A 71,043-nucleotide genomic window follows, 5' to 3' on the forward strand; every position below is an offset into this window, starting at 1 on the left:
TTCATTCCTCAACTGGACTGACTGCCCAAAGCCGCTTGGACCAAAGATAGCCGGGGCCAGGAGTCTCGGATCCCTTTACTCTGATGGAATTCGGATTCAATTGCTCTCTCCATCAGCGCGCGGCGGCCAGTTTCCGCCTCGCAGCCCGAACTGGCCCCTCCAGGACAGAGTCGCCGCCCTCGTGTTGTCCCGGGAGCGCCCCCGCGGCAGGCCTGGCCTGTGCGTCAGCCGCAGTCGCGGCCTAAAGCTTTTAGCCCAGAGCCTCAACGATTCCGGGAATGTCAATCCCGCTGTCGGTTGCACGCCCTAATCCCTGAAGGTGGGCGTTCGGATACTGGGATTTCAGGTTTGATTTAGGAAATATTCCACCGTAGAACTAAAAGTCTTGCCTCCCACCCCCACCCGAGACGGTGATAGGATCCGTACAGAAAGAAAACAGGTTGGCACGGTGACCGGGGCGCAGAGGAAGGGGTAGTGAAAGGAAGGATGTCTACCGACCGAAAATTCCAGTATACAAACTTCCCGGAGCGCTCTCGGAAAGTTCCTGGGGCTTCTGCCACCGGCTCTCTGCTCCTCCCCCATCGCACACCCGCTTAGGGCACCCGTAGGCTCCACTTCCCAGGCGTGGCTCCCCAGGGCCCCGGGGGGGTCCACACTTCAGCCCCTCCAAAGGCAGAGCCCGCCATTTCTAATAAGAGATTCGCACCCGGACACCCGAGGCGTTGAAGTAGCTGGGTAGGGGGGCTGCTTCGCTCCCCTGGGCAATGAGATGGCCTTTGAAGATTCGACCAGAACGCACCCCTTCACCCCTCGCGCGTTCTTCTAGCTATTTCCCTACGCCGCTGACACTGTCCGGAGTCTAGAGGCGCGAGCCGAAAAGGGGGTCCGGGCCGCGGAGAGCCCCGGCGCCCGCCCCGGACCAGGATCTGGTCCAGACCCAGGCCCCGCGCTGAGGCTGGGGGCGGGGGGGGGGTGGAGAGGTACCGAGGGGAGGGCAGCGGGGAGGGGCGAGCTGACCCCGTGCTAACCCGCGTCCCAGCGCCTCCCGCTCCCCCTCCCCGCGCAGGCCGGAGGGGGCGGGCGAGGACTCCGAGCGCCCGGGCCCGCGTCCCCGCCCCGCCCCGCCCCGCCCCGCGCGCCGTGTCCTCCGGGGTGGGCGGCCCCGCCTGGAAGGCGCCCAGGCGATTGGAGACTCGGGAAGGAGACGCGAGGAAAAGTCGAATAAGAGGGCGCGACGTCAGACCCGAGATTTGGGGAAGGGCAAGGGAGGAGGTGAGGGCGGGGACGGACACACAGACTTAGACACAGATCTACGGACTCACACCCCCGCACGGCACCCTAAGTGTCCCCAACTTTAGGCCGCCTGAGCCCGGGGCGCCGAAGCCAGGGCTGGGGGTGAGGTGGGGGGGGGGGGGAGAGTGCCGTGGGAGTAGAGAGAGAGAGAGAGAGATAAAAACAGGGGTGAAGAAAGAGTGAAGGGAACAGAAAGGGGAGAAGAGAAAAGGGACTAGAGAGAACGGGAAAGGAGAGAGAACAGAGTTTCCGATCGTCCTGGAGAGTGAACGAGCCCGAAGGAGCGGAAGCGATCCTAGGGGGGAGAGGAGCGCAGAGAGGGAGGGGAGAGGAAGGGCGAGGTGGGGGAGTACAAACTAGAGGAGGGTGAAGGAAGCGAGGCGCGACTCTGCTCGGGGAGAGGAGGGCGGCGAGGAGCGAGGCGCGCGCAGAGGCGGCTCGGGCTGCCGAGAGGAGGGAGCGCGGCGCAGAGAGGAGGGGCTTGCGGGCCCGTAGAAATGTCAATCAGAGCCCGGAGCCCCGGGAATCTCCGCCAATCTGTTCGGACCTGACCTGGCTCCTCGCCGCCGCCGCCGCCGCCGCCGCCGCCGCCGCCGCCGCCGCGGAGCAGATCCATAGGCGAACGCGGAGCGCTGCGCAGCGCGGCCCCAGCCCGGCCCAGCCCCCGATGCGCGCCGGAGCCCGCGGGCGGCGCTGAGCAGGGCGGCCCCGGGGGCCGGGCCCCCTCTCCGTCCGTGCCCCGCGGGCCACCATGTCCTTCCCCCAGCTCGGATACCAGTACATCCGCCCGCTCTACCCACCCGAGCGCCCGGGGGCCGCCGGCGGCGGCGGCAGCGCTGGAGCCCGGGGCGGCCCGGGAGCCGGAGCCTCGGAGCTGGCCGCCTCGGGGTCCCTGTCCAACGTGCTCTCCTCCGTGTACGGGGCGCCCTACGCAGCCGCGGCAGCGGCGGCCGCCGCCGCCCAAGGCTACGGTGCCTTTCTGCCCTACGCCGCCGAGCTGCCCATCTTCCCGCAGCTGGTAAGCGCCCAGGGAGCCGGAGGGCGGTGGGGGGAGGGCTGGTTCTGGGCCGCGCGGGGCGAGGTGGAGCGCGCGGGAGTGGAGCGGCGGGGCCCGGGCCGGGGAGGGTGGAGGCGGCGACGGCTAGGGCTCACCCGTGCTCCCACCGCGCGTGTCCCTTCCTTCTCCATGTGCGTACAGGGCGCGCAGTACGAGCTGAAAGACAGCCCGGGGGTGCAGCATCCGGCCGCGGCCGCTGCGTTTCCGCACCCGCACCCTGCCTTCTACCCGTATGGCCAGTACCAGTTCGGGGACCCGTCCCGTCCCAAGAACGCCACCCGGGAGAGCACCTCCACGCTCAAGGCCTGGCTGAACGAGCACCGCAAGAACCCCTACCCCACCAAGGGCGAGAAGATCATGCTGGCCATCATCACCAAGATGACCCTCACCCAGGTGTCCACCTGGTTCGCCAACGCGCGCCGGCGCCTCAAGAAGGAGAACAAGATGACGTGGGCGCCCCGCAGCCGCACCGACGAGGAGGGGAACGCTTACGGCAGCGAGCGCGAGGAGGAAGACGAAGAGGAGGACGACGAAGACGGCAAACGCGAACTGGAGCTGGAGGAGGAGGAGGGGCTCGTGGGGGAGGAGGAAGACACGGGGGGCGAGGGCCTGGCGGACGACGACGACGACGAGGAGATCGACTTGGAGAACTTAGACGGCGCGGCCGCGGGGCCCGAGCTGGCCTTGGCCGGGGCGGCGCACCGGGACGGCGACCTCGGCCTGAGACCCATGGCGGACCCCAAGAACAGCGACTCGGACGACAGCTCCGAGGGCTTGGAGGAGCGCCCCTTGCCCGTGTTGAGTCTGGCCCCGGCGCCACCGCCGGTGCCCGCCGTTCTGCCGTCTCCGCCCTCGCCTCCTGCGGGCCTGGACCCCTGCGCTCCCGCACCAGCGCCCTCCTCAGCCCTGCAAAAACCCAAGATCTGGTCCCTGGCCGAGACGGCCACGAGCCCGGACAACCCGCGCCGCTCGCCTCCGGGCGCGGGGGCTTCTCCCCCGGGGGCAGCCGTCGCGCCCCCAGCCCTGCAGCTCTCTCCGGCCGCCGCGGCCGCCGCGGCTCACAGACTCGTCTCGGCGCCGCTGGGCAAGTTCCCCGCTTGGACCAACCGGCCGTTCCCAGGCCCTACGCCGGGCCCCCGCCCGCACCCGCTCTCCCTGCTCGGCTCGGCCCCTCCACACCTGCTGGGACTTCCCGGAGCCGCGGGCCACCCGGCCGCCGCCGCCGCCGCCTTCGCTCGGCCGGCGGAGCCCGAGGGCGGAGCAGGTGACTACGGAGCGCAGCGGCGGAGGGAGGCGCTGGGTCCTGGGGGTCGCGCCGCGGCCCGCGGAGCCGGGCAGGACCCCGGGGGGCGCAGGGCGCTTACCACCCCGCGCCTGCCTCCCGCGGCCCCGAGCGCTGCCACGGAGCTCTCTAAAGGCCCCCCTTTTCCTTCCCCGCTCCCCTAGATCGCTGTAGTGCCTTGGAAGTGGAGAAAAAGTTACTCAAGACAGCTTTCCAGCCCGTGCCCAGGCGGTAAGAGACCCCGCGGTGGGGGCGGCGGGGGGCACGCGAGTGGGCGAGGCGCGAACGCGGAGCCCCGAGGCTTTTGCCCCCGGGGAATGCGGCCTCGGGGACGGGCTCTAAAAAGGGGACAAGACCCACACCCTCCGTTGTGCCCGCGGGCCCAGAGAGGCCTGGGCAACCCAGTCCGTGCCCAGGGCACGGCGCGGTCGGAACCCGAACCTGGCCGGGGCAGCGGGCCATTGAGGCGGGCGGCGGCTCTGGGAAGCCCACTCGGAGGTCTTCAAGCCGGGACCTCGGGTCCTGACTCCTTCCCAACCTTCTGATAGTCAAACGGAAGCTGCACCTCATCTGACGCCCAGACACCCCCAAGCCCCCCAGCCTCAGGCCCAGGTTGGGTGTCCCAGCCCGCGGCGGCAGCGTCGGGGCCCCGAGCGCTCACGTCCTTTGCTACCCCTGCTTCTCTCTTCCAGGCCCCAGAACCACCTGGATGCCGCTCTGGTCTTATCGGCTCTCTCCTCATCCTAGTACTTATTTTTAAAAATTTTCAATCGTTGTAATAATTGTAAAAAAAAAAATCTCTCTGTATAGTTATGACTTGTAAGCATGTCCGTGTATGAATACCTAAAAAACAAAACTAGGCAAAAAGAAAAAAAAAAAAAAAAGAAATAAAACAAGTCCCCCTCAGTCTTCCCCAAGTGGCTTCTGTACCCCACGATAGCTGAGTTTGTGAGGGGTTTTTATTTTGTCGTTGCTGTTGGGTTGATTTTGGGGGGTGGAGTTTGGTGAGGATAAGCGCGTCTGACTTTTTTTTTTGTATATACAGAAAAATGTACATATGTGTGAACCAAATTGTACAAGAAAGTATCTATTTTTGGCTAAATAAATGAGCTGTTGCCACTTTGACTATAACCCGCCTGTCTGCCCCCCACCCCCTCCACCCCCCGGGGACAGATCTAGTTGGTTTTTGTTTTGTTTTGTTTTGTTTTGTTTTGTTTTGTTTTATGGGCTCCCCCCCCCAACTCCCCATGTTTGAAGAGTCGCTGGACTCAGCGGAAAAGAAGGAGAGTCAGGAGCCTGTGATCGGAAGAGCACAGAGGCCCAGGAGACACAGAGGTGGCGGGGCTGGGGGCACCGGGGAGGCGAGGCAGTTGGAGAAGTAGGTGGGGTGCCCCAGGGAAAGGTCTGGGGAGACAGCTGGGGAAACTCTACCAGATGGCCTCCGGAGGAGCCTGGGGAGTCGGGCCCACCCGTCGGCCCACTGGATCAACTCAGGGCTTTGGGGCCTGCTCCCGCAGCAGAGCAGAAAGACTCAGAGAAGGATCTGGATGCGGAAAGGTTAGATTGGGGGCTTTCCATGAGTCGCGCGCCCCCATTCTTAGATAGGCACAATTGAGGTTCCCTCAGTCTTATGTCAGGACATGTGCAAGCTCAGTTCAAGCTCTTTCCAACCTTGCTGCACCCTTAGACTCCTCCTTATAGGTGCAAGGGTGTGGGGTGGCGGTGAGTAGGGGCTGGGGAGAAACGGGGACCTGGGGGTGCAAAGCATTTCCTCTTAGTGACTGTGCCCAGGCCCGAATTGAGAGTGGGGGGGACCCGAGGCCCGGTGGCCTCTGTGCACCTTGGTGCCCCAGTGGGTTTTCCCTCAAGTGCCCTGGAAGGGCAGCTTTCTAGGGTGCTGGTGGGGGTGCAGAGGTGTGGGGTGTTGGGGGCCCGCTGTACGCTGATCCAGCCGGGATTCAGGCTCCGCAGCCCCGTCAGGGGGTGGCCAGGCGGGGGGAGGGAGCTGGGAAATTTGGGGCTGGAGCTCCCTCTACAGGACAAAAGGGCCACTCAGCTCCTGCCTTAGCGGCCTCTCCAGCCTCTCCAGCCAGGCCGGCCCTGGCCGGCCCAGGGCCAGTTTGTCGCCTTCTTGTTTTCTCTTTCAGTCCGCCAGGCTTGCCCAACTTGGACTTGAACAAGTTGTGGGGAGCGCTGGAAGAGTGCCGCCTTGGGCGCCAAGTGGAGGGTACCTTTTTTTTTTTTTTATTTAATCTCCTTCCTCATGTTTAGTTAGTAAATTTAGTTAGTACATTTTTTTAGTTAGTAAATTTAGCCCCGCGTGGAGCCTGTGACAGTCTCGTGGCTTCGTGGGGCGGGCGGGGGGAGGGTTCGCACGCCTGAAGCCACATTGCAAGGCACGGAATTATGTATATCGTACACCTGCAGCTTGGGCAGGAGCCTGGGCCAGGTGGGGACCCATCCATGCTGGGGGGAGGGGCAGTGGCCAGCCGGAGCTCCATGGACGCTGGGGAGTCGGGGTGTGGTGGCCGGTCCAGGAGCAAGTGGGTCTGGTGGTGGCTAGTCGGTGGCCTTTCACAGAGGCCTGGTTAAACAGAGGCTGACATCCAGGCAAAGCTGTTCTGAGGCTGGAGTCCCCCCTCCTCCCCCTCCCCCAGAGGTGAGAGATGTTTCTTGGGCTCCCTCCTCTCCCAGCTTTGATTACTGGTGTTTATAGGTCCAGACTCCTTCCCAGGACTCAGATACAGGCTGTGGTCCAGCTCAGGCCCTGGCCCCATGGTACAGGCTTCAACTGCCTGGGCCTTGAACCTCAGAGCCCAGGGCCTCAGGGCAAGGCAGAGGCCTCCGCTGGTGGGCATGAGTATCTTTAGGTGGACAGCACCACTGATAGCCCGGCAGCTATGGCCTCGCCAGCTTTGCTGTCTCACAGACCTAGGTCCCTTGTCTATGTCCCGGGGATCTCTGGGCAGATCACTGACTTCTCCGTGCTGTGTGTCCTCAACTGTGAAATGAGAATGATGATGCCTACCCCACCGGGTGGATGTGCAGATGAGAGACCAAGAATGCCCCAGGCTGCTATGTGGTAGTGAGGGTCAAATCGCTCTAGTATTACTAATGCTCTGTTCTAGAATCTCAGACCCCTCTCCTCAACTCCGGACAATATTCTGCTCGCCCGCTCCCATTGGCCGTAACAGTGAGGTGTCAGCCTCCAGGCATCTCGGGACCCAGCTCGACCCAGGGAGAAAGGAAGGGAGAGATGGCTCCCCAGGCAGGGGCGATCAAGGAGAGGGGTGATGGTAGAAGTCCGCCGGCCTTGTCACATGGACCGTCCAGAAGGGCCACCAAGGGAGGAGGGAAAGCATCTGTTCGCAGGGAGAGGGGTGTGGGGAGGCCAAGCCGGGCTCAGAGAGGTCTCACCCCCTGGCCTCGGCGGCCCTCCAGTGAAAACCCCACGGCCTGCTCACCTCTTCAGCCCAGCTCATTCCAGGGATCATGGCCCTTGGCTGAGACCCGTCCCGCCCCCCGAAAGGGCAGTGTGTGGACATACCAGTGGAGAGCCGGGAAAACCCGTGTATGTGTGTCCTTTCTGTCTCACAGAATACACAAGCCTTCACGTGGCCCCAGATCGACCCCCAGAAGGTGACGCCATCCAGACAAAGAGGCCTAAAAAAGGGAAGAGAAGGCTGCTCCCCTCCCCCACTCCCCAGGGAGCTGGTCCTTGGTCCTTCACCCTGAACTGTCCCTTCCTGTCCCTCCATCCTTTGTTGTGTGGCCCTCAAACTTCACAAAGAGAAAGGAAGCTGGAAGCATAGGACTCACAGAGGGAGAGAGTGAGACACACACACACACACACACACACACAGAGAAGGAAGCCAGAGAGAGAAGAGAGAGAGAATACATGGGAATCTTATCCTGGGTCCTGATTAAGCTTCAATTAGAAATAAAACATGTCAATCACTCCACCCAGAAGGGGCTCCCGCTGTCGAGGCTGGTTATGCAGAGCGCGCCAAGGTGTGTGGGGATAATCAATTAGGTCAGAGGAAGGAGTGTATGTCACCGCTTTCCTCATTATCTGCACGAAGCTGGAGGTAGGGGTGCATCACTGGGCCAGCGAGCCAGAGGAGAATAAAATTATCTCCCTAAGTGATGGCCCCGTTCGCGGTTTCCAATTGAATTTATTTTCGCTGGGATACAGGGAGGTGGACGCGGGGTCCAGGCAGAGGGTAATATGGAAAAAGAGCACAGCAGAGGCTTCCCGGAGAGGGAGGGGCGCTCCAGCCACTCACCTGCTCCAGGTGAGGAGCGAGGAGAAGGGCAGGGCCTCGACTACAGGGCTGGTGGTCTCCAGGCCCCCTGGAGGGTCCGCTGTCTCAGGCCCGAGGCCAGGAAGGGAAGCAGCAGGGATCGGAGGCTTGGATGGGAATCGGAGATCAGCCGTCCTCGCTGACTTGTTGGGACTTCCCACCAGAAACTCCGGCGTTGGGCCCGACTATTTGTCTCCTTCGAGAAATGCGCTCTGCGTCCTATATAACACCTGGCTGCACGCACCCTCTAACTCTACCCAATGAACAAGGACAACCTCAGGTGTGCCCCAGTTGCATCTGCGGCCAGAGATAATCCAACTCGAGTGGAAGAAAGTGTCATCCCGACTCCGGGCTCCACCTTCACCTGGGATTGGATTAGACGGATCTGTTCCAGGCCAAGGCTGGCGAGTACGAGGGATAAACGGAGGGACCGCATAACCTCTCCGGATGCTGCCTCCCGACCCGGATTTGCCACTGTCATCGCAGCCAGCCAGCCAGCCAACGGGACCACACTGCAAACGTCCATCTATTGCGTGGCCAGCCTAGCTTTAAGGCACCTGCTTCCTTCAGGACGGAGGCTCCAGCCCTTCTGAAAAGCATCCCGATTGTTTGCATGGAAGCCCCCCACCCCTGTCCATGGCATCTCTTCTCGAGGGTGGGGGGGGGTGAGTACCCAGGGCAGGGTGGGGAAGAGGTCCTGAGACGGACCATCTCCACTGGGCGATGCCCGCACTCCCGGGACATAGGGCGAAGTGCGGGGATATTTCCCATTGTCATGCCTGGGGAGGGTGGCGATCAGGAAGGCCGCTGACACCAAGGATGCCGTCCCACGAGGCCCAGGCCAGCCCGACAGCAGAGAATTATGGGGTCCAGAGTGTCCATAGGCTGCGGTTGAGGAACCTAGAACTTGAGGGAGGGGAGAGGTGTCTGAGGGCGATCGCAGCGGGTACTTTCTCCCGGAGACCCCAGGCCTGTGGAGGGAAACATTAAAGAAGGATGCTAAATGGGGCCGCTTTCGGCTTTTGAAACATTTTGGGGGGCCACGGGGATGAGAAAGCGTAAACAGGAAACTTTGCCAGCCTGAGAAAGAGAAAGGCGTTTCAACTCCCTGAGCCGCTGGAGGTGGGGCCGTCTCAGGAGAGAGAGAGACAGTCTTCTCCAAAGAGGATGTGTGTCTGGAAAGTTGAGGCCTTGCTCCCTGGATATTTATATCAGGAGCAGGTTACGGGAACCTTCTCCCAGATGAAAGCCCAGCTCCTGTGGTTTTTTGCCTCGTAATTATCGCCACCTCTTAACTGCTGCCAGCCCTTCCTGCACTTAAATGCGTCTATTTATTTACTCGCCTGTTTTACCCGGGGGTGTCCGTGTGCGTGTGCGCGCCCCCGTGTGCATGGGTGTGTGTGTCCCATGTCAGGGAGCAGGAGGGAGACACAAGCAGGGGAAGGTGTGACTCGGGCGGCCGGGCCCGTCTAGGACGGGCAGGCTGTGATTTCATGGCTTTTGTGCCGGCGGCGAGCCCCGCATTCTCCCGCCGCTCCCGGCCGCTAACAAGTGGGCCCACAGCCCTCCGGGGCCTTTGGAGTTCACTCATCTGAGAGATTGTGCTTTTCCCAGCCGCTCAGATTTATTTTGCTAAAGTTACAGGGCAATTATGGAAATGCGCCCTTTGAAGCCGGGCTGATTTCTCTTTATTTCCTTCTCCCTGACAAAGCACGGCCTCCCTGCCTCTTGTGGGCTTTTTTTTTTTTCTTTCCTGCTCTCTCTCTCTCTCTCTCTCTTTCCTCTCTCTTTTTTTCTGATAATTCTTAGATAGCGGGAGTTTCCAGGGGTAATTTGAAAACATCTTTGGAACGGTGCTAAAATGTGCGTCGATTAAAATGACGCTACTATGGTTTTAACGTTATGGGTTTGTTTGGTTTTGTTTTGTTTTTAATGAGATGTTGATGGCCAGGAGGGGAGAAATGAATTCACAATAGCAAGGGACAGCCACCACAGGCCCAGATTGCTGGCCCGGGACAGTCCTGCCAGCCTGAGGCCTGGAGCGGGGAGGCCCGGGCCAGCCGGGCAGGCCACCTGGGGCCCGGGCCACCTGGGCCCCCCCTCCCAGGCCCCGGAATGTGTCACTCCACAAATTTAACAGGATGAACGCCCCGCTCCCCTTTCCTCGCACCTCTGGAATGAGAGGCCCAGACTCAACGGGGCTGTGTTTTCCGGGCTTTGTACATAATTTGTCACTGTAACACGGAATCTGGAGGCTCTGTGTGAACCAACCCAACTTACTCCTCTTCTCCCGCCCCACTTTGCTGGACTTGATGCAAGCGCATTGAGAAGTGTCTGAGCCCAGACGGTGTCGGCCTCCGTGCTGCCGAGGCCTTCGACGGAGTGAGTGGCCTGCGCGGTGTGCGGGAGCCTCCGTCTCTATTTTTTTGGAGTGGCTTTGCAGTTTCCTTTGTCCGTGTTTTTCTTTCCTCCTTCCTCCCTCCCTCCCTCCCTCCTTGTCTTTGGGGCTAATGGCTCATTATCTGTATACACACACCGACGGGAGTCTCATTACCTTCGAGGGCCAGGTGTTGGCCTCAGTGGCCAGAGTGGAGAATGAGAAACGGGGGCCCCTGGGGGCTCAGTCGGTTAAGTGTCTGACTACGGCTCAGGTCATGATCTCATACTTTCGTGAGTTCCAGCCCCGAATCGGGCTCTGCAGCAACAGCATGGAGCCTGCTTGGGATTCTCTCTCTCTCCCCTGCTCTCTCTCTGCCCCTCCCCCACACGTACTCTCTCTCTGTCTCAAAAGAGATAAATAAACCTAAAAAATTAAAAAATAAATAAAATACAGCAAAACAAATGAAATGGGGTTCAGGGCTTACTATTCCGTAGGCCTAACCATTCACTGCCCTCACCACTTTCCGTGAATTTTAGTTAATGTTCACACCTCCTGCTCGGGGGAACCCACTGAAGAAATTAAGGCTTAAAGAGAAGTTCAGCTTCAGAGACTCTTCTGGTACCAGGCAGAACATTCCAGAACATTCCATAGGGGATGCTCCTGTCTGAATGAAAAGGGTAATATACATTTGTTTGTATAAGGAGCTGGTGTGGTTGCCTGAAGGAAGGGACCCGGGCACCAGAAGGTCAAGGACAGGAGGAATATTTTTCAGTCTCTGTCCATTTGCTCCTTTTGATCCGTGTGAATGTATCAGCTCTTCAAAAACCTTTTTTGGTTTGTTTGTTTTTAAATAACAGGAATGCCTGAGAGAGTGTGTGAGACACAGACAGACAGACAGAAAGCTACTTCCCTGGATCTTACAGCATTCATTAATTCATTCCCTGACACCACAGAGAGTCCTCGAGTACCTGTGTGTGGGGCACCATGCCCCTTAGGGTGGGCCCTGCAATCAAATTGCCTTGGATCCAAGCCCAGCTCAGTGTGACCCTGAGCCACTGACTACACCTCTCTGAGCTTTGCTCCCTCATAACACAGAAAGAGTGATTATAATTTTACCACCCTCATTGGCTGTTGAGAGTATTAAATGAGCTAACTTGCACTTGGGACAGTGTGTGTACATAAGGATTTGCCTCGTGCATATGAATTACCTCATAAATTTACTTATATTATTTGTATTAATTATCCCACCAGCCTTGGGCAATCGGTATGACTGTCCCCATTTGTTAGATAGGTTACACCCAAACTCAGCCACTCAATGAGGCCGATAGGGGATAGAGCCAGCATTCTGATCAGAGTATTCATGAGCTCTGGAGTCTGCCCCTTGCTCGTGCAGTGAAATTTGGGGTGGACAGCCGGTCAGCTGTGACACTGCTTTGCTCCTGCCCCACCTGCCTACCGGATACCCTTGGGCCTGAACCTGTCTTGGATGGGCCAGGACCCTGGGTAGCCCCGACACACCCCTTCCCACTGCAGCCTGCCATTGCTGCCACGAAGCCAGTGAAATGAGAGGGCATGTGACCGGCTGTCACATGTGTCACAGGGATGACCTTGCATTTTTTGCCTTTAAATTAAAATTGGGGGGGGGCATCTGGGTGGGTCAGTCAGTTAAGCATCTGACTTCAGCTCAGGTCACGATCTTGCGGTTTGTGAGTTCGAGCCCCACATCGGGCTCTGTGCTGACAGCTCAGAGCCTGGAGTCTGCTTTTGATTCTGTGTCTCCCTCTCTTTCTGCCCCTCCCCCACTCACAGTCTGTCACTCCCTGTCAAAAATAAATAAGCATTAAAAAATTTTTAATAAAAATAATTTAAAAATTTTTTAAATGTTTTATTTATTTCTGAGACAGAGAGAGAGAGAGACAGTATGAGCAGGGGAGGGTCAGAGAGAGAGGGAGACACAGAATCTGAAATAGGCTCCAGGCTGTGAGCTGGCTATCAGCACAGAGCCTGACGCGGGGCTCGAACCAACAATCTGTGAGATCATGAACTGAGCCGAAATCAGACGCTTAACCGACTGAGCCACCCAGGCCCCCCTAAAATAAATTTAAAGATTTTAATAAGTACAGGACAGGGTGAGAATCTCCGTCCACTCATTCAATTCCTTCTCACCTTCTGTCCTGGTGGAAAGGGGTTCTCTGTAGAGTTGCACACCAGCGTTTTGCTGGAAGAGTCCATCCATGTTAGCAAAAGAAAGGCTAATCTGCCTTCCAGATCTTTCTACTCAGCATGTGCTCCCCGATCTCGGAAGCTTGTTAGAAATGCAGACCCTCAGGCCGCTCCCAGAGCCACTGGATCAGAATCTGCATCTTCCAAGGATCCCCTGCATGATGTGTGCATACATTGAAGCATGAGAAACACCAGTCCACGTGCTCTTCAGTAAAACATGTGGCCCTTCCAGAATGGAATGTTCCTGAACAGTCTCTGAGACTTGGACCTCCATGTGAGGGGCAGGACGGAGGATTCAGAAAGGAGAGTGGGGCAAGGAGGAGGAGAGGAAGGAATGAGAGAGGTCAAGGGAGAAGGTGCCCGGTGTTGACCCGCAGCTGAAGTTACCAGGATGAAAGACATATTTTGTGCCCTCCCCTATCTTTAAACATGTTCAGGGTTGGCTGTGAGTGACACTGGGCCACAGCCTCTGCCTACAAGCTTTCTAGATATTTCACAGCACGGGGGTATATGCACCGAGAAAATGTAGGCTTTGTTAATAGTAGCTGATTTCTTGCAGTGTGCCTCACAGCTGACCCCCACGAAACTCGGGTGCATCTCCTGAAGAGAAGGGGGAGTCCGCATGAAGGTCTGTGTTCATTATCTACTGCTACATAACAAATCCCGCCAAAGCATAGCGGTATGAAATAAGCACGTTCTGCGCATCCAAATTTCGTGGGAAGCTTAGCTGGGTAGCTCTGGCTTGAGGTGTCTCGTGGGGTCGCAGTCAAGATTTCAGACAGGCTGTAGGGTCTGACTGTCCAGTTCCAAGATGGGTTGCTCACACAGCTGTGGGCAACAATCCTCAGATCCTTGCCATGTGAATCTGTCCACAGGGCTTCTTGAATGCCCAAAACATGGCAGCCGTCTGCTCCTACAGCAAGTGACCCCAGAGAGAGTGAGACAGAAGGCACAGCCTTTTATTTATTTATTTATTTATTTATTTATTTATTTATTTATTTTACCTAGCTTCAGAAGTCACACTTTGTCATTTCTCTGCAATATCCTACTGAAGTTACACTAATCAGCCCTCTTCAGTACGGAGGGAGCTATTAAAGAGCGTGAATACCAAAATGCAAAGATCATCGGGGCCATCTTGGAGCCTGGCCACTGCAGTCACTGACACGTCTGTGTGAACTTAATTTAGCACCTGCTTTCCCTTCTAAGAAAAGATGTTCCTGAGATCCTGAGAGGCTGGGTGCCTGGGTGTCAGAGATGGAAACCCAGTTCAACAGTCTTTTCTAAAAAAGTCTTTATTGTTTCATGTAAGTGGGGGAGACAAGAGTGGAATAATAATAATAACATCTAGTATTTACTGATCACATGCTATGAGCTCAGCACTTGCATTAACTCATTAAATCCTCACAAAGACCAAGGACTTGAAAGCATCAAGCATCAGGACTTTCTTTTTTTTTAATTTCAGTATTTTCTTTCTTTCTTTCTTTCTTTCTTTCTTTCTTTCTTTCTTTCTTTCTTTCATTTCTTTCTTTCATTTCTTTCTTTCATTTCTTTCTTTTATTTCTGCTTCAGTGTTGCCCTTTCTCTCAGACTTCTCCAAGTGGCAGGTACATGGTCATCATTTACTCTGTGCCCATGGCCTTAGAGCTGGTGATCCAAAGGGAAAAAGAAATGATTTCTGTTAGTTACTTTCAGTTGTAAAATCCCAAGGAAGGGCTCTGATTGGCTCAACTGTGTCACGTGTTTGTGGCTGGGCCAATCACAATGGCCAGGGGTGTGGCAGGAAGAGGGGTCCCTTGAAGAAAGTGAAGCTGTAACCTTCATAAAAAGGGCCGACGTAAGCAATTCAATCCCACAGTCTACTACGTGGGAGTGGTGCGGGAGGGGAGAGGGGAAGAAGATCTGCAAAGAGGTGTGGGAGGCAGGTGAGAAGGGAGAGCAGCCGGCCACTTCACTGGAGGCCAGGCTTGCAGGCTGGTGACTGCATGAAGGCAGACCATGTCAGCCCTTCCTGGCCCAGCAGATGGCATCTGATCATGCCTGGATCATGCCTCAACTTCTGGAGCTTTCCCACCTGAGTATCCCTAGGAAAAGAGCTGAGTGAAAACACACCCAAAGAATCTGAGGTCAGATGCAAAGTGGAGCACTAAGAGTGCTTAGTCTTATTTTTTTTGTCTTCTTTAGGGGTTTGCATCTCACCCCATGACATTTGCCTTTTTGCCTTATTATAAAGTAGTTTTTCATAAAAAGATCTTCAGATGGAGTGGATAATTCAGAGCCGCCATGGGTCCTGTGGTCTTGATACCTCCTGGGATACTTCTGGGTACTGATGGAGGTCTGGTGACATGACTCAAGGAACCTGGGGTGGAGGGGCGCACCTGAGTGGCTCAGTCGGTTAAGCTTCTGGCTCTTCATTTCATCTCAGGTCTTGATCTCGAAGTTCGTGAGTTCTATCCCCACGTCGGGCTCTGAACTGCCAGTGTGGAGCTTGCTTGGGATTCTTACTCTCTGCCTCTCCCCACTCCCTCTCCCTCTCTCTCTCTCAAAAAGAAAAGAAAAGAAACCTGAGGGCATGGGTCAACAAGAGCTGGATCCCAATGTCTTGGGGGAACAACAAAGGACAGAAGAATGGGTTGGCCTGGGGGGCCTTCCGGGGACTCACATTTTGCTTAAAGTTGGTAGAACTTTAGAGCTTGGCATCCCCCTTTCTCTCCATCATTTCTCTACCTCTCCTCCCCTCTTACACTTGAACCTGAGCTGGGGGATGCACCTTTGGGCTGGGGATTCTCTTGGTGCTGCGTGTATCCCAGGGCCTTGGATTAGCGAGTACTCGGCCAATATTCTTGGACCACCTTGCTGCTTTGCGCTGCTGTGATACACTTAGGCTTCTCCTCACTTCCTTTCAGGTCATTAGGGAAATCTTTTGCAAATATTTTACAGAATAAGAATTATTAAATCATCTAATTATAAATATAATTTTATAACATTTTAATAATTATAAAGTATAACAGGTTTAAGCACAGTTAATTATAAAGCATAATCATCGCATTTTCATACATGTGGTGCCAAAGTGAGCACTGAAGTATAAGCACTGGGAAAGATGGTAAGAGTGAGGCGCTCAGTCGGTTAAGCATCCGACTTCGGCTCAGGTCATGATCTCACGGTTCGTGGGTTCGAGCCCTGTGTCGGGCTCTGTGCTGACAGCTCGGAGCCTGGAGCCCTGCTTCGGATTCTGTGTCTCCCTCTCTCTCTGCCCCTCCCCTGCTCACATTCTGTCTCTCTGTCTCTCAGAAATAAATGTTAAAAAAAATTTTTTTTTAAAAAGATGGTAAGAGCTACTCTTGGTTCAGGCCAGCCATGTGACAGGGACTTGTCCTCATGCAAAGTCAGCAAGAGACTATGGTTTGAAGGCAACAGTCATTCCATTTGTAGTTGACCTGTGTCCACTTCCCCGCCATACCTGAGCACCCTAAATATATACCAGCTCCTCCCAAGCCCCCAAATACTAAGGTGCAGTCGGGACTGTTTGTGAGGTCAGACAAGGCTGGGGAACCCCGTCACGTGCGCTCACTGATTTCCCTAAGATGCCCCTTTATTGTCCACATAACAGCCAGGCCAGGAGGTCTCCACACCGGGCTCTGTCCTCCCGGCAAGGCTCCTGACCTTTTGTGTCCTGGAACACAGCACAAGAAAAGGTGGCACGGCCTGGCTGGAAACAGTACTTGGGAAAAGGCCATAGGCTCAACCGCTTGTTCCGCAGCACGCGGAAGGGCCATTGCCCAAAAACGTAATTATCCAGAAATGTGGGACAAATACACTGCAGGGGAGAGGGGCTGAGCAGAAGGCGGCGCAAGGCGGGCAGAGACAGTGCCTGTCTGATGGGGAGGCGGTGTCCCTGTCTGTCAGTGGCAAGCTGTGACCAGGGAGTAGGAGACACCACAGCTAGCGTGGACGGATCTGTCAACTAGGAGCTTCTAGGGAAGCTGTCTCCACCATTCCGCCCATCCAAGAAAGAAGATTCGTCCATCCCACAAAGTTGTGGGTGGTTGAACTCACTCTGCCGAGGGAGAATCTGGGAGTCCTTCCTGGAGGAACCCCCTGGGATAATCTCCCAGGCCCTCAGATGAGACGTTTGGGATGAGAGCAAAAGATGGCCTACCCGTCTGCCTGGGGAGAAACCACAGTGGAATGTCCTTACCTTGCTGCCACCGAGGTCTTTGGCTCACAAGCCACCGCGAAGCTTGTTCTGAGTCAGGATCTGCTCGTGTTCCGCTCCTCACTGGCGGGATGGTTACAGAACACTGGCATTTCTTTGTTCCAGCAACACTTCCTGGAGCTACCCTACAGGATTATTAATAGCAAGTTATAGGACTGCTCTGTGTCCATATTAGTATCACCAACCCTGAGAACGTGTCATAACACCAACACATAGGTGTGACATTCAAACTATTTAACACCTGGGACCTCACTAGCATCAGAACTGGCAGGGTCCTGAGGCTTCCTGCTGCGCCAGGCATTGACAGGTCAGCTTGTGAGTCATGGGAATGTCTGGGAGGTCCCAGGGGAGAGCCAGAACAGAAGAGGGGGTACTTGGGGATCTCAGGGCAGCGGGGTTTACTAACTGGCATGGAACTATTTCTACATTTTCAAGACAGAAACAACTGGATATCCACCTACAAAAGAATAAAGTTGAATCCCTTTCTTATTCCATACACAAAAATTAGCTCAAAATGTATCATCGGGGGTGCCTCGCTGGCGTGGTTTGTGGAGCATGCAACTCTCCATGTTGAGGCTGCTGCGTTGAGCCCTGCATTGGGTGTAGAGACTACTTAAAAATTAAAAAGTCTTTACAAAATGTAACATAGACTTAACTGTAAGAGCTAGAACTATACAATCCTTAGAAGAAAATACAGACATAAATCTTCACGACTTTGGGTATGGAAGCGCCTTCTTAGACATGACTGCACAAACACAAGTAACAAAAGAAAAAAATAGATAAATTTGACTCCATCAGAATGTAACACTGTGCTCCAAAGGACACCATCAAGAAAGTACATAGAGAACCCATAGAGTGGAGGGGGTTTAATATTTGCAAATTATATATTTGATAAGGGAATTGTATCTAGAAAATATTTTAAAAACCTATTACAACACAATAATAAAGATAACCCAACTTAAAAATGGGCAAAGCCTCTGAATAGACATTTCTCCCAAGATGATACATAAGTGGCCAATAACCACATGAAAAGATGCTCAACGATGACTGGTGATCAGACAAATGGCACATCAGATCCACAAGGAGATGCCACTTCATGCCCATGAGGACAGCTCTGATCAAAGAGTTGAATAATAACAAGTGTTGGTGAGGACGTGGAGAAGCTGTAACATTCATACACTGTTGGTGGGAATGTAACAAGGTGTGACCCGTTGGAAAAGCAGATTGACAGTTATCCAACAAGTTAAACATAGTCTTTAGATGACCCAAAATTCCACTCCTAGTTATAGACTCAAGAGAAATGAAAACGCACATCCACACAAAAACTTGTACATGAATCTCTACAAGCAGTATTATTCATAACAGCCCCAAAGTGGAAACAACCCAAATGTCCATCACCTGATGAATGGATAAACAACATGCGACCTATCCATACAATGGAATCATATTTAACCATTAAAAGGAATGAAGGACTTGCATGTGCTGCAGTTGGATGAACCTGGAAAATGGTGCTAAGTGATAGAAGGCAGCCATAGAAGATTACACACTGCATGGTCCCATTTATGTGAAATGTTCAGGATAGCACATCTATAGAAACAGAAACTGATTTCCTAGGATTGTCCCAGCTGGGAAGAAATACAGAGTGACTGCTAATGGGGACAAGGTTCCTTTTTGGAGTGACGAATGTGTTCTGAAATTGACGGTAGTGATAACTGCCCAACTCTGTGAGTACAACTGAACACTGTATAGTTTAAATACGTGAATTACAATTCATGTGAGTTATACCTCAAGAAAGTCATTGGATATGCTCCACTGGCCAGCACATAAACATACTACTTACAGGCACTCCCCAAAAAGTTCAGACAGGCATCTGTGTGCATGCGTGTGTGTGCACACACACAAATAAGCAAAAACAAGAAGAAGGAGGAAATTGATGTGACATAAAGAGCTGTGAATATTTTCCTCTAAGACTGGTAACGGAGAGTGAATTTTTGTTCCAAGTTTTGGCACAAGAAGCCCTGCTGAAAATACATATAATTTTACCTCCCCACAAGAATAAAAAGCTGCTGTAACTTCAAATAATTATCTTCTGGAACTTTCTTACATGGCAAGCTGCCTGAGTTGTCCCCATATCCTTACCACAGGAACAGGATTCCACCGGACGGTATTTGAAGGAAGACTCCCATGGGGCTTATAAAAGTCTGGTGCCGTTTCCCCCTCAAAAAGCGGATGATTTTCCCTCCCACACCAGCAAACTCCTACTGCCTAACACCAACTGAAGAAAGGCGATGGGAGAAGATGATTTCCAGAAATTAGAGTGCAGCGATGCGGTTCTGTGTGCAGGGAAGATGGAGGCTTCCATGACACTCCCCAGGACCAGGTCAGGGACCCCTGGCTTGTATACTGTGGGAACGCTGGGAAAAGCTTGTCACCAAGTGGAGGAAACCCGTGTCTCTATCAGACGGGCCCCCCAAGCTATCAAACACACTCACAGGTTCAATACAATTCCAGGCAAGATGGGTCCCGGTTGGGGAAAGCAATGTGGCCCTCTCAGTGTTTCATCCTTTGGACTGCTGCACAAAATCACGACCACGCACTCTGCTATGGTGACAAGTGCTATCTAACATTTGTTGAGCGCTATGATAAGCATCTACATGCTTATCTCGTTCGATCCTCAAAGCCACTCACTAAGGTCAAAGCTATCATCATGCCCTCTCTGCAGGCGGAGGACTGAAGTGTAAGGGGCAGAGTGAAGTTCCGAACCCAGTTCTCTGCCTGGCCCTGTTGCCAAACTGCTCATCAGTTATGCGTCACCGGCAGGCGCTCTGACACATACTTACCAACTAATACTTAGGGGAAGGATGGCAGAGGAGGGAAGAGGCGCATTCTCGTCCTTCCTTGGCCACTGTGAATTACTGTTGACTTCAGAATCCATTGTAGAATTACTGTGGAAACTCTTGAGAAGCGACATTTTGGAGCACAATAGGCGTACGAGAGAATTCGCCCCATCCAAGATACAAGGAGAGGATAAATGGTGGTGGGGAGGTCATATTACTGAAAAAGTCTTCCTGCGCGTGTTTAGGGAAGACAGAAGGAGCAGTGGGTAAGTGAGGAAGACAGCAGACTAGAGTGCTCTCCAAGGCTGGGCCAGCCCCTGCCTTTGACCCTCACAGGGGCCAAGAGATGCTTCCTATCTACCACGCCAGCCGTCATATTCTCACAGAGGGTACCTCCGCCTCCTCTTTCCCTTCTCCCTGTACCCATGTCAAAGACCTGTCCCGTAGATGAATGAGAAGGAGTTCAGGAAACCCATTTGCCCGGCTTTGACCTGGCAAAAGGTCAACTCTAACAAGCCTTCCACTTTGGTTTCTTTTAAGGTTTTTATGTCGACATACTTCTCAACGTACAGAAAAACTGCAAGATTTGTGTAATGGATTCCCATAAACCCTTCACCCAAGTGCCCCAAATGTAAACATTTTACCATATTTCTCTCTCTGTCTCATCTCAATATAGACGTGTAAGTATAAGATAAATACTTATATAAATATAGGAGTATGTCTATATTTATACACATATGTATATTTACAGTGTATATTTATAACTATATAGATATATATCTATATTTATGCAAGTAACATCAATGTAAACATAAATATCTACATATAAACATATTTATGTATTCTACAGTACATATTTACAATTTGTACAAGTACACATACAACATATGTGTATTTCTTCAAGTACATATGTAATTTATACTCTATATGTATTTATATACATATATATATGTATAAATTGATACCTCCAATTCCAATCCAACACTGAAGAGTTCATTAGATACTTTGCTTTCCATACACGTAACCCTCATCTCTGTTAGCAAGAAACCTGACTCCCACTATGCACAGTTTACTTCCTTATTTGCTCAATCCCAGAATACACAGCATGTATTTTCAGAATGGCCAACCTATACGGGTACAAAACAGTAGCCAGCTCTCAAGAGCTAAAGATTCATGTTGAGCCCTTTTGTCTGTCACCAAAATGCTGTGTCCCAAAATCACAGGGGTCTGCTCCCCCTGCCCCTTCATCTCAGCGTGGTTGCATGTTTCATTTGACATACATTTCAGTTCATTTGTTTTCACTTGTATCTCATTTTAAGATTTTCCCCCAACCTTAATGATTTTAGTCCTTTTTTAAAAAAAATTTTATTTATTTTTGAGAGAGGGAGAGGGAGAGAGACAGAGTATGAGCAAGGGAGGGGCAGAGAGAGAGAGAGAGACCCAGAATCCGAAGCAGGTTCCAGGCTCTGACTTGTCAGCCCACAGCCCGATGTGGGGCCCAAATCCATGGACCATGAGATCATGACCTGAGCTGAAGTCAGACGCTTAAGTGACTAAGCCACCCAGTTGGCCCAGTTCCTCTTTTTTTTTTTTTTGAGTGCATGAGATGCTATCATGATTCCCTAAGTCAGAATGATACCAAGAACTATATTAGAGAGGCTTTACTTCCACCCATCCTTTCTTTCCTCAACCTCATTCCCAGGCACTTCCTTCTAACCAGTCTCATTTTCTGTTCTTTCCTTCTAGTAGTTGGTTTTCCCTATGAACAAATATTTTCTTTCCCCCCTCCTTTCCTACACAAAAAGTAGCATCCTGCTTGAGCAATAGGTCATGGAAATAACCCCCGAATAGAGCTCCATGGGGTGGATAGCACCACAATTATTCAACCGATCTCCTAAATGTGTATATTTAGATTGTTTCTAATATCTATCTATCTATCTATCTATCTATTATTTCTGGAGAGAGAGAGCGAGAGAGAGAGAGCGCGCATGAATGGGGGAGGGGCATAAAGAGGGGGAGAGAGAGAATCCAAAGCAGGCTCCATGTTCAGTGCAGAGCCAGGCGTGGGGTTCGACCTTGAGAACTGTGAGATCATGACTTGCGCCGAAATCGAGAGTCGGACGCTCAACCGACAGAGCCACCCAGGCGCCCCTGGATTGCTTCCAGTATTTTGTGATTACAAACACCTCATGATCTAAAGTAGTCTCATGCTCCTGCCATCACGTCTTTGCTCCAGGAAGAAGCTTGGAAAGGGGGAAAAAAAAAAAAAAGACGTTCCTCAAGGATCATTCTTTAAGACCTTCTGGAAGAATCTCTCAACAACTTCTATCTGCATCTCAGCGGCCAGCGTTTAGTCACATACCTACAAGGGATGTTGAGGAAAATACTCTTATAGTTGGCCACACCACTGTCCTCAGTGATTAGGGTTCTTTTGCTGAGGAAGCAGGGGAGTATGGGTATTGGCTGGGCGGCTAGCCATCTCTACCCCGTGTTACTACAGTGAACTTTCCAGTGCATCCATTCTACTGTACAACCTATAAATCTTTTGTTAACAAGAGTGAACAGAGAAAGTCACCTCTCTCTCTAGAGTACTTTGGGACAATTTCAGGAGCATTTGCATAGCACTGAGCCAGTGCAAGGCCCTCCCCTTTTGGGGACCAGAAGTACCCTAGAGAAAGCAGCCACTGGGGACCACCTATTATCTGAGCCACTAGGAGGGTCAGATGTGTTCATGGGAAGAGGAAATATAGTGATCTTTCAGCAAGCATAGGAGATAAGTCCAGAAGCCAGATGCCACTGCCTTTCACCAGAGGGGAAAGGAACAAGGTACTCAATGTTACCCAGAGAATCAAATGCATTAAGAGACATTTAAAAAGCTCCCCCCACCCTCGGTTTATCCCAGGGGGATGGGGACTGTCACAGGAAGCAGCACGCAGTACAAACCGAATAATGTCAGAGGTGTCAGAAGGGGTAGCCGTTCTGTGTGCCTTTAGGAGCAGAGGCGAGGAGGGAGGAGCTTGGGGAGCCTGGGGAGAGGAGCAGTGGAAATACGCTCTAGAACTCAGACCCAGGGGAGCTGAGTTCAGACCCCATCTTGATGTGTGACCCATCAAGTCACCTCCCTGCTCTGGGACCTCATGCTCTCTAGCTTGGAGTGTGTGGGAAGAACTAAGTGATAGATTAAAGACCCAGCAAGGAGCTTCTTATCACGAACAGCTTCTTTCCTATCATGGAGCAGGTGCGCTCTCTGTCAGTCCTCCACCAGGTATCAATGTCTGGTCACCAGACCCTCCTCCCCTGGGATGGAGCATTAGAGCGGCAGAAAGCACCTTCCTGGGGGAGGCCAGAGTCCTTCGTCTCCCTGGGACACAGTTCAGGGACTCTCCAGCTTGCTCATGGTGGAGCCTCAATACCCCCTATGAGGTAAGGCCCGAGCAAGACGGCCAGAGGGGCCAACAGAGGCCAATCTGCTTTAAGACGTGGGACATTTTTAGGCTTCCTGTTTCCTGCTTCAATACGCTGGTTCTAAAGGAATTTCGTCCCCAAGGCACTGTTCTTTAAGAAACCACTTTGCTCATACTCAGGACTCCAGGGAAGTCAACCTGGAATTTAGTACTGTCCCAGGGTCCCCTGGACACGCAGCCCTGGACATGTCTCAGCCTCTGGAAACAGCCCTCCCTTCCCCCTCGGGGTGTTTAGAGAAAGCCAGCCAGAGCTGTGCTCTCAATGGTTAAGCATCCGAAAGTGCTCGTGCCCAGAAAACAAACATGCTTTTGGGGGGAAAAAAAGCAAATAAATTCTAACTCGTTAAACTCTTGGATAAGCCAAAAAAAAAAAAAAAAAGCTACCACGGATGGAGTGCCTGTGCTCCTATACTTTACATGCATGACCTCGTCTCATTCTTACAAGCACCCCAAGGGTGTGGGAAGCAGCTGATATCACCTTCATTTTACCGAAGACCGAACAGATTCAGAGAGGTCGCGATGTTCGTCCAAGGCCACAGAGCCGGTCAGTGGCAGAGCTGGGATCCAAACCCAGTGCTCCATCACTCCAAACCCAGACTCTTAAAAAAGTCGGGCCTTTTGGGGAAGGGCCTTTCAAAGGCTCAGAAGTGGGGCTCAGAAGGCAGGGTGCGGGGCAGGTATCCCCTGGGGTGGGTGACCCCGTGAGCCGTCACTCTCCAGTGGAGCCAACGGCAGCCACGGCTGGAAGCCCGGACCCCTCCCTTCACTGCTCAGCCACAGTGAAACCAAAGTTTATTTTCGTCCCCTCCGTCCCCACGTTCTAGGAAAGCAGGGCTTGGGCTCCACATTCCGCTCTAAATAAGGGATCGGAGGACTGTTCGAGCTAATTAAGATGATTCGCCGGTTTTGAAAGCGGTATTTCACACATGTGCACCCACACGCACCCGTGTGCACACACACACTTGCACACCCCCTCTGGGCAAACCTGCCTGACCATCCGCAGCCATGCGCTCCTTCACAGGGTTTGGGGACAGTCACTGCCTGTTATTTCATTCAGAGGTGGCCCCCAGGACCCTTCTTCTCCGTCCTATTACTGATTGCGTTTTTGGATTTCCACTGTTCCCTGGCCCTTTCCAGGCTCCAGACAGGAAGGCAATTGTAACTCATGAGAAACTAGGGTTCTGACTGTAGTAATGGAATTGGCGGGGGGGGGGGGGGGGGGGGGGGGGGGGGGGGGGGGGTGTGACCACTAATAATGGCGCTGATAGAGCTATAACTGCCCACTCTGGTCTGAACCGTCACCGCATCCCCCTTGGGGACTAGCCGACTGAGGAAGGTGATCCTCTACGACCTTCCCTCTCAACGTACGATCTGTGGACCACGTTGCTGGCATCACCTGGGAGCTTGTTAGACATGCACACTCTGCATTAACACACGCACAGTAAAGTTTGTGGAACCCTGCTCCAAGATACTGAGAATATGGAGGCCTCCGCCCCCACCCCCCAAGTCCAGACACCTCAACTTTCAGGGCTGAGTACCTGGCCAAATGAATAAATATCTCTGCAGGCAGATGAGTTTGAGAAATATGACTTTCCAAGTTCCTCACCAGACGTACACCAAACATATCAGCACATTAGAGGCACTGATAAGTCCTGCATAATGGAACATCTACTTTTCTTTTTTAACTGAATGCCTCCTAAATTTATTTGCCCACAAAATATTTTCTTTCATAGAACACCCAGTGGTGGAATATACTTTGGGAACTAATACCCTTACTTCTAAGAGTCAAGCACAATCCCTTATATTATCTTTAGGAAAAAGCACTTATGGTGTCCCTGTGACATTACATCTTAACAACCAGTTCTAAGGCCTCAGGAGGTCTGAATCAGGAACAAGGGTGACAGGAAAGCTTACATCAATTACCTTTAACCAGGGCCACACCCAAATCTCTTCAGGATTCCAACCTGGATTCCCAGGGTCCGTCAAACTCAACATGCCCAGCCCAGCTACATTCCAGAACACTTATCTGTAACAGCACCAATCTCCTTCCAGACTCCAGAACTGTGTTTTCACCCCCCCGGACTCCTTGTTACCCCTCACTTCTCCCCACCCCCACCCCCACTGCCTTCACCGCCCCCCCCCCATCTAATCGATTGCCAAGGGCACTATATTTTATCTCGGTTATGTCTTTCATCTCTTCACACCCGGCTCCTTCCCATTATGACTGGGCAGGGCCTCTTGTCAGTCAGGCCCCTCCCTGCCCTGATTCCTCCATGATTCATCCCGCTCACTGTGACTAGAGGGGGCTTCTCAACGCGCAGATGTGCTCCTGCTCAGACAACATCATCACGGGCGCCATCACTGTGGGTGACATTTACGAAGCGCTTGATAGGTTCTGACTCTAGTCCCGTTTTGAAGATCGGGAGGTCGAAGCACAGAGAGGGTAAGCAACTTGCCTGAAGCCTCGCGTGTCGTGAATGGCAGTGAGAGGATTTGAGGCATGGACAGTATGACAGCGAAAGCTTAGCACGTCCCCTGCACAGACTGCCGAGAGGGCTGCGTGACTTTCCACAAGCCCCGCTCCACCTCCTGCCTCGCCCGCGCCAAACCAGCCACTCTGGTGGAATGTGGGGACCTCACTCATCTCCACCCGTCAGTGTCTCATGAAGTCTTTGCTCCAACACATTCTTCAGCTCCCAGCCACACCCCATCTGTCTTGATTACTAGAACCCTCTCTCACCCCTGAGAGATGGTCAACTTTTTGAGGCTTGGGCCAGGCCTAGCACATCTTGGTCTACCTTCCCTGGGCCTCCACCGGGCAGGTGCTCCTCTGTCCCCTCTAGTCCATTCTCTAGCCTGCTCGAAAATATCTGCAGAGAGGGGCGCCTGGGTGGCTCCGTCGGTTACGTGTCTGACCTCAGCTCAGGTTATGATCCCACAGTTTGTGGGTTCGAGCCGCTTGTCTCTGCTCTCGGGAGCCCACTCCAGATCCTCTGTCTCCCTCTCTCTCTGCCCCTCCCCTGCTCTCTCTCTCTCCCCTTCAAAAATAAATAAACATTTAAAAATAAGTAAATAAGTAAAAGATCTGGAGAGAGCTCTAAAACTTTTCATTATGGAAAGTTTTTAACACACACGAAAAGGAAACTAAGATTTCAATTCAGCAAGTATTTACTGACCATTTACAAGATCTGCACCCAGAAGAGAGAAACATACAGAATAGAAAGACGGGGTGTTCTTTTATTTAATCCTCAGAATATCCTGTGAGGTAACTATGATGATTATTCCCTTTTCACAATGAAGTAGACTCAGAGAGGCAGAGACACTTTGTCAAGGTCACAGAGCAAGTGAATGATACAGTAAACGTTCTTTTTTGAGTCCATTGCTTCATGGGATTTTTAAAAATGTGTTATTTTTAAGGACAAGAGAAATATAAATGTGGTTTTTTTTAAATCCAAACAATACTAAAGAGCATAAGGGCAAAGTGCCTTTGGTCCAATTCTGCAATCACTGACATTGCAAGTTTCTAGGCACTTTCATGCACCTATCAATGTACATATATATGAACACGTATATGTGGATACATATTATATACACTTATACATATACCACCTACTCCCACACACATAAACAGGTGTACCAACACAGGAGAATTCTATGCACCTGCTTCTGAATGTTTGCTCTATGCACTCAGCAGACTCTCATGGGCATTATTCTAGGCTGGCCCGTGAACTTGGCACCCGGGCCGGGACGAGTGAGAGAAGAGGGGCGCTGTGCACCTTCAAGACGTCGTGAGCACCCCCTGAAATTCTGTACCCGAGGCAGCTCCTTGGTCTCACCCCAGTCCCCGCCCTGCTTTGCATCCATCTTAATTAATCCCCAGAGGGGGTCTGTGTTTCAGGAAAGTACAGTTGACCCTTGAACAATGTCAGGGTTAGGGGCACCAACCCCCCCCACACAGCTGACAATTCAAGTATGACTTTGACTCCCCCCAAAACTTAACTACTAACAGCCTACCGTTGAACGAAGCCTTCCCAACAAACATCCATCACCCATGTTCTGTATGTTATATGTATTCCATACTGTGTTCTTAAGGGAAGCTAGAGAAAAGGAAATGTTATTAAGAAAATCATAAGGAAGGGGCACCTGGGTGGCTCAGTCGGTTGAGTGTCTGACTTAGGCTCAGGTCATGATCTCGCAGTTTATGGGTTCGAGCCCCATGTCAGGCTCTGTGTTGACAGCCAGCTCAGAGCCTGGAGCCTCTTTCAGATTCTGTGTCTTCCTCTCTCTCTGACCCTCCCCTGCTCACGCTGTCTCTCAGAACTAAATAAAAACATTAAAATTTTTAAAAAATTAAAAAAAAATAGAAAATCATAAGGAAGAGAAAATACACTTATAGCCCGGGACTGTGTGCATCAGAAGCAGTCCGCGTGTAAGTGCACCCATACAGCTCAAACCCATGATGTTGGAGGGTCAAGTGTGCTATCCCGCTGGTGATTTTTATCTCCTTTCACAAATGGGAAAACGGAGGTGCAGAGAGGTAGAGGGATTTGCCCGCGTTGGGTCGGGACGGAACCCCAGGCTGTACACGCAGCTCCCAAGCCATGCTCTAAACCACAGGGCTCTTGCGGATTCTGTTAAGGTTGGAGAGCCGCACAAGTGAAGCCCACCTTTGGCGGACTGCTCTGCCTCGGGTCTCTATGAAAAGCACCAGGGCACGAGCGCACTCAGGGAGGAAGAGCTCATGGAGGAGGTGGCATTTGTGGTGAGACGTGGAGAACGGCTAGGATTGCAGCAGGTGGCATTTGGCAGGGGTGGGGGGGGGTAGTGCCCAGGCAGGAAGGGAGGGGACGCTGTTCCCGGACAGTGTGGTCCCGTTTGGCCAGACACGGTCAAGTGCCCAGAAGGGAACTGTGGGGAGGCACCAGATGAAAAGCATGCCAACACAGGGGGTCCCCCGGGGCGGGGTGGGAGGGCCTCTCGCCTTGTGGTGTGTGGGGGGCAAGGTGACTTCCTGCTATGCCGATAGCTGCCCACATCTGTGGGCCTCACCCTGTGCCTTTTCTCCCTAGAGGAACAGCGAGAGACGCAGACAAGGCCCATCTGGCCATTCGCATCTTTCTCTGGTTTATTCTAGCACAAAAGCCCTCGGCTCTAAAGCATGACCCAGAGGGGCGCCTGGGTGGCTTAGTCGGTTAAGCGTCTGACTTTCACTTAGGTCAGGATCTCGCGGTTCGTGGGTTCGAGCCCTGCATTGGGCTCTGTGCTGACAGCCAGCTCAGAACCTGGAGCCTATTTCAGAGTCTGTGTCTCCCTCTCTCTCTGACCCTCCCCTGCTCACGCTGTCTCTCTCTCTCTCTCTCTTAGAAATAAAATAAAAAAAAAAAAAAAAAAAAAAGCATGACCCAGAAAGTTGTAGTGAGTCATGAGGCACAAGCAGAGTCCCAGGGGTGCACACAAGAGGAGGCAGTTTCTGGTGCTGAGGGAGGTCAAGGCAGGGAGACAGGGCTTGCCCCCTGCACCCGATGGCGGCCGATCGTCCCTCACCTCCCTCACCCTGCACCTAAGAACACCTTCATCTCTGCCGTCCTATAAAGCATGGGAACTGGCGGCTGGAATGCCCAGGTTTTAGGAAAACAGGCTCTTTCTCAATTATTTGTGTCCAGACTGCCCTCTCTGCAGATCATCTGTGGAAAATCGTTAATCCCTTAATGGGCTCCAGAGCCGCCCAGCCTATTTCGCTGCTCCCATCATGCACTTGGTGTGGCCTCCCAGAGCATCTGTCTGGCCTCCTCTTTGAGATCTGTATCCTCAACCCGGAGAAGCGTGTCAGGGCCAGAGAAGAAGCAGCCGGATCCACGGCTCAGCCCCACAAAAGCAGCCTCCCTCCACCCTCACCTCTGCCCATCTCACAGCCTTCCCCACACTGGCTTCTGGCTGGGAGCGCCATTGGAGAAGGCTGCCATTGCCCGGGACCCCCTGCCTGGCCTCTAAGAGGTACTCGGTAAGTTACTAGAAGAAACAACTTTTCCTAATGGGGCTCTGCCAAGCCTCCCAGCACCTGACATCTCTCTCTCTCTCTCTCTCTCTCTCTCTCCCTTGGTGGGTCACCTGACAAAGACCTCTCGGGTCAGGCCTCTCATGGGCATTCACAGCCACTGAGTTTATCCAGGAACCCCCCCGCCAATGACTGCTTCTTCTTTTATTGTAGAAAGATATGTATAACATAACCTTGACCATTTCTACCCAGTTTAAAGCGCACACTTCAGCGCCTCTAGAATATTCATGGTGTTATACAGCCATCACCACCACCTAGGTTCTGGACTATTTTTATCACCAGCCCCTCCCCCTCTGAAAAACAACCCTATAGACATTAAGCCCTCTCCCTACCCCCCAGCTGTAGGTAACCACCAATCCACTTCCAGTCTGCATGGATTTGCCAATTCAGACATTTTATATAAATGGAATCTGACGACATTTGGCTTTTTTGCATCTGGCTTCTTTCCCTGAGCATACTGCTTTTAAGGTTCACCTTTGTCGTCACGTGTTTCAGCACTTTGTTCCTCTTTGTGGCCGAATAATATTCCACTGAATGGATGTGCCACATGTTGCTAATCCATCCATCCCTCGGGGGACATTCGAGTTGTTTCTCCCTCGTAGCTATTGTGGATACCGTTGCTATGAGCTTTCGGGCACAAGTTTCTGCTTGAAAACCTCCTGCCAATTCTTTTGGGCATATAGCCGAGAGTGGAATTGCTGGTCCTACGGTGAATCTATGTTTACTTTATTGGGGAGCTGTCAAACTCAATTACCGCTTTTCCCCAAAACACACACATCGTTATCAGAAAACGTCTATGTAGTAAAAAAAAAAAATGTGAAAAACACCCAGGGTTCTGACACTCAGAGAGATAAGCACACTTTTCTGAACATTTCCCACCAGGATTCGACAGAATGCCTTCGTGGATACATGTTCGTATACTTTCCACTGAAAAGTTCGTGCAAAGATGGAAATGCCATTTCATGCCACCTTCTTGGTGACAAGCCTATTTAAAAGTACAAGGGCAGCACTCTCTTCTTGCCTTCCTTTATTTGGCTCCCTAGCACTTGTCAACATCTTCCTGATGTCTATTGTGTGTATCGTAAACGCTGTGAACACTGGTGTCGCCATTCTGTTCACTGCCCTGCGCACAGTAGGGATGCGGTAAGTCGAATGAATTCATATTGGTGAATCAACAAAAATGCGGCCGCCAATTTTAAGATGAACTGTATTTTAAATGTGTTTGCCAAAGTGCAGCAGAAGTGGTTGTGTATTATTCCCGCCTGTGATTGGCCACCCTGGAAATCTCTACAGCTGTCCCCCTTCTTATGAAAACACAAGGGTGTCATGCCTTAACCCGACCATGGAAGTTGCCCCTGGGAAGTCCGTCAGCTAGGACCAAGTCCTCGCCCACCCTTGAACATTCTGAGGTCTATGTTGCAAAGAGGCCCCTCTCATTTCCATCCCAGACTCCCGGAGGGGCCTGGAAAAACGACGGTCCTGAAAAAGCTCCCAACAGCCCAGAGCCCATTTGGTCCTAATTTTAGGACGGGTTTCTTCCGAACTTCAACCAAAGTCAAGGGTCCCCAAGGGAGACCATGTCTCTGCCTCTACCTTCCTGTCCAGGTCAGAGCAATTCTGCCGGCCACCTTGTCATGAGCCCGCTGTGCTGCTGATATTAGTTACAGATGATGGCAATTAGAGGCCGAATCTCCCTGGCTCCTGGTAGAATATTGAGACAGGGCTATAGCTATTTTAAGATTTTAAGCAGATTTATACTTAGTGCTTCAAAGAAGGCCAGCCAGCAAGGAAAATATGGTAACTGTTGCTTTAAATTATAGCTATCATTACTTCAAAAGGAGATTCAATCAGAAATCACTGAAGACTAAAACTATTTACATCTCCTGACACTTAAAAGCAAGCGAGCAGTTTTAGCCTGTCAGCCCTGGACATGTTGGCTACAAAGAGAAAAGTGCCTCTCTGGCCTGCAAAGGAAAACATTTTCGAGGGGGGGCAGGAACCGAGGAAGGATCTTGGGGGTCCTCCGGCTTGGAGGCTGTCTCCCCTGTCTCTCCCACAGTCTAGGAGGGATCTGGGGTCTGGATCACGCAGCTCTGCCCAGGTCTGCAGGCAGCCGCCTCCAAGCTCCTAGAAAACCTGGCTCTCCCCAAGGCAGGAGGGCTGCCCTTTTCTGTCTGGCCTCTGGCCTTCATTCCCTGCCCAGGGGAAATCCTGTCTCATCTCATTAATATAAATCCCAGGACAGGACCGTCCCCTGCCTCTTCTGGGCTAAGCTGCCTAGACTGGACAGGAGGGCTGGGTTGTGTATCAGTCAGAATCAGAGCCACGGACAGGGCTCCAAAGCATGGGCATTGGAGACAGACTTCTCTGGGGTAGACTTTGGGCTACTTAATTTACTAGCTGTGTGACCTTGGACAAGCTCCTTAACCTCTCTGAGACTCAGCTTCCTCGCCTGCAAAATTGGGGCATTTCGTAGGATTACCGAAATGCTTCAGGGAGATGGTGTGCCTAAGGCATTTTATTAGTTAGGATAGCGCTAGATGTAGCAATCCACACCCCCTGCAATTTCAGCAGCATGCCACAGTAAGATTTATTTCTCATTCAGGTGACAATCCGAGGAGGGTGTTTCTCCCTGTGATGATCTGGGGGCTCAGGATCCCTCCTTCCCGTGGCACTGGGTTTCATCTCCCGTCGCATCTCCTAGGGTTTCAGAGTGCTCCACTTCCGGTCTCAGGAAGGGAAAGAGCCCATGTGCCAGGCGCTGAGAACGCATCTTGGAAGATCCGTGAAAGTAGCAGTCGCCTTGCTCTGTGTGGGTGTCACCCACTCTGAGAAGCCCTCCTTTACCTCTTAGTCTGAATTAAAGGCCCTCCTACATGCTTCCCCAGCGCTTGCGCTCATCTGTATCAATCATGTCTGCTGGAATGTAATTTTGTAGGGACAGGGAGAGCCTCTTGTCACCCACAGCCTAATGCCAGAGGACCCTAGAACCTGGTGCCCAAGAGCGGTTCAATAGAGGTTGGCTGGAAGGAGTTAAGAGGAAAATCCAGGGGCTCCTGGGTGGCTCAGTCAGCTGAGCATCCGACTTCCGCTCAGGTCATGATCTCACGGTTCATGGGTTCGAGTCTCACATCGGGCTCTGTGCTGACCGCTAGCTCAGAGCCTAGAGGCTGCTTCCCATTCTGTGTCTCTTCTCTCTCTGCCCCTCCCCTGTTCACGCTCTATCTCTCTCTCTCTGTCTCTCAGAAATAAATACATGTAAAAAAAAAAAAAAAAAGAGGAAAATCCAGAACCTTGCCGCACTTCTGCACATGGCGGATGCAGATTAGTGAATGGTACGTAATAAGTGCTCGGTCAATGTTGCTAGATGGTAAATTTAGGAGACACAGCCTATACTCTCTATACTAGAGGCTAACGATGGCCTATGGGCCAAATACAGCCCACCACCTTTTTTGCAAATAAAGTTTTATTGGGAACCCTGGGTTGCTGCCTCCTATGGGGAGGTCCACACAGAAAGAGCTCAAATGGGTAGGCAAGTGGCCGTGATCTGCCACCAGCACCTAGTATACTGTTTCTCATTAATATTAATATCACTTTACCTGTTAGTGTTTTCATGCGATCTTCCGGTTGCACAAATGAGATCCAGGGCGATCTGTGACTCACACAAGGTTAAAGCTGGTAAGAGGCAGAACGAAAATTGGAACAGAACTCTCTTGACCTCTGACCCACTCTGGGAACTAGGAAAACGACTAAGAAGTTTCGACTGTGGGGTTTTGTTTTGTTTTGGTTGGTTTGTTTGTTTGTTTTTGCTTTAACCAGGCAGGGATCTTGGAAGTTTCCCTCCCTAGGTTTCAGAAAGCCAACATTTCAGGGCTGCTGGCCATTTTGCATGACGGAGGAAGGTCAGCTTTACTTTTTTCCCCCCTGGGTTCCGGCACCAGACTTTCCCAAACTGCACTGCTCATCTGAACCCCCTAGCCCACCATCACCTCCCCACCGCACCCCCACCCAACCACCTACACGCTCCAGACTCTTTTTTCAGCAGGAAAGAGTCACAGCAGGTACCATGGCGGGGCGGAGGCCCACGTTCTCCAGGTGAGAGTTGGTGCCTGCCCTTCCTTGGTGAGAAGCTACTAGAAAAAGAAACCTGCTCCCTGCCCTGACCCATGGTTCCCTCTGCTGCCATCCCGTCCTGAGCTCAAGCCAGCCGCTCCCTTGCCAGGCAAGAAGGACAACAAGGGTGGGGCTGGAGGTAGCACGAGAATGAGTTAGATGCTCCATTACCAGGGGAAATCACTTCCCTCCCCAGGCGTCTGCTTCCCTTCGTCCCCATGGAGACTGTGCCACGTGCTCTATTCACTCTGTGCATGGGATGTAGATGGTGGCGAAGGGGACATCTAGAAACGTCACAGTGCCTTGCATAGTGGGCACTTGTTGATGTTTCAACCTCCCAGAATGCCCTCCATCTTCGTTTACTAACACATTAACTGGTTTTTCTCCTGGTGCATTACTTCTTCCGCACTGTGTGTAGTGCTGGTGGGACTGCCTATGGGGATGCCCCGCCCTCCCCTACCCGGTGATTGTGCATATGACCCCTGGCCACCCAATCAGAATCTTCCTTGGGACCTTCAGTCTTGACCAGAGTCACAGAAGATGGGAGGAAAACGGGGGGGGGGGGGGGGCGGGCAGCTCCAGCAGTGGGAGCAGCCCACCCTGCTGCATGAACACACGCATGCGCACACACACCCACATGCACGCACGCACTTACACACGTATGGGTGCTGGCATCTGAATCCCACGCGCATTTACTACTCCTCCTTGAGGGTTTTCCCTATCTCTTCAAATAGCTCTTTAGGTTCTTGAGGGCAAAACTGATATCTTAAGAGTTCTTTTGGATTTTTCTTTCCCCCAGGAGGACCCGCAAACCAGAGGAGAAGGAGCCCCAGCTTCAGTGTGAGGAAGAGCTGGGCTTGCACCGTCCACGCCAGCAACACCCAGAGGTTGCCGGCTCGGGCCAGTGCCGTTCCCTCTCGAGATTGTTTCTTCGTTGCTAACTGATCCATGGGGCTCTTCTGAGGATCAGATGGGGAAACACAAATAGGTTCTAATGACGCATTCAAAGGGGCTATTGCTATTATCAGGATTATTATTGACGATCAAATCTGAAGGCAAATACGTGGCTTTAAATTTTTTAATGTTTATTTAGTTTTGAGAGATAGAAAGAGAGACGGGGGAAGGGGCAGAGAGAGAGAGAGAGACTGAGAGAAAGACAGAATCCAAAGCAGGCTCCAGGCTCTGAGCTGTCAGCACAGAGGCCGACGTGGGGCTCGAACTCACAAACTATGAAATCATGACCTGAGCCAAAGTCAGTTGTTAACCAACCGAGTTACCCAGGCACCCCCCCCAAAATGGCTTTTAGTTGCAAAATGGCTTCCGTTCTTTTCCAAAGGATGGTTGTATCAAGGGAAGTTTTAACAGGACCTCAAAACTCAGAGAACCCCCTGCTAGGCGCTGCCACTCAGACTCCCCTGAGACCTGTGCAGCACCTACTGTCTGCCAGGTACCCCCCCTGGAATGAGCTCTTTGAAAGCCAGAAGATTCTGGCAACGAATAAGTCCTTTTCAGTTCCAGACTTTTTTCAAGAATGAGGAGTGTGTCAGAGGGACCCCCCACCCCCCCGGGTTTCTAAATAGGTGAGGCTGTTCACCTATTTCTCTGACTCCTTCATTCTCATGGGGACACACCCTCAGGCTAGAAGGTGGGCCTTTAAACTTGAGGAGGCCTCACATTCTGGCTGTTTTCTGGCAGAGGAGCATCACTGCAAGTGTCATTAGATGTCTCTGACAAGCACCCATCGGCCCCCAGAAGGAGCCAAGCCAAGGCCGAGATGCCAGGTGGACCAGTGGGCCAGTTCACACCTATGCAGCTCAGGGCCCTTGGAGACAAAGGAGGACGCGTATCCCTGGCAGGCAGGGAAGACGGATTCCCGAGCATCAGGGCTGCAGGCAGAACCTGGCTGTGCTGGGCATCTCTGTGCCTCATTCCCCCAAAGCTGCCTCCCACTCTCCTCTTCCTGCTCCGCGGCCCAGGAGGCTGATCCAAACAGTCAGGGTCAGAGAGTTCCCACGCCCTCCCTGCTCGTCTCTCCCTCTAACCCCCAGTTTATAGGAGACCCAGGTCAATAGGGAGCCTGGCAAGGGAATAGAAGGAGGGAGGCAGGGAGGAAAGGAGGAGAATGAATTGGGGCTTTTATTCTCTAGCTCTGTCCCTGCGGGGCACCTGGGACAGGCGTGGGCCTCAGCAGATGGCTCAGGAAGGCCCCTTTCTATATGAGTCTCTCGTTTGGATTCTGATAACTGCTCCCCTTGCCCCGCCCCACCATGTCCCTTTGGGACTAGCCTTGGGTTTCTCTGCATCCTGCCCACATCTTTGCAGGTAGGGTCTTTTGAAGGCCTCTTTGAATGTTCCTGATCGTTGCCTGCTGCAAGCCTGACCTGGTATGGACACCACCAGCCCTCTCCAGACCCCGTTTTCCATCAGCCTCCATGACTGGCATGAACCTCATCAGAGAGATGGCTATGAAAATATGCCCCACTGGGGAAGGGGACTCATGCCCCTGACGGTGGTCAAGAATCCCAAGCATCCAAGAAAAGCCCGCTCTCTGTAGCTGATAACCGAAGCTCTTTCTAGGCAAGATTCTGAGAGTGTTTCTGCCACCGTGAACGCCGGGGTGGGGCGGGCTCAGAAGAAGGGCTGATGGAGACGGCGAGCCCTTACCTAATCTTCTCACTACCTCAGGGAATTCTCTCTGTTTCCAAGTGATCATAAAATACCCACCTAATTTAGGAGGAAATGGTGACAAAAGACTTTGCTCCACCACGAGCACTTTGCACGAGACAGTCCTCGTGATAAGTCGTGGAGGATTTAAAAGGTTGCTGACATTTTCCGTTATGTATCTTTTCATTAGAGGTAACTATCACTTTAAGCAAATTGTTTCAGGGCCTGGAATGTAGCAATAAGTGATCTAATTAGTGTAGGTTGTAATTTACGAAGGTTCATTATGTCACAGACATTATGACTCCTGGGTATTACTAAAGGACTCATTTGTAGCCCTTGAAATGATTTTCTCATGAACACACATAATGTCACCCATCCGACTGGTGTGGAGCCTTAAGACGACTGAGATTATATGAAACTTGGGCATTTTGGGAAACTAGGTTTTAAGACGGTAGCAATACACAAGGGAACAGGCAGTTAAAGTAACGCCCAGTTTTGACAAGAGCGACACGGGATCCTTCAACTCTGCTCCCCTACGTCAAATAAATCACTTAGGACAAATGTGACATTCAGCGTGAACAATGGCGTCTCTGGCATCTAAATATTTTAGAACTCTCGGAGCCCGAAAGTCTGAGAAACGGCTGGCTTTGAGTTGTTATTTTCTTTTGTATTCTCAGTCTCCCTGTCCAAAAAAAAAAAAAGTACACCGGTGATATCCGTACTCACAAAAATAAAACATGTGGTCAACTGAACCGCCAACGTGTCATCATGTTACTGGGACGAGGCAGGGACTAGCTGGCTGCTGTCCACCTAACCTTTTCCCCCCGCGTTTCCTCTGGGGCACCCAGGAAGACTACGTTTCCCAGCCTCCCTTGCAGTTAGGGTGGCCATGTGACTAGTTCTGGCCAATGGGAAGTGGGCAGAATTGATGGGCATCACTGCCCGGCCTGGTGCATCAAACCTGAGCTGTATGCGCCCTGTTTTGTCTTGCCTTTGCTTGTTGTCAGAATGCAAATAGTGGGGAAGGCGACTGGGCAGGTGCAGGGGACAGCCGAACCAGCGGGTGGAGAAAACCTGGACTCTGAATGCGGCGGCGGAGAGAATCAGCAGGACAGGTCCTGGACGAAGTCTGCACTGCGTGTGCCGTGTATTTCATAGCACTCGTTAGACTTGACTAACATACGCCCACGGGGGGTTCCCATTAAATCCACGTTCCTCAGCCCCCGCAGCCAAAATCCTGGGCAGCTCAATCGTCTGTACTTTGTCTTATAAAAGCAGAGGCATTTCTCCCCCCCTCCTCCACCCCCCAGCTTCTAAATATTTTTTAAAGAGTTACAGAAACTTACCAACTTCCAGAACTTTCAACTGACAGGCTTTCACAGACAGGAGCAAGGCAGGGCACCGGAGGAAAACACAGCCAGATCTGCTCCGTGGGAACAATAGTTGTTTACGCCATGCCAGCGAGCGGAGCCGCTCCGCTTCTGGCTGGATGTGAACCAATGGCAGGGGGCGAGAGACAGGCGCCGTTCTGATGGTCCAGGCCCGGGTCACGTGACAGGTAAAAACCAAGAGGGATCCATTACACACACATCCAGGTGAGAACACTAAGGAAAAACTTCCAGGGGCTTTGCCAAGATCAAACAGCTAGGGAGGGCAGCAGAACAAACCAACCTCTCATATTTCTGCTTTCTCCCCGTCCCCCCTGTGGCATCACAGGACCGCAAGTCCACGGAGCAGCTGTTTTTGGTGTGATGACCCTCAAACGGGCAGCAACTGCGGGTAATTATAACCACAGAGGAACCACGTCCCCTAATGCACGGACCATAAACCCATCAGATGTCTGGAGGCCACAGAGGGATTTATAAAAGGCCATTCATCTAATTAATAATTGGTCTGCTGCCAACTTAAGTGGTTTGGTGCTGTTAACTGTAAGTATATTTTTAATGTAAGGAACTGACTCCCATTACATGTCTTCTCCTTTGAAAATATGGCCAAGCGGGAGGCTAAGATTCCACAGGCTGAATCATCCGGCATCAGCCGGCCTCTTAAGAGTGTACCTGTTTAGCCAAGTTGAGTTCCAACACCCTGCTCCGGAGGACAAAACCCGCCTTTCATGGAATAAACATTGAGGGAAACTCCCATCAACGGCTGGCTCGTCCTTCGGCGCTTTCTTTTCCTTCCAGACCTGCCGGTGTAAAGCCCGCCGGGCTCACAGCAAGACCTTCCGCCTGACAGTGTTACCTGCATAGATGATTAGGGCATGTTCCTCCTTCGTGCGTCTTAACGCAAAAGTGTCTCGAACATACATCATTTCGGGGAGGCATTTGTGTCTTGGCTTGTTCAATGTTTGGATGGTCCCAGAGGAAACTTGGTGCCGTGAAGTCAACTCTGTCCCCACCGGGACTCAATTGTTGAAGCCCTAATTCTCCCTGTGATGGTGTTTGGAGAGGGGACCAGTTGGGAGGTAATTCGGTCACTGATGACAGAATCCTCATGGTGGAATTAGGGTCCTTATAAGAAGAGACCCAAGGGAAAGGAGCCGTCCTTTCCTGCTGTACAAGAACCGTTGGAAGCCAGGAATTGAATCAGCTGGTACCTTGATGTTGAACTTGCCAGCCTCCAGAGCTCTGAGAAATATGTTTCTATTGAGTAAGCCACCCCGTCCGAGGTGTTTTGTCAGAGCAGCCCAAGGTGACTCAGACACTTGGGGAGGCCTTTTACTGTCCGCGAGTTACCCTGCGAAGTGGCCTGCAGGTCACCATGAAACAAATCCTTCTTTCCTTCAGGGACAATGGCAGTAATTCGCTCTTGGTGGTACTTTCAAAATATCCCCAAGAATGTTCTTCTGAGCCAGTTGCGAATCAAAATTCCTCCGGCCGATTGTGATTTAACAATACGAGTTATTGAAATGTTTCATTCGGTCCAAAGCTTGCATCAGCTGCTTGATCGGCTAGATGTGAAACAAAAGGAAAAAAAACTTTCAGTTTAAATCCTCCTAGGACTTTTCCAGACTTTCTCTGCTTTTGCCAGCCTGTGATCTAATCCCAGAAACCTCTTCAGGACTGCTTGGGCCTAGTTAGGGCTATTTGCAAGTGGCACTCAACACCTATCAATAATCAGATGTGCCTCGGCCCTCGGTGCTTATATTTAAATAGCAGCTGTACTTCATGACCTCTGTCTTGTTTAATGCACCCTGTACACATTTAGAAGTTTCAGGAAAGCCTTTGTGCAGAAAGAATAGAGCTGGCTTGGGGAGAAGCGCCTCGAACAAATCCTCTCTCTAAAATGTGAATGGCTTCATAAAGATGTTAAGCACATTAGACATTCTCCCTCATATATCCAGCTGTTTCTTCTAACTGCTTCCAGAAAACCCAGACAGAACCAGAAAGGCTTCCAAGAGGGGAAGAGCTGGGCATCGCTGAGAAAACAAAAACAACCCCCTCCCCCGGCCCCCAAACTGAGACTCTCTGCACGGTGAGCTGTCTGTCACACCTGCGCAGGTGTGCTATCAGCGGGGGGGGGGGGGGGGGGGGGGGCGGGGGGGCTCTGGGCCTCTTCCCGCAGCTGACTCGCCCCCCCCCATCCCGCCCACTCCTGCTCTTCGGCAGACAGACCCAGATGGAAAACAGATTACCATTTTGGTATTTTTTAAGAGCGAAAACAAAAACACGGGGCCCATCAGCATTCCCCACAGCCAAGCCAAGCCCGTTAAAGAGAACCCAGGGGAGAATGTAACCCAAAGTGCCGGTGCCCAACAGCCTGCTTTAGACGCTGCCGGCTCTGCAGGGCTGGAAACATCTGGAGTGTGGAGAAGAGGCTCATCTCTCCTCGAGCTGGAAGACCACGCGCAGCAGAGCAGGCTGCCAGGGACCGTGGGGAAGGCTCTGGACTTCCCAGTTCCCCCTAGCCTCTCGAGGTTAATATTCCAAAGGCGAGGACTGCATTTGAACAGCATGTTCTGTCATTAGCCTTCACTTTGCTGAATAAGCTGCTTGATGCTTTTTAGGCAATTTTGAGGCCAAAGGCAGAGAAAAAACGCCTGCAAACAGATGATAGTACAGCTACAGGAGGGATTCAGTTCGGATGTGCCATTGTGTGCCCAGACTGGTGCCTCCGAGCCTGTTCTCTTCCACGATCCTTTCAATTAAGTTGCCATGGAGGGGGAACAGGGACTGTGGCATCCCTATTTTAAGGGATGAGAAAACCGGCATACATGTGTAAGTGGCCATGGGAAAGACCTTCAGGAGAATCTCCTGCATTGGGCCTGAGATCCCCGTGACACCTCAATGACACTGGGCTCAAGCAAAGTCACCCAAATTATTCTTGCCTGCTCTTCCACTTAATAGCTGTACTCTATACGATCTTAGCTAAATGCCTTCCTGTCATGGATTTCCAGAACGGAGACAATAATCACACTTGCCCCAGAAGGAGAGGTAAATTACATAGTTATATAAAACTCTTAGAACAGTACCTGGCACATGATAAGTTCTTTTTTTTTTTTTTTAATGTTTTATTTATTTCTGAGGGAGAGAGAGAGAGACAGCATGAGCAGGGGAGGGCCAGAGAGAGAGGGAGACACAGAATCTGAAGCAGGCTCCAGGCTCTGAGCTAGCTGTCAGCACAGAGCCCAACATAGGACTCAAACCCATGAACTGTGAGATCATGACCTGAGCTGAAGTCGGAGGCTTAACCGACTGAGCCACCCAGGCGCCCTGATAAGTTCTTAATAAATGTTAGCAATGAGGGTGATGGTGACGATGATTTCGAAATATATGCTCGGATATGTTTCTAGAAAAGAACTAGGTATAAACAGATTTATTAGAATTCCAGGTATAAGATTATAATTGAATGAAACTGGGGGCTTTTAATTTCTTCCAAAGTCTAATATTTAAAGAGGTCAGAGCATGACCTTCTCACCTCCATTTTGGTACAGGGTCCTGGTCATATTTGAAAGGTTCTGTGTTGAGATGTCAGAAAAACTCCTCTGGTATCCATTTGTACATACACCAGCCCCGAGGCCTCGGGCTGTTTGCACAGTTGAAGAATCTCCCCCTTTGGCAACAGAGGTCATACCTAACTTTCTGCCAAGGGAATAAAGGAAATCCGGAAGGCTTTGACCCACCTTTTTCTGTTATTATCTAACATTTTGCTGTTCTTTGTGATCAAACACCATCTGGAGACCCGGTGGCAGATGCTCTTGGCACTCTTGACGTCTGTGTCCTCCTCACCTTCCTGGGCACACAGCCACCCCTACTGTGAGCTATGGCCATAGGACTGAGTTCTGGCAGATAAACTATGACCAGAGATGATGTGCACCATTTCAGACATCGCATAGCTAATCCCGATTTCTCTCTTCCCAGCATGTACCAGCAGAATGGAAAAGGGCTCCATGGATTATAGGAGGGCTGAGTTTCAAGATGGAAGGAACCGGGGTCCCTAGGTCACTACATGGAAGAAAGCTTTCCATCGGTCAAGGACATCTGTTTTGGATCATAAGAAATATCATAAGAAAAATCATAAGAAATCAACTTATGTTAAGCCATTGAAATTTAGAAGCAGTGGTTAAAAAAAGCCAGCCTGCCCCTAACTGGTGTAACTCCCTATTGTGGCAAACTCTGAAGCAGTGACTTGGGTGAGTTCACACAGCTAATTAGGGATTCAACCTCTTGTCCAAGGCTGTCGCCATTTAAAGCCTATTAAAAGATATCATACATTAGTGCCTGACATGTAACAGGATCTCCAAAGTTGATGGATGGTTCATGGATGGATGGATGGATGGATGGATGGATGGATAAGTGGGTGGATGGATGGATGGATGGATGGAAGGGCTGGTGGATGGATGGATGGGTGAGTAGGTGGATGGGTGAATGGGTAAGTGGATGGATGTGTGCATAGGTAGATGGATGGATGGGTGGATCAATGGGGGACGTGGTGGATGGATGGAAGGATGGATGGATGAATAAGTGGGTGGATGGATGGATGGATGATGGATGAATGGGTGAATGGGTAAGTGGATGGATGTGTGGATGGGTAGATAAGAAAGAGAATGGATGTGTGGATGGGTAGATGGATGGATGGGTGGATCAGTGGGGGGCTTGGTGGATGGATAGAAGGATGGATGGACGGGTGAATGAGTGGGTGGGTGGATGGGTGGACGGGTGGGTAAACAATAACCCTATAGTCATGTGTCTCTTATGTCTTCAGTTCACAGAGGAAGAATCAGAAAGAGTTTGTTTCTCTTGAGGGTGGAGCTTTGTGATCAGCCCAGAGCCCTCGGAGAGACGGGCAGTCCTGTTCAAGGTTGTGAGACCAGACCAAGGGCAGGTGGATGCACACTGGAATCAGTAGGGAAATTAGCCATTCAGACTCACAGGAGTCCCGATTCAGTCATCCACACAGTGGAACACACCACCTCACAAGACAAGACCAAACATACACAAGCCCAGATGACTGACGCTGGCTCTTTGTCCTCACACAGCTAGCTAGAGGAGGATTGGCCAACTGTGAATACGGTGTTTATCAAGAAATAGAAGGCCAGTCATGCAGCCGGGCCAGCCCCACTGCCCCTGAGTGCCTGTTCACTGCGCTATGCTCTGGCCTCCACTCTGCCCAGGACCCTCTGTCTCAGCAGGGCTTCAGGGGCTGAGCTCCCCACCCTCAGCTCTCTGCACCGATGGCTGCTCCCCTCCTCCCAGGGCCGCGCCAGCCTCTCTGCCTCTGGCAAGCAGGCCCTTTCAGCCTGTCTTTATGTCCTTATCAGTGCTCCGCGGCAGGCCCAGGTGCCAGGCCTCATTCACTCAATTACCGTCTTCGCGGGACACAATGCTCGCTTCTGAAAGCCTACACTGGGCGCGGATAGAGACACTTTCATGGCAAGGATTCAGAGCTAAATCCTCTTTTGATACTGTCAGAAACTCCCTGCCAAGCTGACACTGTATGTTAGAGGGAAAAGAGCTCACCAGCACAGAAAGCCGAAATTAAATTAAACAGGATATTAATACCTAGTAGTTAAGGAAATGATATTTCCTTTTTTTTGATTCGTCTCTTTCTCCTAATGCTGAAGCCAAAAACTGCATCCCAGCTTGGCTGAGCCAGCCAGGCCTCAGGTTTTCAGAAGCAAAACACCAGCGTGGTTTCTCTCAAAGCAGATCTTCCTTTCCCACCCCCCACCCCCCGGGCAGCGCCCCCGCCCCCCCAAAGCCCAAGCCCTTCTAGTGTCCCTGTCCTCCTGAAAGGCGGTCTGTGTAATCCCTCTGAAGTAGAAGGAAACTGAGTTCATGTGGTGGGGTTAGGGGTGGGATTTCTTTTTTCTCCACTATATTCTAAATTTAAAAAATTATGGCCGTATCATTTTTGTAAGAGAAACCGTGTTTATATTTTAAAGAGAGAGCTCTTTTTGCCCTCTCTTTCAGTTCCCAGCCCTGTGCTATTTCACTATCAAATGCTTGGCTACAGATCATCATGGATAATAACAGCTCAATTGTTACTGAATCTCTATTGAATGGTGTCCATTTGGCACTTTCCGCGTGCCAGGCCCTGTGTTGAGCACTTGTGTGAATTGTTACATTGAATCCTCTGGACATTTGTGTCAAGTAAGTAACCATTACCATTCCTATTCTAATGAATGTGCACACCCATGTTCTCCTAGCAGCATTATTTACAGTAGCCAAAAGGTGGAAACAACCCAGATGTCCATCAAGGGATGAATGGATAAACAAAATGTAGCAAATGCATACAATGGACTACGATTCAGCCTCAAAAAGGAAGGAAATCTTGATACCCTCTACAATATGGATAAACCATGAGGACATGATGCCGGATGAAATAAGCCAGATACAGAAAGAGGAATAAACACTGGATGATTCCGCTTATATGAAGTAGGCATAGAAGTCAAGTTCATGGAGACAGAGAGCGGAATGGTGGCTGGGGGGAGACAGGGGGGCGGAAAATAGGAAGCCTGTGTTTTATGGGGACAGACTTTGGGTCTGGGATGATGGAGAAGTTCTAGAAATGGATACTGGTGATGGCTGTACAACAATTGGAATGTACGCAATGCCACTGACCTATACACTTAAAAATGGTTCAAATGGTAAGTTTAGTGTTAATGTATAGTGTACCACAATAAAAAGAACAAGAAAAGAAATGAGAAAGCGAAGAACTCAAAACCGCGAAATGACTTGTCTAAGGGCAGCCTGGTGAGTGGCAGAAGAAGACACATCCAAGTCACAGCCACGGGCTGGCCCTGCTAGGAAGGATACATCTCTTTTATTCTCCACATCTCCCATGGATCCTTGTCACCGCTTAAAATACAGTCCAAGTTGGAATACTATTTACCAATAAAAAAGAAGGAACTACAGACACAGGCTGCCACATGGCCGAATCTCGAAAACATTATATTCTGTGAAAGAAGCCAGATAGAAGAGACCACATTCTGCCTGATCGCAAGGCAGGGGCGAGGGCAGAGGGTAACGGTAAATGTGCATAAGGGATCACAGTGGGTGATGGAAATGCTCTAAAATAGATTTAGTGATGATTGTACAACTTGGTAAATTTACTTTAAAAAGCATTGAGTTGTATGCTCAAAAGGGTGAACTACAGGATACACAAAATATGTCTCAATAAAGTTATTTTAAAAAATACAATCCAAAGTTCTTGTGTAGCCTACAAGGCCCCACAGATGCTTCTCTGATTGTGGTCTTCTACTTGTCTCCCCCTTACTCCACTCAAGTCCCACTGGCCTCTTCCTGTTCCTTGAACACCAAGTGCCTTTGTGCCCCAGGACCTTTGCACTTACTGCTTGCTGTCCCTGAACTCACACTCCCTCAGATATGCACATGGCTTTCTCACTCCATCCAGATCTCTGCTTACATGTCACCAAATCAGAGGGAACTTTCCTGATCCCTTATCTAAAATATCCCCCTAGGAGCATCCAACTTTCAGCTCAGGTCATGATCTCACCATTCGTGAGTTCAAGCCCCGCATTGGGCTCTGTGCTGACAGCTCAGAGCCTGGAGCCTGCTTTTCGGATTGTGTGTCTCCCTCTCTCTCTGCTCCTCCCCTGCTAACACTCTGTGTGTGTAGGTGTGTGTGTGTGTGTCTCTCTCTCTCAAAAATAAACAAAAAATTTTTAGAATGGTGAGTCCTTCCTAGAGGGCTTTCCATTTATTTAAAATACTCCCCTAATTCCTCTGTCCCTTTAATCTGCCCTATTTTTCTGCTTAGCACCTTCTCCTGACCTATTGTCTTTGTTTACTCTCTCCTGGCCTAGAAATGAAAGCTCAAGGAGACCAGAGACTTTGTACGTGTTCGCTGCCATGTCCCCAGTAACTAGAACAGTGCCTGGAATAGTGGCTGGTCCGTAATGGGCATTCATGATGAATGTGTTGAATAAATGAGTGAACTACTGATTCAGGAAATAGAGAAAACCTAGTCGGCTAATCTCCACAGCATGGGGTGGGTGTCTCCAGTCACCCCATCTTCTTCCAGGTCTTAGGGAGATCGTGGACATTAGCTTCCCTGAGAGGGTTTCCATTTAGGATAGGTAGTGGGAGGGTGGCCTTTCTGATGGACCTGACCCAGTCCTTGGCCTAACTTCCCGGGCACTCAATGTTATCCTGAACAAAGACCTCTGAGGGGTCCAGAGATGTCCCCAGGCCCCTTCCTGCTCTGGCGAAGCTGGCAGAAACCACCCCTGGGTCACTGGGAAGGACTTGTTCCTGCCAGGGACTCTCTTCAGCCTGGAAAAGTCCAGGCTGCTCCCTGACTTCCTGCCTGCACCGCCAAAGCAGTTAGTTGCCCCTGGGTCAGCCTCATGAATCATCCGCAGGTGTAGATAGACTTACAGAAGACCTGAGTCCAGCACTTTCTAGAGCGGCTTCCCTGCGCCGTTCTGCCGAGGACGGGCTCTGAGGGCAGACAGATCCTGGAAATGCTGGACAAGAAGTTTTATGCGGGGCTCGGTTTGACAGCTTATAACCTTTCCTAAATGAACTTGACCCCAGACACCTTCCTCTTCCTCTGCCCCGCTGAGCTATAAAATGTGCAACACTCTTAGGGGCCCAAGGGCAAACCTCCAGAAATGCTGTTTCCGGGCAAGCTTTCTTTTCACCAGTGAGGAATCCGTGTCCCACGAGGAAAAGGGACCTGCCCAAGGTCAGGGACTGGAAGCCAGACTTCCCAGCTCCCGATCCCATCCTTGCATTAGAAACCTTGGTGTCTTGAGCTTCACGGAGAGCAGACACTGGCTAGAGGCAGCAGACAACGCGTGCTGTTTCCCAGAATTCACACTGGAGAACGGCACAAACAGGGAGAAGCCTGTGATCCTCCCTGTACCACCGTGACCTTCCTGGCTTCGCCAGCATTTACTGAGCGCTGACTGCATGCGAGGCAAGAACCCAACGACTCTTCCATCGAGGAAGTCCCATTTCACAGATTAGGAAACCGAGGCTAAGTGAGATTAGCTGACCTGTCCAAGGACCATACAGCTAGAAAGTCTGCGAGCCTGGATTCTCACTCCAGCTGTCTGACTTCAGACGCTTTCTCAGTCTTCAAGGTGCAAGGCCTCCATCAGAGCCTTCCTGCCTCCTCTAAGGTTAAGAGCTTTGCAACAACCCCTGCCCCCCCCCCCCCTTCGTAAACTCCCTCGGGATCTGCTAAGGAACAGATCAGGGAAACTGCAACTGCCTTTATTTCACCTCCTTTTATGTGTGCCAGACTAGAGGTGGGGGTGCAGGGACAAGTCAGGGATCTCCTCCGCTCCCTGTGGCCCGCGTGGCTGTTACATGCTAAAAGGTATGGGGTGGGGGGTGGGGGGCGGGGAAGAACACTGTTCTCTGGTCTCCACATCTGCAAGTGCCTTTCCCCCGTTTGTTTGCTTTCCTCTAGTAAAATGAGCTTCTCTGACAACCTCCTGGCACGGAACCCTGCCGAACGGAGACCAGCAGAAAGATTGAGCCCCCATAAATCAGTACGGTTCAGTCTAACAAGCAATTATGTGATGGCAACAAGCCTGTCAGCGGGGGCAGACCGCGGCCCAACACGCAGCCGCAGCGACACGTGACCTGTAGTTGCCGTTGCCGGGTGTTTTTTTTTTTCGGACAAAAATAAATTCTCAAAATTCATGAACGATAAAATAAAATAAAGCCCCAACTGGAAGTAACAGATGGACAGGAAGGAGCAGCGATAACGACTGGCTCAAGAGGAAAGGAGCGCAAGGCTGCCCAGGCCGCCGCAGCCTCTCCCCTGCACCGCCCCCACCCCACCCCTGTCTGATTCACCTCCCTCGCCAACCCCTGCTCTGTTGGGTGCTGCTCTAAAACTCTGCCATTTTCTCATCATGGATTGTTTGGGGAGGGTGGCATTGATTTTGATTTTTTAAAAATATTGCATTAATGGGGCGCCTGGGTGGCTCAGTCGGTTAAGAGCCCAGTTCTTTCAGCTCAGGTCATGATCTCACCGTTTGTGAGTTCGAGGGCTGCATCCGGCTCTGCGCTGACAGCACAGAGCCTGCTTGAGATTTCGCTCTCCCTCTCTCTCTTCTCCTCCCTGGCTTGCTCTCTCTCAAAAAAAAAAAAAAAAAAATTAACAAATTGTTTGAATATTGCATTAAAGTATTATTTATCTTGGGGCACCTGGGTGGCTCAGTTGGTTAAGCGTCTGACTCTTGGTTCAGCTCAGGTCATGATCTCACAGTCTGTGAGTTCGAGCCGCACGCTGGGCTTCCCGCCTGCCCGAGATTCTCGCTCCCTCTCTCTCTGCCCCTCCTCCGCTCCCTTTGTCTCTCAAAATATATAAACTTAAAAAAATTTTTTTTTAAAAGATAAAATAAAATATCACTTATCTTGATCCCTGGGTTTTCTGTCTCCCATGTAAATTTTGCCTCACCTACCTCCCCCTTGACTCAGCCCTGGTCAAATGAATCTATTCTTTGTGAGCGGATCTGTGCCAGGCTGCTGTGCTAAGTGCTCTGATTAAGTGCAGGTGAGTGGGAGGGGACAGAAGGGGACAGGGACAGAGGTGGGTCTGAGTCATCTGGATCTTCTCTCCTCCCGAAATCCCATGAGTCTAGACAATCCCCAGGAAAATGAGCCCCTCCGAGGACTAATTCTCACTTGGGCAAGAGAGTGACAGACAGGAGTCCACACCAGAGCAGCTAACACTCACTAGGCTCTTACCACGGGCTTTGTACGTTTCTCGGTTCCATATACCTTCCTGTTCGTTAATTTCACCATGACCTGTGGGGATGTCTTCTGAGGATGAACTCTATGAAACTGCCACTAAGCGACTGTTTCCGACCCACTCTGATGGCAGTTTCACGCCGTGTGGCTTCGTAGCATTATCCTCGTGTCACTGACAAGCAGACTGAGGCGGGACTCCAGCCTGAGCAGTCCCGTATGAGGCCTTGCTCTCAGTCGCTCTCCTCTCCTGCTCCCCCTGCAGACCTTCTCACTGTCAGTAGTCCTGTCCCTGATCGGGGTTGGTGGCTTTATTTTATAAGGGGGTGGGGGTGGGGGGTGGTATCTGCTTCGATGGATCTAAGAAGAGCTGCCCAGGAGCCTGAAGTAACTTAGGGCTAGCAGCCCAAAAAAGGGGTGCCCCGATGTCTCCTCCAGGCAGCCCGAAGGATTTGTAGCCTCAGCTGGCTTCTTGGCTGCAGGAATGTGTCTGGTGAAGCTTTGGGCCCCCGGAGCTGGAAGGTGATGGAGAAAGGGTACCCACCTTTATTTCGTTATTTGTGGTGGCTCCCTCGGGGCAGGGGGCCCACAGGGAATACACCACATTTGCCCCTGGAGGACCATGGTCCTCTGCAAATGTAGCCCCAGCCTTTCCGGATGAGGTACATCAAACACGGTTTCTACCTTGAAGCTTCCAACCAGCCCACATCCACCAGCAACTCTCCTCACACCCCAGAAGTTTCTAGACGCTGGGCAACTTCAGGCCACCGAGCCAAGGCCGGCCACCCAAACCACGGCCTTAGAGTCCCTGGGGACCCACTGGGCACAGATCCAAAGAGACGCTGGGACCAGTGCACTGGTCGCTTTCAAATGCCAACCCCGAGTTGCACGGTGCAGCTAGAGAGACGCAGGCGCAGAGCTCCAGCCGTGGGTGCAAAGGGTTGAGGGCTGGACGCATTTTGGGGGCATGATTATTTTCAGCTCCGCCAGCCTCGCAGTGACCATCAGCCATCAGTCCCCAAAAGGCCCGACCTCAGCCCCCGAGAGCACAAGGGACCTGAGCCGCTGCCTTCGCCCATCTGGGGCCAAGCTGGTGAGCACACAGGGTTCAAACATTCCTTCCCTTCTCCCCCGGGGGCATCTGCGCCCGGGAACTCTTATCGGACGCATCCCAGCCTCCCACTCCCACTCACCGCCGTTACCATTTCTGATTTCACAGTTAACACGAGGCCCCTGCTCGCAGCTCCGGCGGCGGAGCCGAAGTGAAACAAGACAGCAGATCTGCAATTAACCCTCCTCTCTTCATTTGCTCCCCAATTTGGGCAGGCAGATGACAGGCGCAGGACTTAGGGAGTTAATATCTGAAGCTCCTTCCCTGGTAGCACCAGCTCCCTGTGTCTCTGTCTTTTGTGCAAGTTTAATAAAATAAATTTTGAATATCAATAAAGTACATCCTATTTTTCTTGGCATGTCCCGGCCCCGCTCCAACCTTCTATTGCAGAAGTCATGCTACAGACAGATCACTTTTCCACAGATCATTGATGTGGTGCCATGAGGGCTGCAGATGATTTGCTAAAATGCTCCAAAGGTATTCAAATTTCTTTAAAGAAGAAATTCAATTTATGTGCATTTATATTACAATGTCTGTCAGGAAGAAAGGTTATAATCACCAGCATATTTTAGATTTACATTTTCTTCTGTACATGAGGTAATGGTATTAGAGGGAAACTTTGAAGCTTAGGGTTGAATTGGACGCATGGTCCTATTTTCATTGCTGCTAAAAGCAGGTTTTTGAAGTTCTTGAGGAAAGCATATGTTAGCATATGTTAGGGAAATATCAAGAACAGGAGGCTGGGTGGCTGAGAGTTTAAAACATTTGTCTTTCCTTCTGGCCTCTCCATGTGGGGCACAGATAGGCTATTCCTCTACGCCCTGACCCCTCCGGAAGCTATTTGGGGCTTCAGCACCTGACATACAGTCCAGGCTACATGAGTGCCTTCCAAGGGCACTGCCCTTCGTCGCCCTGGGAATATCCAGGGAGCCCACTCGAGGCTCCAGCCGGGGTAGGGAGGGGTGAACCGCTGTCTCACCCAGGAAGTAATCCTTGGTCCTGGATGATTTTAAGTGACTTCCAGTGCTCTCTCCTGGGAAGACACATCAATCATATGTGCCCAGGAAATGTCTGTCTTCAATTCTTTCACTGATGGATGGACCAGTATGAGCAAGATGGTGGCCGAGCCTACTTCATGTAAACAAAAGTCTGGAGTCTGGGTTTCTTGTCTAAGACCCAGAGCTGGTAACAGGCAAAGCCAGGATTCCAATCCAGGAGCTCCGTTCCATGGGCCACTGAGTTAATCCAGTTGCCTGGGGCCATCCAGATGGAGAGCACATTTAGATTTCTTGAGCCACACTCCCTAAACAAGGATCGGTGGGAAGCCGAGTGGACAGATGTCCCTTACGCATTCCCCCCCGGGTCCTCAACGCCTCTCTCCTCTGCTCCACAGCAAGAGTCTCGGCCGCCTGGCTTCACTGCTTCCGAATTGCGCATTTAAAACAATTGGTCCAGGGAAGAAGGACAATGTTTTCCCAGTTTCTCATCCATGAGGAAAACTCCATATTTTGTTTGTTGGGTATTTCTAACTGTATGTCACTGTCTCTTTTATTGGGTTTCCTCCTAATGCAAAAGTGATAACCACGGATTGTAGAACATTTAATTTTACACTCAATTATGGAATTACGGGAGAAAAAAGGAAATTAAAATCAATCTTAAGCCTATCTTCCAGAGGCAACCATCTTTAACGTTTTGGTGTATATCTTTATTTATACGTTTATACGTATATATGTATAAAACAAAAATGTATAGGTATAAAATAAAATATGTATATACATATATATGTGTATAAAATACAGCCACCCAGCCTCCCGCTCTTGATATATATATATTACATGCAGAAAATGTTTTATATAACACATTTTTTCATAAAAGTGAGATCATACTAAATTGCTTTATTGAGATATTGGTTCGCAACAGATTATGAGCATCTTCTTATAACGATGGGTAGTCTTCTATAACAGAACTTGAACAGCCGCATAGCAGTCCCCACCATGGTTGTTGCTTAAAGTATTTATCCAATTCCTTTTTGCTGGACATTTAGGTTATTTCAATTTTTCATTAATATAATCGACTCCATGACGGACTTCGGTGCTGCTAAATCTTAGCTCATATCCACAATGACTGACTTAGGACAAATCCACAAAAGTGAAATGTGGGAGCACCAGGGATAGTTATATTTTTTATTCTTTCGGTCAAGATTGTCACGCTGTCCCCGGAAAGTCATCCCACTTGCTTTCTCCATCAGCGGTGTGCAAGACTCCATGTTTCATTGACCTAAACTCTAACTGACTTGGTTAAGAAAGCCCTGTTAAGTTATTGTGCAACCTGGAGAACTGTGAACAATGGATTTCCTAGGAGCTTGGCCTCCTCTGAGGTAATAGGAAAACAGTTACCTTTAGTTAATGAAGGATTTGGGGAAGGTTCATAGGGGGGTGTGCCCATAGCTTGGAGATGAGTGTTCATGGGGCACCCATGAGCCTTTAGGATGGTATGAAACTCAAGGTTCTGACCCTCCAAACAATCACTCAGTTTGGTAGGATGGAAATCCCTAGCTAGAGTGTGACAATGAAACGGACAATCTTGTTTTTTGTTTTATGGTTTTTTTAATTTTTTTAATGTTTTTTTAAAAAATTATTTCTGAGAGAGAGAGAGAGAGAGAGAGAGAGAGAGAGACAGCATGAGCAGGGGAGGGTCAGAGAGAGAGGGAGACACAGAATCTGAAACAGGTTCCAGGCTCTGAGCTGGCTGTTAGCACCGAGCCCGACGTGGCGCTCGAACCCACAAACCTTGAGATTATGACCTGAGCCGAAGTCAGACGCTTAACCAACTGAACCACCCAGGCGCCCCTGTTTTGTGTTTTAAAAGGAAAGAATATAATCCCTAATTGGAGTTGGATGGAATAGCACAATACGTGTCCTCCCCAAAGCCACGGACAAAGGAGTGGAGAACAGTGTTTAGTAACTAAAAGGAAAGACACATGGATCAGCTTAAAGGAACAATATTATCCTTCCTCCTGGTTCCGTGGGCTGGCCGGATATTTCTTCCTCAGGTTTCACCTAGACTCACTTGTGCAACATAAGTCAGCTGGAGAGTCTGCTGGGCTGGAAAGTACCCCCGGCCTTGCTCACCCTGGCTGCCAGCTGGGTGCCTCAGGCCCCTCCAAGCAGCCCCTTACACTCTGGAAGGTTGGGCCGGCTTTCCGAACCAAGGCAGAAGCTGCCGAGCCCCTTCAGGCCTCGCTCCACTCCCCCAGCCTCATGTGTTTCAAACATTTATTCTTAATTGCCTTTTTAAAAAATATTTTCTTTTTCTAAGGTTTATTTACTTATTTATTTAGAAAAAAGAGAGAGGGACAGAGATTGAGATCCCAAGCAGGCTCCGAGCTGTCAGCCTGAAGCCCAATGTGGGGCTCGAACCCACAAACCAGGATATCATGAGTTGAGCCAAAATCAAGACTTGGACGCTTAACTGACTGAGCCACCCAGGAGTCCCCCCACCCCCAGTTTACTTTTATTGTGATAAAACTCATACAGCATAAGAGTTACCACTTTAAATCGTTTTTGAGGGTATAATTCAGTGACCAATAAGCACAACCATGTGGCCGTATCACCATCCCCACCATCCATCTCCAGAACTTTTTCACCTTCCCGAAGAGAAACTGTACCTGTAAAACACTCCGTCCCCACACCCCATTCCCCCTGGCTCCTGGGTATCCCACAGAAGGGGAGTCAGTTGTACAGTGTTTGCCCATTTATAAGCGGCTCATTTCATTTCATAGGTTCATCTCTGTTGCAGTAGGTGTGAGAATTCCCCTCCTTTTTAAGGCTGAATAACATTCCATTGAGTGAATAGAACAAATGAACTCATTTGTTCATCCATTCAGCTGTCCAAGGACACTTGGGCCGTTTCCACCGTGGGGCTACTGTGAATAATTCAGCCTCCCTTTGGCCACATTCTGTAGGTTGAAACAAGCCCATGACCGGAAATAGACTCCACCTACTGCTGAGAGGGGCAGTGGCATCACACTGTGAGGCCCACGGGTGCAGGGAGGCCTGGCTCATCGGGGCTAAGCCATGATACCCCTCTTGCACAGAAGCCAATGACGGGATTGCCATCCAGAAAGATCACGACAGAAGCACAACGAAATGGAGCCGATGAAGAGTGCAAAGTCCAGAACGCTGGTGCGAAGAGTAACTTGCACACGCACAGCGAGGGGAGAGCGGGTGCATTCACGGCACGTAGCATTTGGGCAAGAGAACTACCAGTACCTTCCAGTTCAGAGGCATCATGAGCTTAGGGCTCACTGGGGAGTTTAATCAAGACGAGTCCTGTGTAATGAGCGTAATGGTCTGTGCAGTGGGTGAGATGGAATTGGTAGAAAAAGGGACAGGAATGGAAGCAGGGGACCTGAGTCCCAAGCCTCCCTGACTCCCAAGGAAGCAGCAGCCATAGCACCTACTGGAAGTTAATTCCGTACCTTCTCTGCGCTTCCGTTTTCTCAAGAGTAAAACAAACATCACTGTCTCTGTCTTGCCGCGAATAGATGAACTCATGTTTGTGAAAGTCATTTAAAAAAAACGAAAAGGAAAAGAAAAATATGATTATGTGCTGCTCCTTCCTCCTTCCACTGGGTGATGTCTTTCAAGTAGCCACATGCTCTCTTCTGGCGTCAAATTCTCCGTTCCTTCCCACCTGTGGTCACTGACAATGGGCTTGTCTTTGCTTCATCCGATTTCTCTCTGAAGTACAGCCAGGTGCCCCCGAAAGACGAAAGAGCTAAGTTTACAAGGATGCTTCCTGGTACATTTCGATTTCAAAGGGCGCCGCAGGTTCTTGATGCATGTTAAGTGGTCTCCCTGTCTGCAGCCCAATGGCCCAGCTGCCTTGGCTTCCTTGCAAGTTACTGTCTCTTTTTCCTGTTCCCCGGTGACGAGCGAGTGGATGGAGGCCCATGGAGGACCATTCAGAGCAGAATGAAGGCGCCTGAATTATAAGGCAGGAGGAGACATCATCCCCCAAAGCCTCAGTCTCTTCATCTGTAAATGGATGGAGTGATGCAGGGCCAGGATTAGGGTGAAGCTGAATCACACCAGGGGTGCCTTCAAACATCGATAGTTTGTTCACCGTGGATTTCTTTTTTGCATTTGCTTTTTAAAAATTGCATTAAGGGGCGCCTGGGTGGCTTAGGCGGTTAAGCGTCCGACTTGGGCTCTGGTCATGATCTCGCAGTTCGTGGGTTCGAGCCCTGCATCGGGCTCTGCGCTGACAGCTAGCTCAGAACCTAGAGACTGTCTTTGGATTCTGTATCTCCCTCTCTCTCTAACCGTCCCCTTTTCATGTTGTCTCTCTCTCTCTCTCTCAAAAATAGAAAATAAAAATAAAAACATTTTAAAAATTTTAGAAAAATAAATAAATACAAATAAAAATTGCATTAAGATATTTTCTTGGGGCACCCAGATAGCTCAGTTGGTGATGCATCCAACTCTTGGTGTCAGCTCAGGTCATGATCTCACAGTTCCTGAGATCGAGCCCCGTATAGGGCTCTGCACTCACAGCGTGGGGTCTGCTTGGGATCCTCTCTCCCTCTCCCTCTGCCCTCACTCAAAATAAATTAATAAACATGGAAAAATATTTTATTGATTTATTGAGTTCATTGGCACCCCCTAAATCTTGTATCTGCAGTGAGGGTCTCACTCACCACAGTCTAGTCTGGGTTCAGATACTAGTGCTGGTCCCATGGGCTTGCTGCAGGGGTTACATGAGGCGATACACTGGAAATTGCCATCACCTGACACAGTGAGCTGTGCTTATAACCACTGTGTTAATTCTGTCTGTGTCCCGCCTGGGCAAGGAAACTATGGTGGAGAGAGGTCAGATGACCTACCCAGGGCTGCACGGTGCCCTGCACCCGTGAGTGGCAGGCCTGGAAATGCCCACCATGTGGGCGTGGCTCCCAAATGTGAGTCTCTCCACAACACCGTTTCTGTGTCTTTCCAGAATCTTCTAACTCCTCGCTGGAAATTCCAGTTTCCAGTTGACTAACGTCTGTCTGAATGTCTCTCTCTCTACCTCTCAGCCACCCCCCCCATGCCCCCAACCAAATGTTTAAGAATGAAAATATCTGAGAAAATGAGCAGAATTTCTAAAAACTTACATCCAAGTGTCTGGAAGGCTCTTGCGTGGGTGATCAAATTAAGGGAAATATGCTTCAACAGAAAGTCCCCCTGCCAAATTGAATTCTCATTCGACATGTTGTTTTTGGATGAAGAACGGGACCCTCTGTGTAAGGTTAGAGCTGAGATGATTCTGCCCCCAACAGTTCAAGAGCAGCACACGGGCTCTCTGGGGGCCTCGGCCACAGGACCCTTTCTCTGCCTTTAGTTTCCAAAGCTCCCTTAGGAAAATATCTCCACTTGTGCCATCTGGCCTCTGCATATTCCAGAACCTACCAAACAAGATGAAGCGGGGGCTGAGGACACAAAGATTCTTATTGCTGCTACTTCGAGTATGCTCCCCGGAACACCCACAGCCCCAGGAGCTGGTTAGAAATGCAGATTCACAGGCCCGACCCCAGACCCGCTGGACCAGAAACTCTACAAGAAGGGCCCAGAAAACTGTGTTTCCAGGAGACCTCCAAAAGATTCTGATGCCGTTGGTCTTGTCCCACAAGGCCTTCTGCCCTTTCCTCTGATGGGTTTCACTCGAAGGAAAGAGCTCTCTCTAGATTTTGGCCACGACAAGGAATGTGGGATCTGAGAAGGGGGAAGGAGGTATCGGAATCTTGGATACAGAAGCCTTTAGAAAGACAGGGATAGGGGCGCCTGGAGGCTTAGCCAATTAAGCATCTGACTTTGGCTCAGGTCATGATCTCGCAGTCCATGGGTTCGAGCCCCACGTCAGGCTCTGTGCTGACAGCTCGGAGCTTGGAGCCTGCTTCGGATTCTGTGTCGCCCTCTTTCTCTGCCCCTCCCCCACTCATGCTCTATCTTTCTCTATCTCTCAAAATAAATAAACATTAAAAAATAAAACAATAATAAAATAAAATAATAATAAAATAAAATAATAAAATAATAAAAACATTAAAAAAATAAAAATAGAAAGAAAGAAAGAAAAGAAAGAAAGGAAGGAAGGAAGGAAGGAAGGAAGGAAGACAAGGCCAGAACAGGAAGCGCAAGGAGCAGAAGGGGAGGCCCACATCGGGACGAGATGCCTCAGCAGTGCCACGGTCCTGGAAGTTGAGCAAAGGACTGAGCCTCAGACCTGAAAGGGACCAACATCTACTTTGCCTTCAGTCCCGCCCACAGAGCTATCAAAGAGCTCTAAGTCACAGACCAAGTATGTCACTTCCTTCTGAGGTAACCCATCCGCCTCAGGCCAAGGGCTGAAGTTTCTGAGTACATGCATGCCCTCTGTAACATGGTCCTGCCCCCACCCTGGCCCCCACCTGGCACGCAGAGCCCTCAAAATACCAACCTCTGCTCCCCAGCAGTCAACCCCGGAAGTCAATGGTTATCTGGACCCCCAACTTCCACCCAACTCTGGCACAAAAGATGTCCATCTGCCTTCAACTCCTCCTAATCTGAAGGTCAAAGATACACATTTCAACAATGCCATGGCATGCAGTGACGGTCACCAGGAACTACACAGAAGAACTTGGCCTGGTGTGGTACACTCAGCTGGTAATGACCAAAGTCTGGAGATCTGATGATCTTATTACCTTGCATCCCACCATTTCAAACCCTTCTGACCGTCGCTAAGATGTGCCTCTTTGTACATTCCAGACTCCTTTGTTATTTCCAGGCTGACTTCCCTAATCACCACCTATGTTGAGCCTTAAAGCAGTATTCAAGTGGATGTTAAGAAGCTCAACCCATTTTTCTTTTCTTAAAATTTTTTAAAAAATTTCATTAGTGATCCCTACATCCAACATGGGGCTCAAGCTCATGACCCCAAGATCAAGAGTCAGATGTTCTACCCACTGAGACAGCCAGGCACTCCATGAAGCCACAACCCATTTTCTAGAAGAAAAACTCAGGGCTTTTACTTGAGTCCTTATGCACGAGCAAAGATATTTGGCAATCATCACCCAACTTGGTTTAATATTTAGCCAGCATCTTGGTCAGGGAGCACTCATTTTTTACTGACCATTCATTACGGTGTTTCTCTACAATCGAACATGACTTTGAAATACCTTTTTCCAACTCTCCAAAATGTGGTGGACGTGCAGTTTTCAGAGTCTACTCACTGCAGCCCAGTGACACATACTGGGACCTGGGAAGCACCCAAGGTTACAAGGTACAGAGGACACTTAGTAATGGGGGAGCCCCTTGTGAAATTCCTTGTGGTGAGGGAGAAGGAGGAGCAGTAACAAGAAGGACAGAATGAAGAGAAGGCCAAGGACAGAGCCAAAACAGTTAAGTGGCAAGAAGGAGCCTGGGTCCCGTGCCAGCTTATGGAGAAGTGACACATGTTTTTGCTTTAAGTGATCAGTTTTTACTTTTAACATTGAAGATTAAAATTAAGTGCATTACCATAGATCGGTTTACAGGGATTTGGTACATCTGTTTTGGAAATGTAAAACAAAACTGAGTCACATCATTATGTGCATTACCAGAATTGGAGAAAGGTATCAGTAACAGCCTAGACCGCCCCCGCCCTACCTCCACATTTTAGCATTTCTCACACTTGGTGGCGAAAACATTGGGCCAGGGGTAGAAGAAGAGCCCACGCCCCCAAACTGCAATGAGGCGCTGCGACATGGCCAGGATCCCCTGGCGACCAAGGAGCAAATGGCAGCCCCGTCACGGGAAGAGCTGGACCCTGTGCCCAGCCTGACACCCTTCAGACAACTTGCTTGCCCAGAATTTCACACTGACCTCCGAGATCCAGCCTGAAGGCAGAAGACCGGCCAGTTCGATTATTGCTTCCATAATGAGCGAATGATTTCTGGTTTGCTATTTACACTGCTCTCTGGGAGAGAAAACAAGTCTTCCAACTGAAGTACTCCAATTTCTACTATTTATCCAAGATTACACATATAATCCCATAATAAAACACCGTTCCTGCCCAGAAAGCAGCGTGATTGCCTACAGATGTGCCCAAACCAAAACATCTGCACATCGAAAGTGGCCACCGGCACTCTGTCTACTCCGCATTGCTGACCAAAATGGTTAAATAGCTTCTGGAGCTTTCCGAGTGGAGATCCCATATAGGGGAGGGAGAAAAGCTTGCTGGGGACAAGAGTCGTGGCATCTGGATGGGCCGCCCAAGCTGGAAGTCGGCACTGTGCGTGATTTCAAGTAACACCTTGTGGGCTGATGAAGTTTGGCCCCAACTGCATGCCGTCACTGACACAGGAAAATAAAATGCTTTCCTAATGGTGCCTGGCACGGCGTCAGGAAAATACCTCATCTGAATTTTTATTCAACTGACAAATGATGTGCGTCCCTGCCTTTATCTGGCTGCTTATATTAAATATCCGAGCGCAGCAGAGATTTCTTAATTTGCTCGTTTCTCTTGCTACCATTTAGGGTGAGGGCTCGGAATGCAAACACAGCACCGGGGGTGGGAGGGAGGCTTAATGCTCAGACAGCAAACCCCTGGCAGTGGTGGGGGCCCCCTCGGATCATATCACATAATCATCTCAGCTCTACCTTGATTTGTCTCTCAATATACTGTTTAAAAATGTAACCCAATCACCAAGCTCAACAAGCAGTCTGTTTATTATTACTTTTGATAGAAAGGTTCATAACATCCCGTAATGCGCGTGCGTTTTTTATTCCGTTTGACTACTAGACACTAAAACCATTTGGGACATTTATTAAAATGCACTCAGCCGCTCCTTAGGATGGGGTTAATGTGGGATTTATGCCTCTGTGATGCACGGTGCGCAAAGCAGTAATAATGCTTGTTTAGTACTTGGTTCACGTATAAAATGATGGGCTATAAAAATGGAAGGAATACAAAGATAGCTAGAAAAAAAGAAAAGCACAGAACAGGGAGTGATTTCTTCAAGTTGGGGGCTTAGATAAGACGTCAGCCAAGGAGGAGAAATTTATTTTAATGGAAAATCTGATTCTCAGGTTGCATGAGACAGGCTGGGGAGTGGGGACTCCCGATAGGCCCTGGCTGTCACCCGCTAGGGGACTTGGTGCCACATCGCATGGACAGGGGACACTTTCTGCAGAGCCATCCTTCCTCATCCTGTTTCTCTAATTCCTGTCAACCCCAGAGGCCCGTGGCCTTCGGTTAGACCCCGGCCAGTCAGTCGTCAGGGCTCAGGCCCCCGGGTGCCCAACTCAGATGCACCCAGCACGCTGGAGATGCGGATTCCAAGCAACTTCCTAACAGTTGGCCAGGTGTCCGGACAGCAGGCAGAGGGCACGTGTTTCCCACACATGTTGGTGAGGTGCTTGCTTCCAAGAGCAGACGTGATCCAGACGACCCCTGGGCACCGCCCGGCACCATCCTCGGGTCAACCGGCCCCGTCAGAGAGCCGCTTCCCAGGCAGGCAGTGGAAGGCCCATGTGCGGGCTCCCTGCAGGGAATGGCGGGCGAGCTCAGGGACCCAGGAGCCGGAGGGGTTTTCTCTCCAGCTCGCCTCACTGAGGCTGGGGGTGCGCAGTGAGGAGGGTCAAGCCCTTGCTCCAGCCACTGCAGTTGGGAAGAGGGGGGAGGGGGAGGGGCCCGACTGGAGGTTCTACCCCCAGCTGTCATCCCAAATGAGGGCACACAGGCCGGCTGAGCTGCTGGCACCCCCCGCCCCCCGCAAGATGGCAGGAGCTCCCTGGCTGCTCCCCCTCTTCTGGTCTCACCCCTGCATTCCATTGTCCCCGCTCCCCCCGCCCGCCCCCAGAGATCATCTCCAAAGAGAAATCAGACCAAGTCACTCTGTCACCTGTTCAAGCCCTCCCAGGGCTTCCTACTGGCCTCGGGAGAACATCCGAATCCTTCCCAGAGCCCGGGGGGCCCTCCACAGTGTGGGTCCCGCCTCTGCCCGCCATTTCTCTCCTTTGCTGTCTGCCTAGTCCATTTTGTGGCAGCCACCCCGGCCTCCTTCCTGTGCCTGTCCCTCTCCACACTCCAGACTCGGGGCCTTTGCACATGCCGGTCCCCTTGCCCAGAAGGCTGCCTCTTCATCACACAGATGTCAGCTTAAAGGTCCCCTCTCACAGACACCTTATCTTGTCCCCCAGTGGAAAAGAGGCCCTTATTTGAGTAGGTATAAGAGGCACCTTATTTTAATTTTCAGCACAGCATTTAGTGCTGCTTCTCCCGCCCCCTTGTTTATTTATTGTTGTCTATCCAGTCTCTCTGTAATAAGATGTACATTTTTCGAGAGCAAGGGCGTCGCCTGCCTTAGTCACCCCCGTGCGCCTGCTCCTTGAGTGGCGCCAGGCACACAGTCAGGCTTAATAAATAAACAGTTGTCGGATGGAAGAAAGGCAGAAGGTACCACGCACCAGGCAGTATAAATACTTCACAAACACGATCTCGTGTTCAGTCCTCGTGACAACCCTGTGCTCTGGCTACCAGACTCTATTTATACCCATTTTACAGATGAACAACCAAAATCTTAACCAAGGTCAGGCAACCTGGTGAGGGTTGGCGGCAAGGACTTCCGCCCCAGGCTTGTTTCGGATCCCGGAGCTGGCTTTCTCGACCACCCGGCCACACTGTCTCCAATCTGTGGATGACCCACAGGAGGCCACGTCTCCCCAGATAACCTGGATAAAAGGCAAGCCGGGCTGTTTATAAGCGCCTCTGGGCACCTGGTCCTGTAACCACTTCCCTGCTTTCCCCAACCTGAGACTATTCTGGAATGCTGGCCTCGGCGGTGCCACGTAGAAGCCTAGCATATGTGAGGTCCAACCAGGCTACACAAGAAGGCACATTGTCTTCTATGCCTCTCCCCTCTGTGCATCCCCAGCTTTCTAAACCTGCCCAGGACCCCCTGCCTGTGCCTTTCACCCTCATGCCCACACCCCTACTCTCTTGCCCCAACTTCCTGTCGGCCGCACCGTCTCCTCCCTGCCCCCACCCCCGGGGAAGTGAATGAGTCTTTAAAAAAAAATTCACACAGCACAAACCACAGCAGGTCACAAGAGAGCGACAGAAAGAGGAACAAACTTGACTGTCAATCAACCATTTTTTAATGGGTCCTCTGGCTTCCGACAGCCTTCGCTACGTGCCTGGGGCTCGTGTGAGGAATTATTCTCGGGTACCATTTGCTCTCCTGGCACCACAGCTCCAACACGTGTATCAGACACGTCCCAGGGCGGGGTGTCTTGCTTAGTTACCCTGGATGTGGAATGTTTCCACAGCTGCAAACAAGACCCTTCTGCTAAGAAGTTGGGGCTGTTGGAGAAGCAGGAGGACACACTGTTGGTGTCTGAACGAAGAAGGAAGACGGCAGGGATTCCTCTAGAAGGCACCAGGGCGAATGGCAGGTCTAAGAAAGACGAAGAGGGTAAGCCTCTGTGGTATCTCAACAGGCAAGGTGCTGTTTAACTGAAACATATTCTGTAATTCAATAAAACTTGGCAGAGACCCACTGAGCGCCCCCGTTGAAAGCAACACGAAGCACCAGCACGTACCGAGGGCTTGTTCGTGCCAGGCAGGGGTATGACTTCCCTTGCTCTGCACAACAATACAAGTTATGGATGGGGACACTGAGGGCAGGAAGACGGAGTGCTTCGCCAGGGCTAGCACCCGGAATGGAGTGCCCAATGGTCTCCGCCAGCCTCTGAGCCGCCCTGCTAAATGCTCCCATCATCTACTCTTCACATTTACATTAAGAAAAGTGTTTTTCAACTCAACTGCACAGACTCACCTTGGGTGCTCTTTTCAAAAAGCACCAATACCCAGAGCCCAGCTGGGACCAGTTAAATCGGAATCACCTATGAGGGGTCCCTGTCCCCCTCCCCCCATTCCCCCCCCCCCAGGCATTGGGATTTGTTGAAAAGCTCCCAAAAGGTGATTTTTATTTTTTTATTTCTTTTTCTTTTTACCCTTTATTTATTATTTTATTTTAAATAGTTTATTGTCAAGTTGGTTTCCATATAACACCCAGTGCTCATCCCCACAAGTGCCCTCCTCCATGCCCATCACCTCCTCCCCCCCACACCCCCATCAGCCCTCAGTTTGTTCTCGGCATTCAAGAGTCTCTCATGGTTTGCCTCTCTCCCTCTCCCCCACTATTTCCCCTCTTCTTCTCCCCCATGGTCCTCCGTTAAGTTCCTCCTAACCCTCCTATACGTGCAAACATATGATATCTGTCCTTCTCTGCCTGACTTATTTCGCTCAGCATAGCACCCTCAGGTTCCATCCATGTTGCTACACATGGCCAGATTTCATTCTTTCTCATTGTCATGTAGTATTCCATTGTATAGATAAACCACATCTTGTTTTTTTAATTTTTAATGTTTATTTATCCTTGAGAGAGTGAGAGAGACAGAGAATGAGCAGGGAAGGAGCAGAGCGAGAGAGGGACACAGAATCTGAAACAGGCTCCAGGCTCTGAGCTGTCAGCACAGAGCCTGACGCGGGGCTTGAACCCACGAACCGTGAGATCATGACCTGAGCCGAAGTCAGACGCTTAACCGACTGAGCCACGCAGGCGCCCCAAACCACATCTTCTTGATCCATCCATCAGTTGATAGACACTTAGGCTCTTTCCATGTTTCGGCTATTGTTGAGAGTGCTGCTGTGAACATTGGGGAACATGTGCCCCTATGCATCAGCACTCCTGTATCCCTTGGGTAAATTCCTAGCAGTGCTATTGATGGGTCATAGGGGAGTTCTATTATTAATTTTTTGAGGAACCTCCACACTGTTTTCCAGAGGGGCTGCACCAGTTTACATTCCCATCAACAGTGTAGGAGGGATTTTTAATGTGCAACAAGACTTGATATGCACTGCTCAACTGCTGCAAAGTGGTTCTCAAAGTGGGGTTCCCTGGACCAGCAGCCGCGGTACCCCAGGGCACTGCTGGGAAATGGAAAACTCCAGAGCGCTACCCTAGACCTGTTGAGTCAGAAGCTCTGGCCGGGGACAGAGCCCAGCAACTGAGATTCTGACAACCCTTTCAGGTAATGCTGACATGTGCCATAAAGCTCTGACACATAGTGCACACACATGTGCTAACATCTCTTTGAGATTCTGATTTCAATGTTTTTTGGATATGTTTCCAGATGTGGGATTGCTGGTTCCCATGGTAGTTCTGCTTTTTTTTTTGGGGGGGGGTAACTGCCCAGCGGCTGCACCCTGTGGCATTCCCACCCACAGTGCTCACGTGTTCCACTTTCTCTATATCCTCACCAGCACTGGTCTTTTGGGTTTTTGTTTTGTTTTGTTTTGTTTTTTGTTTTCTTGGCAATGCCATCCTGACATAGATGAGATAACATCTCCCCGTGGTTTTGCTTGTATTTCCCTGATAATTCATGACAACATGTTTTCATATACCTGTTGGCCATTCGTATGCTCTGATATGCCCACTGCAGTACTATTCACAATGGCTAAGATGCAGAAACAACTTAAATGCCCACAGACAGATGAACGGATAAAGAAACTGTGACCTATACACACAGTGGAATACTACGCAACCTTAGAAAAGAAGGAAATCCCGCCATTTGCAACAACAGGGATGGACAGTGACAAAATAAGCCAAATACAGAAAGACAAGTACTGCATGATCCCACTTACACGAGGCATTTAAAATAGGCAAAATCATAAAATCAAAGACTGGAATAGGGGTTGCCAGGGCCTGGAGGGGGGAAGAAACGAAGAGTTCTTAATCAGCAGCAGGCATAAAGTTTCAGTCAACTAAGATAAATAAGCTCTGGAGAGTTGTGTAGCAATGTGCCTGTAGCCAGCAATAACATATTGCACTTTTAAAAATCGTGGAGGGGCGCCTGAGTGGCTCATCCAACCTTGGCTCTGGTCATGATCTCATGGTTCATGGGTTCAAGCCCCGCGTTGGGTTTTGTGCTGACAGCTCCGAGCCTGGAGCCTGTTTCAGATTCTGTGTCTCCCTCCCCCTCTCTCCACTCCCCTGCTCGTGTTCTGTCTCTCTCTTTCTCTCTCAAAAATAAACATCTAAAAAAATTTTTTTTTAATTTTTGAGAAGATAGACCTCATCTTGTGTTCTTATGACAATAATAATTTTTTAAATGCACTGCTCTTTCTAGAATATAAACTCCTTAAAGGCAAGTTTAGTTGACCCTTGTATTCAGAGCACTTAGCACAAAAACACTTACACCATGAATGAATGGATGAATGAATGACAGCCTGCAGAAGGATGCTGAGGCTTGTTTGCATTACATTGAGAAAATCTGAACCGGTAAGGATTCAGATCCTACTCTGCAAAATTAGTTAAGGATTCATTTAACTATCTGTATTGGCAAGATAAAAATCTTCGCCGTCCAAAAACTGTTTAGTTTGTTGTTTTTGTTTGTTTGTTTGTTTGTTTGTTTGTTTTTCAAGACAGGCTTCAGAGGGAATGAAATTAACACCAACCAGAGTTGGTGATTGCTGCCCTGGCCCTGCTGGGATTAGGCCCGGCTAACCAAGCAGGTAGCTCGTATGCTTGCCTGTTTTATTTTCTGCCATACACCCCCCACCCCCCGAGGGTGGAGGGCCGCTCATTATTGACAAAGATGGGAGAATTTTCCTAGCAGTTGAAAGAGTCGATCCTGCATTCTTCTGCCCAGCTCAACCCTCAGACAGAGGCTTAATCAGAGAGTATTAACTAGCCTTCCCGCTCTCCTCATTAAATGAGGGAAATGCATCGTGTCTTTCCGCAGCAGCCTGCTTCCCTCCGAATTCCCTTTCCGCAGGCCGGCCACAGTTTTACTGTGTGTGAAAAATGGCTGGGAATCTCAACAGTCCTGCAAAGGAGCAATGATTAAATTTGTCCCCACAATTAATGTGTCTGTGATTGGCAGAGGGGAGGGGGGGGGGGGGCGGGAGAAGAGGGTGTTATAGAGCAATCAACAATCAATGGCGGGAAGGTGACCCGACACCACAATCCTCTGCAATTGTAATCAATATCACTCCGGCTTCGAGAGCCTCTCAATCTACCCTGCTTCATCTTGATAGAGTTTATTCTTGTATAAACACCTTAAATAAATAGCACAAGGAGAACACCCAGGGATACTTGAAATTACATCCATATCGTGCAAAGGCAAAAGCGAGTTCCGCGGGGGTGAATCTGTCTCTCAGAAGCAAACAAGCTTCTCCTTTAAAAACCCTCATAATTGGTTATTTACACACACCACCACTCCGCATTTAGGCTGCATCTCGATTCTCGTAAGCGCCTCCAACGTGACAGAACCCCACCACAGTGCCTATGCAGGCTCTTCTGATTTCTGACGCCACTAACTGGAGCTGGTGAGAAGCGGTGATTTATCTGTTTGGGATTTGAATGGGATACCGCCTGTCTCCAAGCCAGGGCTGTTTTCTGGGAACATGTGTTGTCTTAAAACCCTGGCTGACACTCTTCAGGAACCAGAAGGATTACAGGAGCCAAGATTTTTGTTTTCCTTACTGGATGCACCCCTCCCTCCCCCCATCCCTTCCTCTGGTAAGGGGAAGGGAGGAGATTTTTGTTGAGATTTTGTGGTGGAAAACAATGCGGCCCCGTTGATACGGCTCCGGGTCCGCTCTGCAGGTTGGCGAGAAGCGACATCAATTACATGCAGATCAATTTAATCACAAGCACCAGAGCAGATTGAAAACAAAGGCAGTCCTGAAGCTGCCCGGCCTGTGCAGGGGTGTGGGGATGCTAGGGAGGCAGTTACCCCAGGGGACCCTCTTAGAAAGGCTCCTATTGATGAGAGCCTCCTAGCGGGGAAGGATCCTAGGATTCCCAGAGGCTCCGCTGCTGTAACGCATCCTGAACGTGCCCCACTTGCCTCTTTGTCCACTGCCGCCCCCCGAGCCTCCCTCACCTCAGGCACGGGCTGCTGGGAATCTTCCTGAGAGCCCCCCAATCCATCCCTGCTCCCGCGTGCCACCCTAATCCACGCGCCACAGGACAACAAAGTGGCCCTTTAAAAATTATACCCCAGGGGCGCCTGGGTGGCTTAGTCGGTTAAGCGTCCGACTTTCGCTTAGGTCATGATCTCGCGGTTCGTGGGTTCAAGCCCCGCGTCGGGCTCTGTGCTGACTGCCAGCTCAGAGCCTGGAGCCTGCTTCAGTCTGTGACTCCCTCTCTCTCTGACCCTCCCCTGCTCACGCTGTCTCTCTCTCTCTCTCCCTCCTAGAAATAAATAAAAAAAACATTAAAAAAAAATTATACCTCAAGTCTCGATACACCTGTGTTTAAAGCCTGTCTGTCTTCCCCTTGCATTTGGGTGCAATTGGGTGCACCCGGCTCTGCGGGAGTGGCCCCCCCCCACGCCCCTCCCACTCAGTCGCTCTGCTCCAGAGACTATGGCCTTCTTTTCGTTCCTTGAACACACAAATGTATTCCTACCCCAGGGCCTTTGCTAAGGTGGTGGCCTCCGCCCGGTCTGCTCTTTGTGCCTCCCTTGCCTCTTCACATGGCATGACATCATATAACATATATGATATGATATGATTTGATATAGATTTGAATGGATCTTTTAAAATGTTTCTTTATTTATCTTTGAGAGAAAGAGAGCACAAGTAAGGAAGGGCCGGAAAAAGAGGGAGACGCCAAATTGTGAACCCCTCCCTTTGAAACCCTCTGATCAGAGAGGCTGGCGTTGTTGAGGCCAGGCCTTTCCTTCTGCTGTTTCCTGGCCCTGCCTCCTTCTATCTCCTTCTGTTGGCTCAACCCCTGTGCTCTTGGGAGGCCCCTCAGAAGACCCAGGAAGCCTTCCGGATCACGTGCGTCACCAAAGTGTCCTATCCATTTAAGGAGGCCTGGCCCCCAAGCTTCCGAAGCCCCACACAGAGTACTCCACAGGCCCTTACCCCTTCCTCCCCCTATTCTGGCTCCTTCTATCCCCTCGTATCCATTTGCACCAGGCCTGAGCTTTCCTGGCATCCCTCGGGGTCTCTGGAGGGGACTGTCCTACCCAGTCAGCAATTTTGGTCACCAGTCAACACAACAACTAAAAACAGCTTTCAGGGAGAAGAGTCATTCCTCCCGCTCTATTTATTCCAGATTTGATGTCTACATTGCATAACGGCTCGGAGCACGACGCTGGAGTCGGACAACGAGCAGGGCTCCAGCCATGGTCCCACCACCGACCACCTTGGTCAAGTGGCTTAATTAAGCCTCTCGGAAGCAGAGAGGATACTACTTAAATGAGGTTAATTTTGATAATGTTTGTAAAATGCCTGACATAGTATACTGCCCAGTAGAAAGGAAAACACACACACATGTGTGCGCGCGTGCACACACACACACACACACACACACACACACTAGAATTCTGTTACTCTCTTCTTTAGCATTCGTTTGTCTTACTCAATCCCCCATATAAATGAGCTCTTTCCCCACTTCCCTACAGCTATAAATTCATAATTATTTTTAGCATTATAGCTTTTTTCTTGGTAATCTGCTTTAAAAAAAAAAAAAAGACTTTTTTTAGCGCACTTTTAGGTTCCCAGCAACTTTGAGATGAAAGAGAAGATATTTCCCATAAGTTCCCTCCAGCCCCACATGCACAGCCCGCCCCCCACCATCCACACCCCCCACCAGAGTGGTTCATTGTTCCAACAGATGAAGCTACATTGACACATCGTCATCACTTAAAGTCCATAGTTCACACTAGGGTTCACCCTTAGCACTGGATGATCTAGGGGTTTGGACAAGTACCCATCATTATAGTATCATGCAGACCATTTTCACTGTCCTAAAAATCCTCTGTGCTCTGCCTCATCTTCCCTCCTCTCTAAACCCTGGCAACCTCTGATCTTTCCACTGTTCCCATAGACTTTTCCAGAATGCCGTGCAGTTGGAATTGTATACTACATAGCCTTTTTGGATTGGTCTCTTCCATTTGGCAGTATGCATTTTAGTTTCCTCCATGTCCTTTAATGGTTTGATCGCTCATTTTTTTTTTTTTTGGTGCTAAATAATATTCCATTGTGTGGATGGGCCACAGTTTATTTACCCATCCACCTACTGAAGGGCATCTTGAGCACTTCCAAGTTTTGCTCTTGGCTCAGGTAAAGCTATTCTGTGAGCTTTCCTTGTGAATTAATGACTCAGGGACTGGACTAGATGGCACTTTGTGCATTTGGGGTTCTAAAAGCTTTTTATTATGCATTATATCAAAACTACCACTGAGTGGCATGCCTGGAAATTAAGACTGTATAGAGGTTTTAGACATTGTAACATTTCTTCAAATACATCTGTCCCATAAACCTCAAAAATCAGTATTTATCAAGGTACTGTAAACATGCATGTGCAGATTTTTGTGTGGATATAGTTTTTCAACTCATTTGGATAAAAGCCAAGGGAAGTGAGGATTGGATCAGATGTTAGCATGGTAGCATTTTAATCTCTGAATTGTTCTTTGTGGCTTCAACCGCTCACCCATGTATTCAACAAGTATCCCCTGAAGAAGGCCCATCCAGGGGCTTGGGGCTGGGTGCTAGGGATACGAAGGGGGATGTAACAGATTTGGTTTCTGCCCTCGGAGAGTGCAAAGTCCATGAAGAAAAACAGAGAGGAGACAGAGAGGAGGCAAGGGAACAGGTTGACATGTACAGATGGGATGTAGGGATGGAAGGGATTGCGTGGGGTGAGGATCGGTTCAGGAGGAGGGTGTACTTACTTACCCAGAGCTATCAAGGAGGCCCCTATCACGGGGTGACGTCAAAGAAGGGACAAGAAGGGAGTGAAGGAGTTTCGGCCATGACAAGAGCTGAGGGGAAGGTGTTTCCGATGAAGGGACTCAACGTGAGGCGGCCCCGAGGTGGACAGAACTGGGGCACCTGAGGAACCACAAATAGTCCCTATGTGGAGGGGAGCCAGGCTGCAGGGTCATAAGCATGGGGACTAGTCTAGCTTCTGGATAGTCCCTAGGACCCAGCCGGCTGAAAAGAGAAAGAAGGGAGTCTGTCCCCCGGAGCCTCACCGGCCCAAGCGTCGCCTCTGATCTAGAGGGTTTCTAGAGCCCTCAAGCTGCGCACAGCTGACCCTTCCCAGGCCCAGGAGACGACATGCACTCAATCACACCAGTCACAGAGAGAGAGCAAGAAACCTCAGCAGCCTGGAAAGAGGGGCCAAATCAACGGCCACCAAGTACTGAGGAGGACGCCTCAGAAATAAAGCGCTCAAAGTTGCGGCAGAGGCCCGGCCATAGCCTCTCTGCAGAAGAAAGCAAAGCAAAGAGGTACCACCTGCACCCACCGTGCGATGCCTGGGGCTCCGACGGGGCCACATGACCTTGAAGAGGCCCCCAGCCAGCGCTCCAAGCACCCGGCTTTGCCACCACTGGAATGTCACCTGTGAGCTCCTAGCTGGCCCATCTCCCTTAACCACACCCACAAATTCAGGACCACTGGCCCCTTCCCCATAGTGAACACCCCAACTCTGGCTGGTTGCTTCTTTTCTCAGGGCAGTCAGCCCCTGACTTACGGCCAGGGAGGCAACTCTCGCGGGATCCAACGACGCTGTCTGTCCCTGTACCCGGGAACTCTTCCTAATGAAGAAAAGGGGGACATGAGTTTAATCCCTAGCAGGGCACTCGCCATAAAGACAGGCAGCTGTGCCGATTATGGTAACGAGGACTTGTCTTATGAGTTGAAGAAGCATTTATACCTCTCAAGAAAGCATCCCATTGCCATTCTTCCCCAAACACCACTTCCACGTTCCCTGTATTTCACCATTAGGGACTCACTCCTTTGTGTTGCCCAGATGCAGGATTAAAATACAGATTATTAGTGGGGAGGCTGGGGGAGGTCCATAAGTCATGCATTCACCCGTGTAAAGGGGAGGAGGCCATGGATCAGTAGTTCTCAACCCTGGTGTATATTAGAATTATCTGGGCCACACTCCTGAATAATTGAAACTAAGTCTCTGGAGACAGGGCCCCGCACATCTGTAGTTAGCAAACACGGTTCCAGGCTGTTCTGAGGCTACGTGAGTACCAGTAACTACTTCCGTGGGCAGATCTTCGAGAAATGTACCAGGGGACACCCAGTTGACCACTTGGACTCAGCAGATTGCCCAAAGGAGAAGCAAGCTAATGTTCAGACTGGGGGCCGCATGGGGTTTCTCTCTCTGCTGGCGGCCGCCATTGGCCAGGTACGAGATGGGTCCCCCAGCCTCCCGATGGCTTCCCAACATTGCTGGCATGGGGGCTGGAGCAGAGTGCTCTGTTTTGGAGGGACAGAGGAGAATCAACCGATAAGCGAGGGTGGATGTGCAGCCAGAGCCCTGAGCAGAAAGCCCGCTAACTCAGAAACCAGGAGCGCTGTCCCTGGTGCGCTTCAGCGTAACACACACACCCCAGCCCCACTGCCGCCACCGCAGCCCGCCTTAAGGGATCCAGGGGAAATGAAAATTAATGGGGTGGGGAAGGTAATCAGCAGTGAGTCCCACTTTTGTTAATAACCACCCTCCATCATGGGTAGAATGAGACAGAGTGTCCATTCAAGGCCAGGGTCACCTTGGGAAAGGAGGGTGGGAGCCTCTGAGGGGGGTCTCTTTTCAGCCCCGGGGCCTCCTTAGGTCATGGAAGATGGTCTCAGAAAAGGACCGTCCCTTCAGAGCTTCTGTGCCCTGAGGGGGCTTTGAAGATTTGGCTCTGTGGAATGAACTAGAATTGTCCATCAGGACCCTCACGGTGTCTACCGGCCCTGCCTTCACTGAGCGGTCAGCTCTGCCCACCAGCTCTGACTTTGTCCCTGAAATCTCCACTGTCACGTGACTAACCTCACCCCTGCT

At 50.7% G+C, this 71,043-nt stretch overlaps 1 protein-coding gene and 1 long non-coding RNA gene across 2 annotated transcripts; one reads left to right on the forward strand and one right to left on the reverse strand.

Annotated features, from left to right (window-relative positions):
* Nucleotides 1-1,680: 1,680 nt before the first annotated feature.
* On the forward strand, nt 1,681-4,763 carry IRX3 (iroquois homeobox 3). Its single transcript, XM_039241262.1, has 4 exons — nt 1,681-2,311; nt 2,492-3,614; nt 3,797-3,863; nt 4,325-4,763. Exons 1-4 carry the CDS (start codon nt 2,045-2,047, stop codon nt 4,377-4,379), a joined length of 1,512 nt encoding a protein of 503 aa, XP_039097193.1. The 5' UTR covers nt 1,681-2,044; the 3' UTR covers nt 4,380-4,763.
* Nucleotides 4,764-14,089: 9,326 nt separating this feature from the next.
* Nucleotides 14,090-33,397, reverse strand: LOC120238329. Its single transcript, XR_005530187.1, has 5 exons — nt 33,129-33,397; nt 32,708-32,783; nt 19,593-19,820; nt 16,735-16,877; nt 14,090-14,183 (listed from the first exon to the last, which is right to left on the reverse strand). It is a non-coding gene; the product is annotated as an uncharacterized LOC120238329 (long non-coding RNA).
* Nucleotides 33,398-71,043: the final 37,646 nt, after the last annotated feature.

The sequence above is a fragment of the Hyaena hyaena genome, unplaced genomic scaffold, assembly GCF_003009895.1.
Source record: "Hyaena hyaena isolate Hyena2069 unplaced genomic scaffold, ASM300989v1 scaffold_7, whole genome shotgun sequence".
NCBI lineage: Eukaryota > Metazoa > Chordata > Mammalia > Carnivora > Hyaenidae > Hyaena > Hyaena hyaena.

Bases quoted from the DNA above. Each gene is read 5' to 3' on its own strand.
- IRX3 (XM_039241262.1), top strand. From the start codon at position 2,045: ATGTCCTTCCCCCAGCTCGGATACCAGTACATCCGCCCGCTCTACCCA. The intron at 2,312-2,491 runs GTAAGCGCCCAG...ATGTGCGTACAG, and splicing joins TGCCCATCTTCCCGCAGCTG to GGCGCGCAGTACGAGCTGAA. The intron at 3,864-4,324 runs GTAAGAGACCCC...TCTCTCTTCCAG, and splicing joins TTCCAGCCCGTGCCCAGGCG to GCCCCAGAACCACCTGGATG.